The sequence below is a fragment of the Galendromus occidentalis genome, unplaced genomic scaffold (assembly GCF_000255335.2).
Source record: "Galendromus occidentalis unplaced genomic scaffold, Mocc_1.1 scf7180000077431, whole genome shotgun sequence".
Lineage (NCBI taxonomy): Eukaryota > Metazoa > Arthropoda > Arachnida > Mesostigmata > Phytoseiidae > Galendromus > Galendromus occidentalis.
Genome location: NW_003805419.1, coordinates 395,650 through 465,903, shown reverse-complemented (window position 1 = coordinate 465,903; position 70,254 = coordinate 395,650). Strand labels below are relative to the sequence as shown.

Below are 70,254 nucleotides of genomic sequence, written 5' to 3'. Positions count from 1 at the left end.
ACTCCCGTTTCCCCGCCTCCCCGTGCCCCCGCTTTATTAGATATGTCCTCCGGAAAATCGATACACTTCACGGCTACAGCGATTTTCAGCGAGATTCATTAGTAAAAAGTCAGAGGCCAGTGATGACGGCAACCCCCGATAGACTTCTCAGGAGCTCCCAAAAATCCGCCCCCTCATGGTGGTCCAGCCGATAAGAAATCCTTCGAATTCCCGTCTTTCCCTTGATGAAATCTTTGATTCTCGGTGAGAGGACCACTCAAATCATTTTTTTATGGGGGGAGGACCCATAACATGAGAACGACGACCCTCAGATGACCTTCCTGAAGCTCCCGGGAACCCACCCCTGAATTTTTGCGGCGATCAGCTCAGGCGTTTGTGAATTTTGCGAATTTCAGATTTTTCAATTTTTTTCCGAGTTTTCGTATTTTCGTGGGTGGAGCACTCAAATAATTTTTTTAAGGTAGAAGGACTCATCACATCGGAGAACTGACCCCCCTATAACCACCGCTGGATCCCACAGAACACGCTCACAAATTTTCACGACGATCGGTTCGGCCGTTTTCGAGTCTATAGGGTACCCCGGACAGACAAACAGACAGACAAACAGACAGACAAACAGACAGACAAACAGACATACGTTTTTATATATATAGATACATCATAGATAATCATCATGGATTGAAACGATGAATCTATCATCGATTTGCTCCATTGACTTCATCGCGCTCTTGCAATAAGACCCCTCGAGCACGTTTACGTAGTTTTACGCAACCCACAGGTTTGGCATCAAGCTAAACCTTCACTTAGTTTTTTCGTCAAGAATGGCTCATTCTCGTGGAATCTCTCGGCGAGGTCTTCCCATTCCTCGTTCGTTAGAGTCCTTACATCGCCGTAGTCCACCGTATTTCCGTTTCAATTAAGGTTTTCAAATCCTTCTTGGAACAGGATGAGCAACATCCATCGAGTATTCTGTTCGACTACTTAAACGGTTGAAGCTGCAAAGCGACTCAATGACAAAAAGCGCCTCACAATGGCAAGAAGTTTATGTCGTCTGTTTCGGGAAGATACATCGATAAAGTGTGGAAGTCCTCTGAGATAGACGTGGGCTTGCTAGCTGGTGATACAGTCAGTCAAGCGGGCACTCTCCCCCACGTTTACTCAGCCAGCCTGCCTGCGACCCAGCCACCCACCCACAAGAGACATCGGAACATCTGCTGCCGACAACTGACGCTTGTCTTGCAAGCATCCGTCCGGGTGTTGAAAAGCATCCAGCAAGCGACGCATCGAAGCATAGGTTTCCCATGGAATATTGTATTTTGCCTTTCACTAAGAAAGATACCCGCCGAATCGTGGGTATCCGGGGCCGGAAGTCAAGTTGAATATTGGGAACGCTGTCTCTGCTCTAAGCTTCACACCGCCACGAGCAGGGGAATTCGGTTTCTCCTTCAAGAACTCTCAGAACAGAATCAAACCGGACGCATTGGAGTCGGGGTTCCCCGAGCTCGGATTCCGTGCTCCGAGATATGGTTTCCATCAGTCCTAGATCCGCTCTCGGTCATGTTCTGACTTGATCGTAACGAATCGGTTGGGAGTAGGGATCCTTACACTGTCCCTTCCCCATGGGCTCTATTTCTCAACTCGCCCTAATTATTGCTATCGTACCCGACTCCGCGTCGTAGAGTCATTTTTCCGTGCCCAGTACCGTAGCCGCCCAGGTTGCCTCTGCGTGAGCTCTGCCGAACAGAGCCGACCTGACCTGCGATCTGGAGCAAATCAATACCGGTACTCACGCCTTTTCTATGGCTGCAGGCATTCGGAGAAGCGGCCAGAAAACTGCATTTCTGCATCGATCCTCGCCTGGATGAGCTCTGCTACTTCTCAAACGGCGGTTGAAAGTTTCTAGACGCGTGTTCTGGCGTCGACGGTCTGGAAATATCGAACCGCAACCCATAATCTGTACCGCATCCCGATTCTGACAACTCTAAACCACTGTTTTGGCGAACGAGAGGCCTGAGGTACAAGTTCGCGTCTCTATTCCCTTCCGGAGAGTCGGTGCTACGGATGCAATGACGGGATCTCTTGGATGAAGAACGCCGCACAGAATTTTCACAGTCTCCGCCTAAATCGATGGCACCTCATACGTTACGAGACTTTCGTTGCTCGATTTCCGCGTGGATAAGTGCGGATGAAGCTGGAAATCCGGTGAGAGCGTGAGGAAAGAGTTCTGCGACCCGAACGAGGACATCAGCGCAAGCCTCCTCCGCACTGGCCCTCGACTCCCCTCGAAGTAGAGAAGCTCCAGGTTTGAGTTTCCCGCTCCCTTCCAGCTGTAAGTTTCATAACGTACAACATATGCTTATCAGCTCCCCAGCCGACTATGTGGTCAACAAGGCTCTGTCACGCATAAAACTCACGGTGGGCAAGCAAGCAAGACAAGACACTACTTGTGCGCGAAGGCAGCATGCTGCTGCATTTTTCAAATTGCATTGGAATATCCTACCTGAGGTGGTCGGCATCCTCTCGCGGATCTTCCAACTCGCTCTCGGCCCGGCGTTTGCATTATCCAACCTCATGAGGACGGTCGAGTACTCTTATAGAGGCTCGTTGATAGCGCGTTGGCCCGCGGCGGGGAAGGAAGATACCACACGTGATGAGCAAGGTGCAGACGAAAAGACCTTAATGCCAAGGGGAGCCTATTCACGATCTGCATGGAAAAAAAATATTGACGCCCGGTAAGAAATATCCCATTGCGAGCCTGAACATAGTTCACTCCACAGTTGCATTCGAACGGCATGGATACAGGCCAGGGCTCACGAAGAGAATAGACATCAGGATCACCGCATGACGGCCTCAGAGTGTCAGCCGTCCTTGTGTGGGGCTGCAGAAGACTCCTTGGTAAAGGTAGGCGGCGGAAAGCGGCATCCGTCACCGATAAACTCGAGAGGACGTCGATCGCTCGAGGCGCATGTTGATCTTCATTCACTCATGGACTTCTTGGAGAAGCTGACGCGCTCAAAGCACGTATGGTGGGAGTGATGGCTCGGTGCTCGAATAGATGTCCGGCACAGCGGATGTTCTCGCCGCTTGAAATCGTTTTTGGTTGTCCGTATCGACGGACTGGCAGCCAGCCAGGCGACCGGCAGGGCAAGCCACCGCCGAGCGACCGGGCAAGCCACTAGACAAGCAAACAGGCGGACAAACGGATCCGCAGGCAGGAAGCCTGAAATAGCGACAGGACCGTCAGGCATCGTGTTCCGCAACCTCAGTCTTGTGGCATCCGTCGGTCAGGCACGCACGGCCGCGACCGGTTGATGAGCGCTCCATTCCGACCCATGGTCCCGGACCGTGTTGCCCATTTCACGCCATTGGTGCTCCAAACCCTGTGGGTTCCTATGGAGCTCCAGAGCGCCCTTGCGTTTTCTCGTCTATGCTGTGTGAAGCCATGTAGAACCATACTCGCCTCATCGCGAAGTTTCCCAGGAGACACGGGGGGTCCATCCCACGCTGGAGCCCCCACATTTCTATCACACACTCTGGTAGTTCTGTGAGCACCAAGCTGATGGCACTCGCTTTCTGCCATTATTTGTTCAATGCTTCTGGTGCAATAAATTCGATGATGACGCTCCGCTGCTCAACTCTTTTTGTCCGGCTCTCGGGTAGGAGCCGTCCGGCTATCCGCAGAAAGTCATAGAAGCAAAGGTCGCGACGTCGTGGCGCTCACCTGCTGATCTGTTCCGTCGCCCACGTCTTGGATTGACGTTGATGGGTAAGGGACATGACTCCTCTGCGTAGTACCCAGTAGCTCAAGTACAACCTCCATACCTATCTACTTTAAATTGCAGCCGCGTACCATAGTAGAGCAGAGCTGACAGCACAATTTCAACATGAGTCCAAGAGGCTGATCACGACTACTCACCACACCGCCGGGGAGAACTCCTGGGAACGGAATATATTTCTGAAACATATCCTCTCGCTCGTGAAATTTTGAGTAAGTACTTATTAGTTCACCGCTAGGTCCAACTGACCGACGATTAAGCGACCCACCGACACAGGAATCATGCGTTCTGATTCCGTCCCTCGTACACGAAAGTATTTAATTCCGGAGCGGCAATCGCGTCTCGATATTAGCATCGTGCGTCACATACACACATACTCATGACCTTCGAATTCAAACACTTATAATGCGCTCCCGCCGATCAGCCTTCGCTCGTTTCTCTCATCCAGATAAACCAGTTATGGAGAGGACTCATGCGAATTGACAGATTATAAGAGTAGTTACACTCAGCAGGATCAGGATCCCTGCTGCGATTCTACATCTGGGCAGCTAATGCACTCGAGTAAAATGTGTAGTAAAATAGTAAAAATATCTTGAATGATGTCAGATCTGCCTAAGTAGCCGGCCCGCCGAATAGGGTGGAGACGCTCGATACCGTTCGCGGCCGATTGAGCAGGGACCGCCACGGTGTCTGTAGCCAGGGAACGTGTAACTTACCCTTTTGGAAGCATCTGACGGTATTACAGGTGAAGAGGCGAGCTCACCGAATGTGAACCTTGCGAATCCAGCATCCAGGGTATGAGGAATGGCTCCTTGGCCCCTTTGACAATTTATCGCGGCAACAGCTGCGAAGTGAAAACCCGAAGAGCAGTGCTCCATGGAGCGCCGTGAATCGACTCTGCCAGCGAACCAAACTGTGCTCTTCAGTTGGTTCCTAATCCCCCACTAATCTCCCGCATGATTTGCTCACCGCTCACTTTGAGTGGCTTCCCAAACCCACCGAAGTGCGCTGTCTGAGCCGAGTCAGCGATTCGAGGCACAATTTCGGAGACGACCTCACAATGACTCCGCTCTCGACGGTTGCGACGATTGTCTCGGAAAGTTTAGCTCCTCGAGATGGAATCTATGAAATATGGTACGATGTCTCGGAAAGACTAGCGACGACTCTCCGAGTGAAACACTCGTGAGTTGCAAGAGGCAAGTGGTTCTTTTGAGCCGTGGGGTACAAGATGATGAGTTAAGTGCCTCTCATCCTTCATTCGTAAAAGCCTCGAGGCCGCTGACGTGAATGCAAAGCTGCTGGTGATGTCGCTCCCGCTCGAACTAGAACTAGTCCAACAATAATTCCTTGAACCGGTCCAACTTTTTCGCTACCCGGGACTCCTCTTTTGCTGCTCGAACTTCCGGAGCTCGCCCTACCTACTCCTTGCCGTTGTTCCCTGCCTCAAAAGGATGTTTGAAACAATTCGAACTTCCGACACGTGGCGCTAGTCCTTTCCCGGGAGGACTAGTTTGATCTTATGCGAGTTCTTCTCCCACGTCCATTCGATTCGCAATTTTCGAAGTCCGACTTGGGATACAAGAAAACCCCCGCGGTCGCTGTTGTCTCGCTGCTCAAGCGTCACGCTGGTGGGTGCTCTTAATAGGAACTTCCTCAAATGCATCGACTTCCATTAGCCGGAATGGATTGAGACGGCAGTGGAGTGAATTAAAGCGCTCATCCCGAGTGATAAAATGCCTTCGTCGGCTTCCGGAGCGTCAACAAACACTTCACTGCAGCACCTCGAGAGGCAAGCGCTCAATTATGCGGGCGACTTCCGAGAACAGTTGTGACATATGAAGTGAGCTCAGCGGGGAGCGCAAGACGGAAAAATAGGGAACCCACGACTTTCCATATGAAAGTATCCGGAGTTCTCAGCGTGAGCGTAGGAACTGCGAGGGGAACAGAGATTCCAGCTTAGGTCCCCCTGTGGACCAAGATTCGAGTAGGAGGCCCCTCTATCAGATTGATTCATCTGATTTGAGCAATACATTGCCCTCAAAGAGTCATCTCATGGAGTCGCGCGGCCTTCAAGCCGGAATTTGCATGGAACTGTTCCCTGACTAGGCGTCAAGACAAAGGAAACCGATAGTTCAAACTATACGCTCAAAAAGAAGACGGACTGTATGTGATAGCCGAAAGAAAGCGCAATCCGTCTTCGTCAGATTCACTTCTGAGTCGATCCGGGTTATTAAATTCTCACCACACCGAATAGGTCGCGCCCGTCACTATAGCGTGGACGAGTTCCCTCGGGCTGTCGACATTGAGTTCCTGGCTATTCCGAGCCCAGCCTTCGGCCGGAATTCGAAGGAAATTTCCTCCAATTTGACGTGCCCGAGGGGTTCAAGGGGAACTATGAGCAAAATCTCACAGGGAAACCAAATGAATCAAGATGATGGACCTAGGTAACTTTCTCATGACAAGCACCGCGAGACCGATACGGAGGGATGTGACGGAATGAACTCTTCTCGCCAAACAGTGTGATTCGATCCAGCTCCAATTACAGCTCTTTCACAGAATCTATCCTTATTCTCCGAGCCTGAGACGCAGACATGCTCATTGTGACGCGCACGGACCCTGGACAGCAACAACGATCGACAACGCACCCCATATTCTGCTTCGTTCCGCGGATAATCGGCAGTGTTGGATTCTCCTCCGATGATACCAGCATTGAAGCAGGCTTCTCAGCCTCGACGCAGCTTCGTGGTGAACCTGATCTGCTTGCGCCTGATTTTTAGCCTGGATTGTTGCACGGGGCTGCAGAGGCCGTCACGCTCCTTCTCTTTCTCTCAGGAATAGTGTTTTCAGGAGCACGAGCCGCATTTTCGTCGTAGGAAAACATGGGACTCAATCCCGGGGCTTTTCGGGCCCCGGAGGTTCAAAATGATAGCGTGCAGCCTTGAGACGTAAATATATTTTGGTTTCACGGATTCATTCTGCCCGTGAGAAGACATCCCTCTTCAATACGCTCCGAAGGAGGCAAAAAAAGCCTCCGGGGATTCGGGTGATTTCTCGGATTTCGAGAGACTGGGTCCTCTATCCGGGATGGACGTTTGATATTCGGAGTTTTGGAAAGCATCTCCGCCTGCCCGTATCTCACCATCGCCCCCTGATTTTCATCTCCTCCTCTGGGCGGGCTCATATGTCGATTGGGCATCAATCCCATAGACAGATTCTACAATGCGGAGGTACGGGTCGGGGTCAAGGCCCACGCAAAACGTCACGTGTCGTCCGTCAGGAGCTTAGTATTCCCGCCAGGAGCTCCGTGTTTCCACCGGAAGGTCTAAATTTTCACCGACAGCCACGGCCGAGCCCGATTCACGGAACTTGTTTGAGAAAGCGAGCCCCCGGTGGTCGTTCGAGATGATTGAGTAATCCACCGAGTACTTGGTGCGTTGAAATTCGAGCAACCTGCCCTTTCCACGACTTCCGACCGTGACGCTGAGTATCGTGTTAGAGGAGGCGCGTCTTCATTCAGAACTCGTCGCACGCTGGAATTTCGACTCGGTTCCCTTGGGAGATCTCCCGCATGATCACTTCAGCGATTTCCCACTGGGGAAATCCAAGTATGATATCTCCTTGATGCTCCGGAACCTAGCGTGATTGAATGAGTGTGGTAGTTTCTTGGCTCCAACCCTCTAGAAACAGAGCCGTGTAACAGACGCTGACTTCTCTCATAGAATGATTAATTCGTTGAGCCGAGCAGACCAAGTGTAGGCATGGGAACGAGGTTCCCAACCTTTCCTATTAGCGCGTTTGAGAACCGAGACTAGGACTCGGCATCCATTCTGATTCCGCTTACCCATCGCGGCCATTTGGGAAAGGCCGGTCTCGAAGGCTTACTTCTCCGCCTCGTCTCCGGGATCCGGTTCAATCCTACGAAGAAGTCCAATACCCGATGACCATGTCTCCGAGTACTCCGGCTCGCTCTAGCTAGTTCTCGGAGCGACGCATCCGAGACGCAAGCATCGCGGATTTTTCTTGATTTTTGACTTCGCGACCGAACGTCTTCCGCTTGATTTTTCCCGCAGAATTCCACTCCGTCAATTGAGTCCGACAAGGACTATGAAAGAGGACGCATCCCTCAACCCGGTTGGACCTTCTAACGGTCCGCATCCAAAATATTATTCGCTCAGATGTCACTGCGAAGCACGTCCACCCCTGGATCCATACTGCGGGAAAGCCGAGAGAAATTCTCAACGCTTTTATCGAGCATGATGTAGTTGATCATGATTTGTAGGGGGAATCGGAAAGCCGCGAAGGAACAAAGGGTGTCACAGTAGAGGTAGGATGGGTACGCTTAAACGCGCTGGGACACGAACGAATGGCTCGGAGGAGTAAATTACTGAAGTTTCGGAAAGTTTCGGACGAGTATCGGAGGAACTCCCTCAAATCCAGTGAGTGATAAATGCTTCGGTGGCCCATCGGGCTACGAAATTTGAAGTCGGGTCTCTCGTTGATTGGGTCATAGTTCATAGAGATAGAACTCATCGCGCCAGCTCGGCTGATTGTGAGTCATCACTCCCATTACCAGGAAATCAGGGAGGGAATGCTCTCCGGTGAGCTAGATCGTCCCTTGTGAACATGATCATTATCTTAAGGACAACATCTCCCTGAAGAGTTTTGACTCACAGCATAGTACTGAGCTGATCGTAATGAAAATCACATTCCGGACTCGTATAGGAGATTTGAGCAATCTATTTCGGCCACCAATACGGCAACAATCATAGGTCTTTGGATATGCGGCTTCTGACGTTCGACGGAAGATCGTCCCTATTTGAACCAAGGCTCAGGGAAATAATTCTCTCCGTGGTAGGTCTCGTGCGGTAATAAAGATGCTCATTGGCTCTGGGATCGTCTTGAGAAGCTTTCATCGAGTGCTCCCGGGGTGAGCTCGCATCCTCTGGCCGGAGCGCTCTTTTCAAGCTTCTCCAAATCCGACTCACAGCTCCATATATCTATTAAGATTCAGCTATTCGTGGGTCAGACTCCCAGGAATCCCACGGTGCTCTCACTTAGATGCGGGAAACCTTCGAGTGAGCGATAGAATCGTTGCCTTCCGATGAGAATCAGTCGTGGAGGCGGTTCACGGACAAAAGCTTGTGACGATGAACGATCCACGGAACTGAGTTGCCTCAGGAGCATTCAAGATGTTGAGCTCAATGATCGCAAGTCTTGACAGACGTTTCCAGCGTCGAATTTCCAATACCGTCAGAACTCAAGACATCTCTATTGCTCTATTCGTGCTTGGCGATCAATACCGAGAGCGCCACAATCTCCAGAAACGTAAGAGAGTCTGGGTCTCCAGGACTCGGAATTTCAAGTTCATCCGAGAGGGTACTCACATCTTGCATCCGCCAGCGAGAGAAACGATCATGCGCGTCGTGAGTCGTGAACTAAGATTCCCTCGAGCGATGCCAAGAAACCTCCCGATTCTGACGTTTAAGAGCGGGACGCCGAACAATGCATTTCTACCGACGAAACATCCTCTCACCAGCACGTTTCAACATCTGAGTAGGGTACTCTGACTCCGCTACCCGCCCTGGTCTCCTCCCGAACAACATTGTGCAATACTTTTGGAGCGATTGCAGGAATTCCTGGATTATTATTCACAATTCTAGTCTATAAGCAGAACAAAAGAGCAGATTCGGGTGCGGAGCAGGCTCGATGAACTCGTGCGAGAATGTGTATGTATCGTTGAGATATAGTTCGACAAACTGATGATCCGACAGACAGCGATCATCGTTCGCTAAAATCTGCAAGGAATGTAGCGGCGAACGGGACGTGCTCGTACGTACGCCTTGTCTCAAATGTGGCAGAATCAGATGTTTTGTTCTCTGGGGTCTGTATCTACGTCCGGTGAATCGGTGCTGAGGATCGAGGTGATCTAATTATTTTCGGAACACATCAGAGTTGCTCTCCGTCTCATTCCGCCATACCTGAGCAGTTTCAGGTAAAGAAACTAATATCCCTGCTATGCGTGTACAATACTCCGGATCGAGTTCATGTCACTGGGGGAACCGAGCACGCTTCTCGAGATTCTAATCGGTGACGACGTGGAATTTACGGTGAAATAGTCTAACTGTCGCAGAGTGGAATAAAACTGTCGATCTAAGAGTATTCCATGACTATGATTGCGCCATGGTTTGACTCTCACTGCACCGGGCAGGGGATCCTTGAAGCCGTATCTATCAACTCAGTATACAGTCGAATTACAGATCCCTCCAGTCTCTTTCCAATGGCCGAACGCGAAGTTATTGAAATGAGGAACTTTCCCGACGAGGTTCGTATGATCTCAATGAAATTACGGTGTAATCAATCCATTGATGCAGAATCAGCTACGAACATCTGTTGACATTCTTTGATTGAAGCTACTCTTGCGACTTCTATCCTCTCTCGATCCACTGGAAAGACTCAAATGTTCGCTCGTCTGTCGTCGCTGGCTGCAGCTTCTCCCCGCTTTCTCATGGTTAGAGGATGTCCAAGTTGTAATCCGAGGTGCAGACTTGAATCAGGCCGTGGGGGTCTTGAGACGGACGCAGCGCCAATACAAACACCTCTCGATTATAGAGGGTACGAGGTTTTAAGCGGGGCGCTATTTGGAGATATTCAGAGTATATGATGAATCACCATCGTCGATACGTGGTACTTCACGGGCGTGATTCTCTCTTTTCCAGCTAATCTTGATCGGATCGACCCCGAGTTCTGGGCGAATATCGGGAGATATCTACGAGATCTCGAGCTCATCAGGTGCACGTGGACGCCCATGGCTTTCTACACGATAATTCTTCAGTGTCCGAAGCTAGAATTTCTTATGTTCTCAAATCCAGGTCTGTGAATTCCGAGCTTCCTCGTCTAAGTAGGTTCACGCCGTCCGGAAGATTTCGATAATCATAAGGTCAAGAATGGAGCTTCCAGAATCATCATCGGAGCTTTCGCGAGACGGGTAATCTCTATAACACATGGCCTCGATTTCCACAGACTCCTCTGATGCAAAGACCATCGGCAACGCCAGCCTGTTCGAGCTCCCTGACACCGTCAGTCTCGAAGCGCTGCGCGTGGCGTTCTCCGGCATCAAACATGTATCACCGAAAGCCAAAATGTCGACGAGGACACTTGAACGCTTGCTCGACGCGATGCCTAACCTGGAGTCGATATCGGCCGGCTGCTACGATGGTAAACCCCGGAGGAATCCTCCCTTCCTGCTCGAACAAGAATGGAACTCGGATATGTCTTTCTTGGACTTACTGAGCGACGACCACGTCACGAGCATTGCAGACAAAGCCCCTGAACGACTGCGAGACTTGAGATTGGGTTGGGGCGGTCGTTTGACTCGCAAGGCCTTCGAGGCTCTAAGCACTATGTCGAACTTGCGGCTCTTGGACATCTTTAGGCCTCGGAATCTTAACAACGATTATTTTGCGCAAATACTACTCAACTGTACGAAATTGGAGCATTTGTCCTTGAGGAGCGCTGGTCTGTATTCTGGTCCGAGCTTCAAACACCTGCCCAAACTCAAGGAGCTCCGTCGTCTTAGCCTTTTCTGCTTTAAAATGGGTGAGGAGCACCTGCCCCACTTGGCGAACCTTCCCACCCTGCAACACCTCCAATTGAACTCGTGTGATTTCGGGAACGATTTCGATACTTTCCTCGGCATTTCCCGCCTCCCGAAACTCCGATCCTTCGAGCTCACTATGAGCTTGATCAACCCGGATTGGTTCGTCACGGTAGCTGACGAATTCAGAACTTTAGTGGAGCTGTGCATCAAGGATGTCGATGTTTTTACCAATGTGACCGTGAGCAAGATCATTTCACTGGAATGTCTTCGAAGCTTGATCCTCTGGGGACCGGCGGAAGACATGGACTCTTCGCAGGAGTCCGGATCCCCAGATCGCGAAACAGTGAAGCTGTCTCTTTCGCCCGAAGTCGAGCTAAACGAACCGCATGTTCAAGAAGGTCAACTTTCTTTCCTGGATCTCAATAGGTGCAGGAAAATAAGAAATTCTGGTCTGGTTGAACTTCTCCGTGGTGAACCTCAATTGCAGATCATACGAATATTGAACTGCTCCCTGATAACGAACCATTGCCTCGAGGAGCTCAAGACCCTTTGTCCGCTACTTGAGCGACTCACGGTCGAACCTTTCGCCGATGAAAAAATTGAGGAATTCGCACAACTCAGACCGCTAGTCGAAGTCCGGGGCTCTTCCTGAGGCAGAGGCGCACGTTGAAGACTCGGGAGCAATGTGGGAACACTCCTGAAGAGTGCCGAGCTTTCGCTTATACGACAGACAACATTGTTATGGTCCTCGTCAATGTGGATCATTATAATCTAACGAGACGATGGCGATCATATTATGTGACCATTTTCAATCCGGAAGAGGGGAGATTAAATTTATTGAATGAATTGGAACGCTGAATTCGGGTGATCATTCGCAACTTCGGGCACAGGGAACTCTGAGACTGAAACTCTCGATGAAGACCTCGTCTGGAACCCCGAGCGAGGAGTCCAAATGGAATCACAGTCGATGCCGATGCCTAGGGCTCGATTTTCGTCGCGGTCCGTGACCGCGATTTTTCGTTCCATTGCGGGGTGCTTGCCCATAGACAGTCTGTTGGAGCCCGAAAATGCCGCGAATTTCCGGCTAAAAAGCCGCGACGAAAGTCGAACCCTACCTATTACCATCCACTTGTGGGTCCCCGTCGCACAGACGATCTCGCAAGGTCGCCAGCACCCTTCGCCTTCCGCGTCCTGAAAAATCGGTCTTTCCTTCGCAGTCCTCGTCGAGGTTTCCGTTGAGTTCTCGACCAGGGTTTCCGCAGAGACAATTTACGAGAGAACCGTCTCTTTCCCGAGGCACCGCACTAGGACGGAGTTGCCTCGTCCAATCGACAGAAATAACCACAAATATGGGATCCAACAATCGACGACCATCGTTGATAGAGAATCTCATCTCTAACGAGATCGCTCTGGAATCCGGTCGAGTCAGCCCATACTCAAGAGAGGGGGCCTACCCCGGGTGCACTTCAAAAAGGACACGAGTCCCGAGCAAGGCAAGCCATTCCGAAGTGGTGCGTGCCAAGAAATACGGATATTCGGGCCACAGGGGTGCCCGATCCGAAACTTCTCTTTTCGGGGCGACAGTTGTGGAACTCGCTCCGGCCGCCTTCGGACTAGACTCGCCGGCGCACTTGCTCGAATCCCAAGCCGATCGTACGATGTCAACTTCCCGTTTATCTCTCGCCTGGAAGGAGCTCGACAGAAATTAATTCAGCCGATACCTACCCGGCTTCTAGCAATTTATGGAGATCGAGATCTCTGATGGATGGATGAATGGGTAGCACTCGGAAACCGGGTTCCAGCGGTAGTAGTGAAAGAAACGTTTGAGTGGGAAACGAGCGAGGATGTTCGAGGATACGAGCGATCTGCAAGAAAACCCATGCGGATGGGTCCATGGCATGCGTTCAGCGCTTCGTGTTAAGGGCGAGTGTCACGGCGAATAATGAAACTTCTCTTCTGAACACCTCGTGAGCGAATCGTGAGTGCCTTCGCGAAATACGAAGCTTGCCTCACTTAGGAGTTCTCGATAGGAAGTCTCAAGTGGCTCTAATTTTCGCTCGCTTGTCTTGTCTCATCTGAAAACTCATAGACTCCTTCTCTACCGGTAGATGATTAGCCATTTTACACGTCGTGCTTCTCACACTTCGTGACTCGACAGCCAGCTATATTTGTCTATACATTAGGTTTCATCGCTCAAAAGCTTCGCAGCAGATTTGTTAGCCCGGTCTTCGGAGCGATACATTAACGATTGTCAGGGATCGTTGCTCCTCGATTCCAAGTCGATAAGTCCAATCCGGGGAAGCACATGAGAAACTAACTATCATAGGGAGCCGGGACCTCCTCGGACGAAGATTTCAGAAGATGCATTGGGAATCGGATCCCACGGAAAAAGTATCCACAAGATCTTCGGGGTTTGCGCATGTGTCGCTCCAATGCAGGAATTCGTTCGCATCTCATGAGAATTCCTCCCGAAGCATCGAGCGGCGAGCACTCCATCATCTCTCCATCAAAGCAATGTGAATCATGTCAGATCAGAAGTTGTTCTGCTCCGCGTCGTCATCGTCATCATCTTCTTTTGCTTCTTATCCGCTGCTAGCTGCTATAATTGATAGAGGGGCATATCCCATTCCTCCGCTAAGGTTTCCTTCTGGCATCAAGGGAGTGTCCAAGATTCGCCAGCAGCAGCAACATTCTCTTCTATGGCCAGCAAGCGTCTACCCGCCTTAGAACCCGCTTCTGTGCTACCTGTGTTACGCAAGACGGCTGGCTGTTTGATCTGACATCGATTGTTCCATGAGAGAACTTTGATTATTCATCAACGCGCCGAGAGCGCCGCCCTCCGGCCAAAATTGCCTCAGCCTGACCGGAAACGAAGCATGTCGGGAGATTGCAAGGGCCTGCAGTCCAATCCATCAGCTGACATCGATTCTCTCAAGGAAGCTCGAGTCCGTGAAAATTCATGCTCGTACCGATTATTCACATCGTCCCAGAATGAAATTGGTGACTGTATTGAAGCACGATCAGGCGATGCATGATGAGCCGACAGCGCTCGTTGGAGTTGCGGCCGCGCCTCGAACCTAGATGGACTACGTATCAGTACAATAGCTTGCTTGTTGCGGAAAAGCTGACAATTGATTGCACGAGTTCGTGTTCCATCGTCCGAAGCGGTATCGGAGCTCCTTTAAACGTATTCCGAATCATGTCCACACAGAATCGCTGCGTGCACAAGCAATTTAGGAAGAAGGATTAGGTGCTCGCATCGATTTTAAAAAGCCCGTACATCGCTTGGGCTCGATTTCTCCAAGTCAAGTCCAAGGGATTTGCTCCAAGCTCGATATTTCGAGTAATGGACTCGAACGACTTGGAAAGCGCCTTTCGGAGTTTAACGAATTTGCCCAACATTTTCGTGCCAGAGAGAAAATTATCTTCCATACGGACAGCGCTCGGACGCGGCTTGGCGTTCCGACTCGTAAGGCAAGAAGTTCGTCAGATCGATCGAAGGACTGTCTCGAAAGGACTTTACATGTCTGCTACTAAACGTCAGATTCGGACTTGAGTCAGTTCTACCTCGATGCCGACAAACTTCCCAGATTTTCTTGCCGCTGTTCTATGTAATTACACTCGGCCACCTTAGCAGCGGCTTTTCTGTCCGAGTCGAGCATCTACGCCTCTTTTGAGCTAGTGGTCGCGACAATAGACACTTCGTCGATAACTTTCGACGAGCGGTTCTGAGCGCTGGCTTCGTTAGGCCGGGTTTGTAAGTGGTCTTGAGTGCAGAGGTCTACAAGTTCCAAGCCACTGCTCTTCCTACCCGTCGAGAAATGTCCGTCGACTTCATCGGGAAACCGGTATACGCCATTCCAATTCCTTTCTTTCCTTCCCGTTCAATTATGATGAGGGTCTTTCGATCAAAAATATTTAGCTGGGATGAGGATCCACCGGGGGCGCGCTCTTTGAACCTGTCACATCTGTGCGAGAAGGGTAAAATAACTGTCGCGGGGAATTGAATTGAAAATAGTTTATTACCGCATCCTTATTATAATTATTTTCCCTTGATCTCAGGGATCATACGTATGTGGATATGCGAATTATTTACACAAGTCAACCCAGCTGTTCGCGTCAAAATAAAATAAGGAATTATTCTTAGAGCTGTATCGTCGTATTATCACCTATACGTTGATCATTGTCAGTTGCTGCGCTATTCAATTATTTGATTCAAAGACTAGATTACAAACCCTACCCTATTTTTGTCATGATACTTGAACGGCACACGTTCTTTCGTACGAAGAGGTGTTCAGCTGGATGCGAATATTCTATACACTTGAAGTTATATCGCTTATTTCCTCTCTGATTCTTCTTGGACGATATGGATCTTTCCATTCGATGAGACAACATTACTCGGCGCGGAGACGCCTTAAAGGAACTTGAGCGCCAGCCGAGAAGGCAATCCGTCGAGCGCTCCCACATCGACATAACAGCCTAAGATCGTTACCTTTCGCGCTACCGCAAGCGAAGGAATGCCACGATAAGAGGCTCTCGCGAAACGACCGTATCTTCAATTTCTACCCTATTGATTTTTCTTCAGTCGGTCAACTTTCTGAATTTATCGGCTCACTACCAGTTCGACGACGTCGACGTTCAGATGACCGCGACGGCCGAGGCGTGGCACTCGTCTGCGTGGATTCATTCGGAAGATAGAGGGGAGATAGGCTATCGGGAGGCATATCATCAGAGACATTTGTGGCACGAAGATCTTCACACGCTTGCGGTAGTTTCAGAAATAAGAGAATCTAGCTGTAGAATCTTGCTGCTCCATCGACAGGTCGGGCGGCTGGCGGGCGGGCGGGCTGGCTTTGTATGGACAGCTTGTAGAAACGACCGGGGGGAGGGGGAATGGAGGAAGGAACGGAGGAAAGTGCGGGAGATCACGGAGGCGTAGGTAGAGCGAAACCGCCCTCTTGGAATATTTTGAGAGCTCGCAGAGCGCTCATCTGCTGCTGATAGTTGGCGCTCATTTGCTGCTGATAACTGGCCAGCATCATCTGGTCCAGCATGGATCCGAACAGGTTGAAATGAGGAGGCTTGTCGGAAGCCGATCCCGGGGGCTTGTTGTTGATCTCGGACCCGGAATCGGAGGCGCCGTCGCTTGAGTGCTCTTCCAGGTCCTTGTCTTTCTCGACCGCTTTGCACTCGCAGGGAAACTTGTCGCATTGAGGACATTGGGTTTTCTCGAGCTGTGTTTGTTCTGTAAACGAGAGAAAGAAATGAAGATGAGAAATCCGATTCTGTGGTCGATCAGAAGGCGTTGATCGCGAAATTCTGTTGGAGCGTCCCCACGATCATTAAATACTCTGCTTAAAAGTGGCAAACCACCACGACACGGTCGGAGGTTTTCGGTGGCTGACGCACCGCTCTTCAGCCAGTATCGGACGCGAGATCTACTGACGGTAGCGGTTACAACATCGGAAATTGTCCTCGACTCGGCCTGAGGCAGTCCGAGAGGCGTACACTCAGTAATTAAGTGCGGGAAAAAAAGCGACCGCGAGCACCAAGCCGACCGACTGACTACTAAGTCGGTGGCCGCCTGGCCGGAGCGACCAGCCGATCGGCCCCTATCGAGACATCGTTCAATAAAGGATAGCCCTTCCTTAATCGTGAAGATTGATTTCTCTTATTTCTCTACAGATTCGCTCTTCTGGTAATGTGCTCCCGAGTTACCGCCCTTTGTGGTTTAAATATTTGTAGAGGAAGGGCCGACCAGGCATCTTGACGGGCTGGCCGGTGAGCGCGCACGCGTCTGACTGAGGAACCCGAGTTAGAACGATTGAAAAATCGCAACTCCAGCGAGAACCGCTGCGATTAGACGTGCGCTACCGTTCGCGCGACGCTATCACGACAAAAGTCAGCTATATTGACCACAGCGAGTGGCTATAAACAAACGATAACAACAATAACGACCCCGAATGACCAGACTATCTCAAGAATGTTCGGGTTGCTATCACATTGACAAAGCAAGCTAGAGCAGACTAGATTTTACAACAACGCCCGTTCCTAGCGAGCTTTATTGATGAGAATTACGTTGCCCCAAGCATGGCCCATTCTTCCGATTCCCAGAAACAGTCGCTTATCAACAGATTCCGCTTGTGACTTTTCAACAGAACTCGCATTGCTTCTTTCCCGGAATTCAGACACAGCCCCATAACTTGCGGCCAAGAGACATGCTCATTGTATTCACTTTTGTCGACTGTTCCAGCTGAGCAAGGGAAAAGGAATTTTTCACGAACACACAAGATTCCCGATATCCTAAAGGGGAGCCGGAGCGTCGCATCCGAGTCCAGACATGACGGAAATCCGAACGAGTAATCGTGGAGATGGAAGGAAGAGTTCCCCGACTATTCTGAAGTGACCAGCGGTAGGCGCTGCCGATTATCACGTCGAGCTCGGTACGTACCTTCATGCGTTTTGAGATGGGCGCGCAGGTTGCAAGCGAGCGCGAACCGCTTGTTGCAAATTTCGCAGATATGGGGTTTGTCTCCTGGAATAACGTGAAAGGAAACAGGTGAGCCGCTGTGCTGTGGAGAATGTATATCTGGTCGTTGGCGTTACCATCGACGACGTCCTCGTTGTCGTCGACGTCGTCGGCTGCCAAAATCGTCGATGTCCACGACATTTGGTTCGCTTTTCTCTCTCAGGCTTAGTGCTTGTCTAAAAATGTATCATGTAAGCCGTCAGCGAACGAGCGAGCGGACGGACGGACGAATGAGCGAAGCGAGCAATCGCTCGCTCGCTCCTTCGTTCGTTCAGCTACCGTGGCAGCCGAAGCAGAAGGTTAATAGCGCCCTGTCAGAAGGATAACCTCAGACAACAAAAATGGACCTGGTCTTGGCTTCGACAGCCGCCACTCAAAACACAAGAGACTGAACGAACAGCGTCGAAGATTGCGAATTGACTGGCCCCGTCCGAAATTTGAAGAGCACTGGACTTGGAGACAAGCTTGGGTCTCCTCAGCGTTGATTTTTGCGTGCGAACAAAAAATCGACGAGCGTCACGATCACCACCATCATCACCACCACCAACAACACTTAATACTCATCGATCCGTGGAGATAGATGTCCCCAGCTCAACAAACTCCTCTCCGATCCCCGTTGAGGACACGTTCAACCCAGACAAGGTCCAAAGGTCCGGAGATCATTGAGGAATGCTGAATTGACTTCTCGGGGAGCGTTCTAACTAGGTAGGTAGGTGTTTAAATGACTTCGGATAGATACGCTTGATCCGTCCGCCTCCGGATACCCTGCATACTTGGTCGCGACGGGCTGCCGGCTATTACGAAGGTCCTGTGCGTGTTCGAGCTCGATTGTGAATTTGATCGTGTGCTTAGGAGCTGCCCGTAGATCCTCTTGTTTCTTTCGATATTTTTTCTCGTTATTTGAGGCCCAGTAAGTTACCGGCTATAGCGTGGAAATTTACCGCCGGCAATGCCACCACCTGGTCCTTGCGTCGAGATTGAGTTTTCGTAGAAGCTTCGGTCGACTTCGATTTCGTCGACGAATCCGACGTCGATCCTAACCGTGAGGCTCATTGAGGCGCGAACCCCGATTACGCACGGCCAAAATACCGGGAAGCATATTCGTTTATCTGCCATGTAACGTTCGCTTGTTCGCACACGGGTAGACTTCACACACTGGAGCTTTGTTTCAGTTTCTCCGAATCTCGACAGTCAAAGCAACAATTGATTACAAGTAAGAAGCGGCCTGCGAAACGATCGCTCCCTGAAGTATCGTCTGCGTCTGTCCGAAGATGAGCAGCAATTCGCTCGGAGCAGATCATTGTCGACAACTACTGTCGTGTGAGAAGAAATTGAGACTGGTGGATTGTGATCTGGCTGTCGATAGATTACCGAGAGGATAGTCGTCCCCGATTACGACCGGGGGAAGACGGGAGTTGGACACTCTCAGAAGGATATTTTCGAACAGGTGGAAGGGTTCTTCTTATCTGGGTTGCGAAGCACGATCACGTTAATTAGAGCAGGCACCGATTTTCAGCACTCGACATGAAGTCAGCATTGAAATCGGTATGGGGAATCGAGGAAAAATTAATCGTTCGAAGCGATGAACGCTGGACCTTCGATTGCGTCAGTGACACGAGACGAGCAGGGTTAAAAATGACCACAGAGGCCACCATCAGTATCCTCATCCTGAGCAGTAGCGGCAGCATCGCATTGCCCGCCCGCCTGCTTTTAGTGGTCGCGCTTCGTCTTCTTTCTCTCGTCGTCGTCGTCTTCTTCATCTCCATCAGCATCATCGACTTTCTACTTCGTTCCTGAGCGGCAGCAGCAGCGGCGGCGGCGCTACCGGTGCCAGAACTGGCGGCAACAGCCGAATCAAGAGCGAGAAGCAAAGCTACTGTGCGCTGTCGTCTCGCCTCTACAACAATTTATTGCTAGAATCCGATATAATTGGCTTCTGCGACTCAACGAATCAGGCAAGACGAGAAGACGACGTCCAAGAACTCCCAGCAGCAGCGGCAGTGGCGGCGGCAGCAGCAGCCGCAGCGACAGAAGGCATCTCTATGATTTTGTTATTTATGATTTTCTGCCACGTAATGCGGTCGAACGGTCCTGAACGTTTTTTTCTTCTGCTGCTCCGCTAGATAAGAGTACGGAGAGCTTTCTCGACTGACGCTCCGGTGGACGTCGACGACGAGGATGAATTGTCGACGATCGAGGAAGCCACTTGAGCAATCTCCTCCGGATGGATGAATCCGGGAAAGCAGACAAACGACGTCAGGTCGATCGACTGAAGGTCGTCCCGCGACTAACGCAACGGATAACTCGAGAACTATGTACGTGGGTACCGCCGATCATGTTCCATGTGATGATGCTCGTTTTGTCGACTCGATCGCTCACGGAGCTCAGCGTTGGGCTGTCAGCGAACAGGAACGATATGACGCATTTCGTCGACACGCTAAAGGGCACCGTCCATTGTGACGTCACGATTGACATGTTCCCGGAATTCATCCAGGCCGTAAGCCCGAGGCTTATAGTAAACAAAATCGATTTGCTCTCATATGGTCCGTGTTAGTCTCCCTGTCGGCGATCGGTCGCTCGCTCGCTCGGTCGCTCGCTCGGTCGGACGGTCGGCTACTACCAACCTGTAGTCTGTAATTTCAGGGGTCAAAACAGCGTGCATACACTTTAGCCCGACTACTTGCTTTCTGCATCCGGGACAATTCTCGGAACAACATCGGCGACAGCATCTGCCTACTCTCACCGAGGGGGCTTGCGGTCAATTGATTACATAGCACGACTGACTTTGGCCTAGTGAAGCTAGCGCTGTATACTTAGTGACATTCGATCCGTCGAGTGGGCAGAACGTCAACGATTGGAGCGTCGTTGTTGAGCCGGCTACCTTTTTGCGGAAACAGTCTTGATTCAGTTCAGACTAAGGGTTCGATAGGAGCAAGCAAGCAAGCGAGCGTGCGACCGTGACCGTGATGCGTGCACGTACTACACGGTCTCTGTGGTGTTAGCAGATGCATCTCTTCGACCTGTCGGTTCCTAATCTCCCGATAGGAGCACATGTTCTCCTGCACCGATGTACGCGTAGTACAGATAAGATGCCGGGCAGTCTGCTCACGGAAATTCAGTCTCCTCCGTCGGCCGATCGACTAGCTAGGTAGACGGCCTGCATGTTGTGTATGTGCCAACTCCGATGGCAGATCGAGCGAATTTGCCCGCATTAGTGCTGAGAATCGCTGCGCGCATGCTGTATGCGATCGATGGTTTTCCGCAATACGGGCTGATTTTCTAGGGAGATAGGCGAGCGACAGACTCAATTCCTATCATTCTTCATGAAGACGAGAGCGAGGTTCCCGCGTCTTCTAAGCTTTCCCCGACATTCCGATTCCTCCGAGCTTACGCGAGTCAGTCAGTCAGCCAGCGCCGATCTCCGCGATTCAGAGACCTATCCGATGGTGAAAGGCTCCCGTAGGTAGCGAGGACATTCCCATCGACGTTTATCTCGGACACTTCGGACATCGTATCAGGAGGTTATCCGTGCATTGTTCTCTACTCCGAAATGCGGATCATGAGAAATGCGAATTCCCACGGTATTTTGATGAAGGCCTGTGGGCTGTGTTTGTCGTCGATTCCGAATGCCGTTCGGCTCCCCTCCTCTCATGGGCTGGACGGTATTGGAGCTTTCCGAGTCGGACTCAAGCGACGCCGAGCGGCGGAATTCGACATCGGAAAATTACGCGAGCCAGCGAGCGATTCATTGAAACAAATGATTTCGGAGGCGACAGTCTTCGGTTCGATTGGCGGAGGAACGGCGATTTCTGACTGGACGAAATCTCTTCTCGGGTCGTTCTCATCTCGTTTGTTATCGCAAATATATATTCCGCGGATAATTGCTTGTAAATAGGGGCCGATAGATCACGCTGCTGCCTTTTCCTCCAGCGCTATCTTTTTAAACCAATCAATTTGATAGCGTCTTGGCTGCCGCAGAAGTAGCCAACCCGGTAGCCAACCCACCGGCTAGCCAGCCAGTCAGTCAGTCAGGTAGATAGATAATAAATTGATGGGTGGATAAATAGATAGTAGATAGATGAATAGATAGGGACAGATCGAGAGTGATCCGGCGAGGAAAGTTGGCTAACCGCTAACTGCGCGCTGGCCGGCCGAAACGGCTATCGGTCGAAATGGTGCTCGACTGGGCTGGGTCGCTCGATCCGACTCGCTATGTATGTATCTAGCGTGCTGTCTGAGTCGTCGCTGACGGGCAAGCCAACTGTCAAAACAGCAGCAAAAAGGATGAAGGGTGGTGTTTTAAAAATGCGCGAATTTTCTGATGCGCTTGGCTTTTTTTTGTCGTCGGGTTTTTTGTCTCTGAAGCGATCGGGGATGGCTGGATTGGGGATGATTTTGTTCTCAATGAATGACCGCCCTCGAAGACTCAGCGGGTCGAAGGATCTTCACACGATCGCTATCTACTCACCACCGTCATCAAGTTCGAGGGCCATACCGCCTCAGCTTCGGCAACATCGACTTTGACTAGTTCATGAAGCGACGTGCGGCCGGCCGCCGAGGGAACAGACCGACGACTCGATCGTTGCGTTGGGTGACGGGCGAATTTGAGAACGAGGAAGAAAAGAATCATCCGTATTCTGCCAGAAGCCAGATCGAATCGAAAGGTTCCTCTCTTCTTCTGCAAGCATGATCGATGAGCTCTGCCGACCGTCGCGTCGGTCGCTCTGAGTGTGTCAGTCACTGTGTAGTGACTATCTGTGATCTGCTCGCGTCGATCCTCGGGATTCATATTAACTCGTCAGCGCACGACGGTCGTGATCCGACGACACCGCTAACGATCAAGTCCGCCCCTATGGTTGAGTTGGCTTTGCTTAGCTTCTAACATCTGCGACCAGAGTTCAATCGAAGCTGACGGTGGGCGAGCGAGCGAGCGAGGTAAGCGTTCAGAGGGTAGCAAGGGCAGCACCTTGGCCACGAGACGACCTGAGGGCGCCATCACAGTCGACTGACTGACTGACTGGTTGGTTGCTTGGCTGGCTCGCTGTCAGACAGACAGTCAGTCGACATCGACAACAACGACAGGGCCTCGATAACCGCTCCTGATCCTCTCAGAGCCAACAACGCACGCCACAATGAGCCGACGAGCACCGAAGCGATTTGCGTGATGGCTCAAATCGAGTTTCGCTTCTCCAAAACCGTGTGATCATAGCTTGTCTTCGTCCGGATCTTTCCGCGACGCCTTTGACAAAACTCCGACACCGTAGGAATCGGAGAGTTTTCGAGTACGATCGACGGAATTACATTCGTTGTTTCGTTACTCTCTCACGTCTTTTTGTTATTCGTCGTTGGGTTTACGCAAAGGCAAACGGACCCGCCCGAAAGTCGGAGCCCCTGATTCCGCGAAAGACATTTACTAATTCTTGTGGTTCAATCGATTCGAGCGCTAAGCGTTCCATTACGCGGCTTCGAACCCCCCGCTAGGTGACACCAGGATCTAGCTTATTAGGATTTCTGATAACTGACTGACCGAGGTTCCGCACGAAGTCGAAACTACCTGGCTGACCGATTGACTAACCGAAAGCGACCGTCCGCTCGACCGTCCGACCAACTAAGCGGCCAGTCGAGCGACCGATCAGGCGAACGACAGTCGCTCATTGAGACGGTCAGCGTACAAATGAACTTCTCTCGCATTCTCATTCTGCCAATTCGGAGGGAATCCGCCGGCTTTGCGACAGTTATGCTTTCTCTCTGGTTAAGCATTAGCCATCTTAGCTGCTTCAGTTCATTTTTTCTCCATTCCCGTTTGGGCCTCTGGACGCTTGTCTATCTCTTATGAAATTCGCTCATGTTCACTGGCTGTTCGTCAATCAGTTCGTCGTTCCGAGATAATTCGGATGATTTGAGGTGTCACCGATAGCCAGAAAGCACAGAGTATCAAGTCAATATCCCCGCAACGGTTTCGGCTCCCGAACTTCTGTGATGCAGTCACAGCAGCAGCAGCAGCACCGAAATCATCAGCAGTAGCAACAGAAGCAGTAGAGGAGCAGGTAATGCCTTCCATTCCATCAAACGGATATAATACACTTGTAAACATTATCTAAAGGCCAGCTCACGATTGGCCCAGATCAAATGGCGTCGAGATCACGATACGCCTCGGGCTCACGATCGCGTTGGTTAACTTCATTCTGCCTTAAGAGCTTCAGAAAGAGAAAAACAAGCTCTATTGAATCAACCCGCCGCTGCTCAGCCAAACGTTCGATCGGACACCTGATGAACTTCGAAGGAAGCTCGAATTCGCGACTTGTTCTCTCCCAGCCTCGTGAAGCTGAAGTGCAGAAGTGTGTCGGAAGGATAATTTGATCTAGGTAACTAGTCTCATGCGATGAAGGCTTTCGTGATTTCAGCTTTTTGATAAAGTTCCTCTGGTGGTGTCTGCAGTCCGCTACGGCCAGACTGGCTTCTGCCGATTCGGTAATGTTACGCCGGATCTTCGTGGAAATCTGCCTCGTCCTCATCACGCGTATTGTCTGCACACGAGCTGACGGCTCCGGTCTTTGTTTCACCGCGCACAAATGTTTGTTCGAGTTTCGTAAGCTTCGAATGAATTAAAATGCATCCAGTTCCGTGCGCAGATAAACCTTCCACAGCAGAAGCTTGAGAAGATAGATGACAGAGACGAGAAGAAACAGCGCACGGAAATTCTGGAGTCGTCCGCCGCGAGTAATGCTCACTACTTAAATTCATCTGTGCTGGCCTACGGTAGTCGGACTACAGAGCTGGTTCTCCTCATTTTCCGAGATCTCACTCCACAAGTTCATCCATCGAGACACCACCCATGCGGAGTCTCCAGTTCCTCACCCACTCTACGTGGTTTCCGGAGCAGAGGGTTCGTGGAGAACACGTCAAACGGAAGTTCATCTCCGGGGAACGAGGCTCAAGATTCGGGTGGGTGATATTGATGGTTTTCAAAGACACAGTCTACGCATCGGCGTTGTTTCGCGTTTCAGCCCCAACGATAGAAATATCAGGCACTCCTTTTTTCTCTTGGTCTACAAGAGCTAAGCCATTATACTTCTACAATATTGATTCTCGGCAATTTTTCTCTCAGCAGACATCTGACTCAGTTAACGTCGAGAGCAAACGGAACGAACCCAGCAGCATTAGCTTTCTGTTGGCTGGTCAGTAGCAATAGATCGAACTCAAGAACTAAACTGAAAACTTGGAACTGCACGAAAGCTATCTACGTTCGAAACTCGATCACCTACCGGTGTGGAGGAAAATGTGATTTTTGAGGTTCGTCTGTTTGCTGAAGCCACGGTTACAGATGTGACACTTGTAGGGCCAGGATCCTGAATGAACATACATGTGGCTCTTCAAGTCACCGGGCGTGGGGAACGATTTCGAACAAAGCGTGCACTTGTGTGGTTTCTCCTGAAACGAAGACGACAATGAATAATGAATGAACTCGAATAATGGAGCCATGCTCGGCGTATGCCCCTAGAAACTTTGGCAGCCCATGTCGGAGAACGATTTGGCAGGGACGAAGCCACCGATTGCAGAAGTCTTCGAGCGAGGGACGCTGATACAACAACTGACAACGAGTGGGAGGGACGTCCCGGGATTTTCTCTACGTGAACGGGAATATTCGTCGGGAGCCACTGCCATCAACAGGTAGCGTCCGTGGTCTACCGACGAGGAACAATCAGAGACAATTTGTTTTCGCAGACAATCTATCGCCGCCGAATGAAGGCGAGGAAGGAAGGAGGAACCGAAAAAAAAGCAAGAAGACCGCGTGAAACGAAAGATACTAGATATAGACACAGTCGCTTCTATGTCGCGATAAGCTTGTCGCACAAACGCAGCGATATCCGAGCTAGCGCTTCTGGTTTAGCTGCAGAAAAAAAACTCAGATAACGAAAGGAGGCGGATGGAGGAAGGGAGGTTGTCGCGTAGTCGCTCGCTCGCTCGGCCGGTCGAGTAGACGGACGGACGGTCAAACAGCCAGCCAGCCAGCGATGAACGAAGGTGGTCGAAAAGATGCACAGGTCGAAAGACAGGTAGGAAGAGGGCGGATAGACGAAAAGCCGAGTCGGCGGGCACGTTTGCGAGCCGAACGCGTAAGGCACGGTCTTATCGGGGTGAAAGTAGACGACGACGACGACGACGACGACGGAGATAGGCACCGAAACCAATGGAATGAGGATCGACTGGACCGAGTTAGTGAAAGCTAGCGGCAGACCTCAAACTCGCTCAGAGCAAATCTTTTATTATTTTCGTTGACTCTCCTTTTACGCGGAGCCGCCAGCCTCGAAAATTTTTATAGACGAGTAAGTGCCCGCTTATCGTGACGAATAAAGAGACGACGAAATCAAAGGATAAGGATAGACGATACCGTGGAAAGAATGCAGAAACATCACGGGCACAAGCCACGCAAAGTTGCACCGAATGCAGCAGCTACCGGATCGAGAATCGGAGAAGAATTCCGGGGCGAAGCGTCGCCAACATGAATGAGCTCGTCAGGAGGCGTCAGGAGCGAGCGGAGGCGGCGGACTCGGTACCCTGAATGTTCCATGAGATTCTTTTCGAGAGCCAATAATTCGATTCGTCCGACGAGTGGCGGCGAGCTTCCCCGCAAAGAGCTAATCCGCATAGAAACGTACTCGATGGCTTACGTCTATGAGCATAAAGTCCCAAGATAGGATTCCCCGAAAAGCCGTGTTTGAAATTCGCCGACAGGTGACCGCTTCTAGGGTCTGACTCAGCATACGGTGGCGATGCGCATGCATAGATGCGACCGGCTCTGATCATATGGGTCTTTTGTTAATGACTGCGGCGACGGTCACACCGACGGTCACAACCACGACGACGACAGAATCTGTCGCCTTCATCTTACGCGCGACCGTGCCGTATTCTATCATCTGTGGTTGGCGCGACAACTCCGACAACTGGTCTCTCGCTCGGTTTGTTCGTCGTCGACGTCGGGTGTTCATAAGGCGATACAAACACGCAATAATACGACTCCTCCCACCGACAGCGGAGCACCGAAAACCGAAGACATCGTTGTCGGCCATTCGACTACTATATTCAGCTAGCCTCGAAATCAACCTGAACAGCAGCAGCAGCATCCACAACCGTCAACAGGTGAGCAAGTAGGAATCAGGAACGAACGAACAAAAAGAAAAATCGAAATGAGTACCAGAACCGAGCAGCGATTAGAGCAGGCCATTAGGAGGTGCAGTGGCCAACCAGCTACCTATCTGAAGCTGACAGTAGGAGTAGCAGAAGCTGTACACTAAATGTTCTACCGGCAGTAGCGATGACGGTAGCGGCAGAAAGAGCAGCTACCGTCTGTTTCATGAATTCGCCTAAATCAGCCAGCTAGGACCAGTATGGGCGGCGACGTTTCTTTTTCCGACCAGGAAGCAGAAAAGGGAAATGAAAGCCTCTCTCGCTACGGCAATCGACTCATCTCAGGGACCCCTCTTGGAGAAAATTGTTTCTGATTCGGTGGCTTGAGATGAAAAACTAGAAATGCGTAACGCGTTCGGTTCGTCAGTGTGAACGAGGCGCGTAGCTAGGTACTCACTTTACTGTGTGTCATTCTGTGGTAGTAGAGATTGGATGACGCCGTGAATCGCTTCCCGCACACATTACACTGATGCGGTTTCTCGCCGCTGTGGATACGGCGGTGCGTGTTCAGAGAGCTCGACGTAGAGAATCCTTTTCCGCATACATCACAAACATGGGGTTTTTCGCCGGTATGGGTTCGCATGTGTCTGCAAGGAGGTCCGAGCGTCAGACCGGAGCCCGGGGTTGCCGCTTGGGCCATACTTGAGCACACCGTGCGTCTCTAGATGAAGGAATTCACGATGAGGAAATACGAAGACTCACCGACGAAGGAGCGAGGGTCTGTCGAAGGCTTTCCCGCAAACTTCACACGGTAGAAGCGTCCGTTCTCGCGGTTTCTTCGGTCCGAGCGACCGTTGCGTCGGTGGAATAGCGAGACCACCGAGCGGAGGAAACGTGGTGAGACCTAGAGGAGATCGGGGAAGTCTCGGCAGTGGAGCGAAAGTTGGTGAAGCTGTCGTGAGACCAAGTGGAAGGTCCTCGGTTTGGTCGCTCCGGTCGGAGCATGCGGATCTTCGACCTTCGGACGGAGGAGTCATGATCTCAGGTCGTGGCGACGACGACGGCGATCGTGTCGACGATCCCGCCACGAGCGACTGAGAGAGGTCAAGAGGATTTTCTGGAAGCAGAGGCAAACTTATCTTAGGGGATTGAATCTATCACGTTCGACTCACTTCGCAGTCCTTGTCCGTCTGCGCGATTATCCGTTCCCCGAAGATCGGATATTCCATATCCCGCATCGTCCACTACGACTCTTCCTCGTTCATTCCAATGGGATCGACCGTAATCGCGCGAGAAGAAGGATAAGTGAGGAGACGCAAGCTCCGACTGGCGAAAGTTCACATGGAAATTACTAAAATCACTCATGGAGTTTTCGACGGGAAAGAGCTTTAAATTCGATAATCTGTCAACGCGCTGGCTTCATGTTTTTCGATAGTGACATGCCTCCTCTGGTGTCGATGTTTTATTCAGCGAGCTTCTGCGAAGAGGTAGCATGGCACGGCGGAAATCGACCGAGCATCCGTCATCTTGAGTAAGGATCTCTTCAATTCACTCACTCAGTATGTGTCTGCTACTTCAGCGCCCGAGTCATAAATCCCCCGAAAATCGAACTCAACAGGGAGCTCGGGCACAACAGGGAAAAGCACTGTACGCGCTGGGACGATTCGGAAAAAATGAAAATTATGGATTCGTTCGGCGCTGCTCCTCTCCGAATAATGTTCGGGTTGTCCTTGGGCCAAGAGCGGATCTAGCGGACGCTATCTATCAACAGAACTGTCGTTCCGATTCCTCTCCGCGCGGAACTCTACTGGGAGCATTCAGCAGAAATTTCCAAGCGACGCAGCTACGAGTCTCGCGAGTGATCCAAATAGCGATTCAATTGTGGCGATGATGATTAGTGGCATGCTTCGCTTTTCGTGTCACCAGAAAACAGCGAAGATATTCAGTCGGCGACTGCGACGAAGACCGAGAAGGCAACGAACGAAATTGAACCATAGAGAGACCGCAGATGACTGGCGAGTCATTTTAGGCGATCCGGTCCATCGTCGGGAGCATGCTTCCAGCCGCTAATGTCCAACACCACGCATGGCGTCGATGGATAACCAACGACTGACGTGCCATATGAATCACGACAGCGAAAGTTCGTGGAATTACGGGCATTTCGGTGGCGATCGCAGCGAACGCCCGGAGCGGGAACAACATGCATGCATCTACGAGAAGACAAGAAAGACCGAGAAAAGTTGAAAAAGGAGGGCTCGATCACGTATTGCACCGAAACACCGAGCTCGCGCTTATCGGGCATCGGGAAAGACTGTTCAATAGCTATTGTTTCCTAATTCCGAACCGAGAAACTGACCGAGCTGTTGGCGGAATGAGTTGCCAAATGAAAACTTTTGTTAACAGACATGTTCGCTTTTTTTTCTTTTCTTCTGGTCGCTCTCCTTCCCGAGCTTCCGTCCGGCAGCACGCTCCGAGCGCTGCCGCGCCAGTTCCGATGGATTGGGAATTGAAAAAGCAATACAGCGGCGGTGATGAGTTTTTCAATTTACGCCGACATCCGACCATAGGTACGAAAGCATTGTCGAGCGCGTGCTGATCGAGCGCATCGCAAACCGGAATCCTCCGGAACACATGAGTACCTATAACAGGCAGCCGGAACAATAGTCGCACGAGATTTGAGAAGCTCGCGAGAAGCGCCGCCTTACGTGTATGGCGCACATATATTTTTTTCAGCGAAAATCTTACTTGGTTCATCATCATCCGGAGGACGGCTGCGGAATTTCGATCTCGACGACGTTCATTCCACCAGAGGTTCACACGGATTGATCAGTAATCAAACAATCCGGTGAGATTCTATTCGTCCGAGCCCCGTTTGAACGCTTCGCAGCTCCGTTGTGTGTTATGCGCGACATACAACCCGAAGAATCAGTTGAGATAAATTAATGGAAAATGCATCGCATGCGCCGATAGGACGAATGCCGGTCTCGAGGAGAGCCGCGCGTCTGTAAAAGCTTTCCATTCGATGCGATAACAAATCTATGCGCCCATGTCCCATTTCAATTTTTCCGTTCCGAATGAATGGCGCAAAAGCAGAGCGGATTGAAATCATAAAAAAATGCAGAGGAACGACAACGTTCCGATAGAAGTTCAAGTCCGACCGACGGAAAACCACTCCAGCTGACAACTCTCGCTCTGTGACACTTCGCACCGAATGTTCACGTAACAACGCGTCTCACTCCATGTGAGTGAATGGTCGCGACAGGACGCGAACACAAACACATAATTAGTATTAGCATAGCAAAGCTTCTATTCAATGAGATGTCACTTGCTACTTGAAGACTTAATCATTCGACCGCGATGGCAACAGTTTCTACAGCAGCGGGCAGCCAGTCGGTCCGTTCGTTCATTCATCCGTCGGTACGACCGTCGGTTCATCCGTCACTCACTCGAACATCGGGGCGATCGGCTCGCTCAGGAGTCACAAATTTTCATTTCCAACCATTCGTTGGTTCCACGCTAAGAATAACAACTCGCCATCGGATAGCGTTTCGGTGTACCGAGGACGGATTTCTCTCCCTTTCCCTCACGCTGGAAATGCTTTCGAGGAAGTTTCGGAGATAAGGTCCTCCTGGCGCGGCTCTGATAAATTACTGCGACGTCCATCTCGCAAACGACAGAGACCTGTTTCCTGCGTCTCTGCCCGAGCAATTTTTGCGCGACTCTTCTGGGCCGATAGGCAAGTGTTCTGCTTGCTTGCTTGCCTGCCTGACCGCGCGAGCGACGAAGAGTATCGCACATGCTGTCCAAGATTCCATCGCGGTGCCAAAGGAAAAAAACGCAGAAGCCCCCAGAAACCAGTTCATATTTTCCCGACCTGATGCTGTCTATCATAATGCAGATCGCCGTCCAGACCGCCGGACAGGCTGCCAACTAGTCGGCCCAGCGAGCGAGAGTCCGTCGGGCGGTCGATCCTACTTGTTCAGAGGAGCCGCATCGCTGTGCGTGAATTAACAGATGTCTTCAACCGCAGTGAGATAGGAGGCAATTAGACTTCATGACGGACCCTCGGACGAACTGACGGACAGAGCGATCGACGGACGGACGGACGGACAAACGGACCGACGGACAAGCGAACTACATGGTGTTCGAGTGGATTCGGCAGAACACAAGAAGCCCGGAGAGAGAGAGAGAAGGCGAAAGGCAGATACGAAACGAATAGAACGAGGTGCAGAAGCGGTTCTTCATCTTCGGCGCTGGCCGTCGCCGCCGTCGCGGCGGCTACTGCTGCTGTGGCAGCCACTGTTGTTCGCCAAAGTGTATAATTTTCAGCTGCAGATGCTCTTCTTGTCCCAGGCGACCGACCGACGTCTGTGGCTTCTGGTTGTTGACTACCGGATTAGATCATGTCACACAAACTCGCTCGCTCGCTCGTTCGCAGGGATGGTCGACATCCACACTCAGTTCGACGTAGCGTTGACAGGCGGCGGGCCGGCAGACACTTACACGAAATTTCGGACGGACAAACAGATGAACAAAAAAAGAGGGCTAAAACACTCTATTGAGCGAGTGAGTGACTGACTGCCTTCTGTCCGATGATTGGCTTATTGACGAGTGGGCGATCCGACTGCGACTGTCCACGACTCGGATCGTCCGCCAATCAGTTCTTCGGTCGGCCCGGCGACTTGCACCAGCTCAAATACGATTTCGGACGCCTCAGAAAGCACACAAGCGAAGAGACGGATCAACGGAAACTTCGACAGAGAGTTGAGAAAAAAAATGTCAAAAACCAAGCCCGCACGTTTCTTGGAGGATAACAGCTAGAATTTTGTCGCTAGCTCACGGACGCATTGATGCGTGACGCGGCGTGTGCGCAGATGACCGTATATACCTACACGTAATTTCCGTGGTGTCGTTTCAATTCGACACCCGTCTCTGGATTCCAGAGCAGCTGGTTGGAAGTAGCGCAGACATACGGAATACCTCGTACACTCACCTTCAAGTATGCTGCCCATACCGTTTCGGTATTGCATGAAGTTGACGCTGCGGTGGAGGGCGAAGTTCGGTGGAAGGGACGGGGGACTCCCTTCTCGTCTGTCGAGGAACGCCACGAGCTCACCGCCGGGGGGAATTTCCACGATACTCTCGAAGATCGTCTCGCCCTGCGCGATCGTTGCAATGAGATTCACTTCTTCGGTCATCGATGTGACGACGCGAAGGAAGCGAACCCAGTTGCAGTATTTAATTTTTTTGTTGTCCACGGCTACGATTTCTTCGTAACACCCTAAACGATTCCGGATCTGGAATGAGAGGAAGAAAGAATTATATGGCACGTGTTCAGAGCATTTGAGAGAACGAAACTCCTAAGCAAGGTCACGACTCACAGCACACCCGCCTGCGACAAGCGGGTTTATCTCATGAGCCTCTCGGAAAGGCGGGAGAAAAACCTCAACTCAAAGGAATCGATCATGAAAGAGTTCGGGTGAAGGTCTTCCGTTGCCATTTAGCAGCACCACGGATCGCGCGTCACGACGCGATGCCCGCAGAAGAAACGATAGCGCACAATGTCGAATCGAAGAGTGATTTCGAGAAGAATAGTCGTGGTCAGCGTATCGATACCGACTCCTTTCTCACGGAAGGGTGGCGGTGCTGAAGCTCCTTGCCCACTCGCCCGAAGATTCCGATGGGATTTACCACGAACCGGGTTAAAACGATATCCGGAGTTCCCGGCTTTCTGGAGACTCCCAATGGCAAATAGACCCCAGAGACATCGGAGTTCCACCCGAGAGTGCCGATCGATCAGCTCCGAGGTCTTTACTCGGCCACGGTCGGTTTTCACCAAATACGTGATGCGACGACAGAAAAATCGGCACACGGTCCTTCAGTCTATGTGTGGGATTGAATCCTCGAGCCTTCGCCGATCGCAGAGAGACTCCGTCACTGATGATGATCACAATACCGAAAACCGAAGCCAAATCGAACAACAGCAACAACGAGATGCTACCGCGCTTGAAAACGGTCAAGTCGTGAAAGTCATCACGAGATCTGTCCATCGATCTGTGTGCCCGCCGGTCCGTCCGTACGTCCCTCCGTCGATCTTTCTGGTCGGCTACCGAAGCTTCATTTGAAAGTGCTTGCCATTACCTCGGCGTGCGATATCGACCGCGGCATGGAGGCGACGACTTCGGCGGCATGAAAAACACGATGTGAAATAGCGCGGGTAACGACAAAATGATGGAACACTAACGCAATAAAGATCACGACGAGAATATGGCTCACACCCCACACGTTTCTTCTCTCTCCGCGGTTTTCTTGAGTTTCAAAACCGCCGATAAGCGAGCGCCACACTGCCAGGAGCAGTAGCGTTTCGATGGGCTGAGGGTTCAGCGGCGAAACTTCTCTCGGTGATAGTTCTCGAATGCGTTTCACGGATCTGTCGCACAAATACTCGGAGCACCCACCGTTTTATTTTACGATTTTTGTCGGAATTCGATCCTTCCTAATTCTCTGTTCTACTCCGGGTGATCTCTCGCCCAGGAAATCTTAACCAGGACATCTTCTCGGCATTGGCAAGGATGGTAACGGCCTGTATATCGTAGCATGCAGTTTTCTTCTCCTTTTTCTCTCTCTCGCTCGGAATCACTGATCGGAGCAGGCAGCCATCGAAGGCGAATCGAGTCTGATTAGGGAGGGAGGCAATCGGCCTGGCACCGATAGCCCTGATGACCGGTGGAGAAGCCGCCGCTTGCCGAGGATGTGTTTGGATCAATTCTTGAATGGCCCAAATCGATTTATACGACTGGCAGGATGAGTATTGGTGTGTCTCCGTGTGTGTGTGTGTGACCACAAAAGCAAGAATGACGATTTTTTTCACTTCTCGCTTCTGTGGAGTGGCGATTCCGAGAAAAGTAGAAGATATACCACCAAACACAGGCACAGGTCCTCTACAAAAAAGCGTTCGCATCGAATATATGGAGCGATAAGAAGCAAAGCGAGCCAAGCTTATCTGCTTTCATCTGGTGTAACAGAAATATATTATAGCATGGAAAAAGAAGCGGCGGCTTATCGGTACCACTTTCCGCAGTTACTCGACGATCGAGTGGTTTTGGTAGTCCGTGTCAATTCTACGACCGGCGGCGTATGCTGGGCCCGCCAGTGGTTCCTTCACTTTCTTCCTCTTGTTTCTCCTTTCTTGTCGTCCCCCTTCGCGTATGCGGCCCGAGTTTCCAGCATGCGCCAACCGACTGGGGGAGTGGAATCCCGGAGAGCGGAGACTCGGCTCGATCGATCCGAGATACCGGATATCGCTTGCAACTACCACACCCGATGGACTTCAAGCTTTTTTTATGGCTTTGTTCATTCGCTCGTTCGTCGGCAGGCAGGCAGGCAACGGCGCGTCGCGCCGCGCCGTCAATATTCCCGGACATTGGAACGTCGGTCGTCGTGCTCGCGGTCGTGTCCGCTTCATAAAGTCTCCAAATCAGAGCATCCTATTCGTGACATATCATTAAAAGCTTCTTCTGAACGATTATTTCCTTCTGTGCGCGGGAATGACGCGATGACCGCGGTCGCACTCTTCAACGACCAGCCACAGCGGACTGGCGACATCGGACTCTCTCGCTCAGATTGGTACCTCCTCCCGGGTCTCATTCGTATCCGGAGACCGCGGAAAATCCTCGCTCGACCTCGGGCGACAACTTCCAGAGTCAGAAACATCTCGAATCAAACATCCGGTTGGGTAACTCGAATAGGCTATAAAGGTGAAGAAGAACGTGTTGCTTCTCTTCCTTCCTCTAAACTGTTTCGGAGGTCTGTCATCGACGCTTTATGGTTCTTCTGGTTTGATTGTTCAAACGTGAAGACGACCGCCGCGCTGCCGAGAAGTCAGTCATCCTTTTGTTTGCTCCCTAATGGACTCAAGTACACCGAGTGAGTGCCGTTTAATCCCCTTGTTAAAAGCTTATGGCAGACGGCCTTCGGACATAGTATGCCTAGAAGAAGGTGTTCGCAGCGACAAAACGCTGGCCAATGAGATTTCTGCCGGGGAGGGCCAACGCTTAGCCAAGGCGCCACTCAAACTGCGTTCTACCCGATTCGTGTTGAGAATGGGCAGTTCTCGCGGAAACAAAGAGAAAATCAACATCGAATTCCCGACGCTCAAGTTTAATAATATTTGAAAAGTGTTATTCGTTGCAATGGAAAGAGATCAATTGCGCGAACTGCCTCTCAGTCAGTCAGTCATTCAGTCAGTCAAAGTAGCAGCTGCATCATGCTTCGAAGGCAGGCTCCATTTACTTTGTCGTCGTTAGTGCGGTCGGTCGGTCGCTCGGTCGGTCGTTCGCTCGGTGTTCGCTGAATAAGCGTAACCGCCCATCGTCTCGCGAAGTCGCGTCGCGTGTTATTTGCTGCTGCTGCTGCTGAAACTACTGCTCTTAGCATTACCTTCGACACACCGTCGAGACGGGATTAGGAGTTGGATCGCTTCCCTCTTCATCGTTCTGACTCCGTTCCCTAGATATCTTGGCATTCTACTCTTCTCTCGCCCGCTATCCCCGACAGAGCAAACAATTCTGGCAGGCGCACCAGACAGCCGGATGGCCGAATTTGAGCATGAGAACCGAGTACGCTGTCGATTGTTTCACGCCTGGCGCAACCTTGCTCCCACCCTTCTTCACGCGTAGTCTGTACGATCAAACGACCGAGCGACCGACGGACGGACCGACGCTCAAGAGAGTTCGACACTGGTAGCTCTGTGTAATTTTGTTCGCATTGTTGAGCCACGAGAGGCGTGCCCTCGTCGGTTGCACGTCGTCTTCCTGCTTATATTCCAGCATCAGAACAGAACGACTCGATGGACGGACGAACGGACGGATGAGTCTCGACCGAAACGAAAAACCGTTCTTGGATCGGGCGACCCCACGCCCGCCCTCCCGCAAGCGGAACAGCTTCCTTGCCTCCGACACCGATGTTGAAGCAGAGCTGCAGCAGCGGCAGCAGCAGGAGTAGGTAGTAGTAGGTACTCGTCGTAGTAGCGGAGATGTTGCCGCTGACGGTGGTGGTCTTAAATTTCTAGTCAGTGCTCGAGTCGTTTTTATAGCTCTTACGGGCTCTCACTGCGTGACCGAGGCAAGCGACCAACGTGCTGGAGCGCCGTCAACGTATACGCTCGCGAGTCTCTGAGCCGACGATCGAGCAAACTTGTCGAGGGTGCCCTAATGTCGTCGACGCTGCTACTGCGGCTGGCGTTTAGACGAGCCGAAAGACCGGCGGCAATTAAAAGCATTGCGTGTCGATGCTACTTGCTCTCACCGTTGCTCGACGTTACGGTGACGGCCGAGGACGAGCTATCTAGCTAGCTAGCGAGTCTGTGGACGCTACCGTTTTGCGTGAGTAGTTTTTTATCAGGCCCACGATCCTCGGATGTGAGTTCTCGTTGCCTTCTCCTCGGCTCCCTAATTCTTCCTGAGCACCCTCGAGCTTCGCGCCAGAGTCGGACACGAAGCAGTGACACCGATTTGAATCACGGCTCGAGGAGGGAAACAGTTATCACCACGCATCATGACCGACGGGGAAGAGCCTATCGGATTAAGCTTCCGAATGGATAGGATCCGGACTCGCGGGGGGTCGGGTTTGTTTTCAGTCAATCCATGAATGTCCACAGACATGTTCCAGTCGTCATAATGTCTGAACTCAACAAGAACGGCGTCTGGGACGCCGAGGAATCCAGTAACTCCGAATAACATCTACAGCACGATACGATGATGGATGATGAGCCGCTCGCTGACTTGTTCGTCTCGACTCGCATGTGACCCATAGCAGCCCGTATGACAAGGGGGTTATCTTGATCCTGTGCACACGGCTCATGTTCTTCTCTCTTTCTTACAGGGGCAACTGTCGCTACTAATCTACATTGAGTCAACATTCTCATTGCATCTGAGACGGTAGCATCGAGCGACAGAAGAACTACCGCCGATAGCCGTCGAGAAGAGGAGCTCACACAATCACTGATGCTGTCAGAGAGTAGCTTTCACGTGCGGTCGTTTCGTTCCGAAAACGACACGAAAAGGAAACCTTACCGAGAGAAGAAACGATGCCGGGTTGTGTATCGTATTTTTCTCTCGGTGATTTGTCGTTTCAATTTGAAGCCCAAAACGGTCATATACGGTGCCGCCCGGGAGGGGATCCATTCCTTAGATGTTCGACTCGTCGCCGTAAACGTTGCGTCGGCGGCGGCGGCGGTGGTTGTAGTAGTAGTAGTGCTGGTGCCGATGGTGGTTTGTCTTTGGGTTTCGCCCAGAGGCCCATCCCTCGTCCGCCGTCGCTATTGCTCTAATCTTGCCCTAGAGACAAGTAGACAGACGAGAGACAGACAAACAGACCGACGAAAACACTGGGCTCGACACGACTGTACGCCGAGCTTGATGGAACCCACGAATCGAACACAGAAAAACGTCCTCCAGGTCTTCCACGTGCTCCTTATTTTCGAATTCCTATCCTCGCATAACCTGCGCGATTGAGCGCGCATCGACGCGCTCTCCACGGCCACTTTCTCGAGATGGGAAGCCATCAAATCCGGTCGTCTACTCCGACCGTGATATTCGACAATTGCAGCAGCGAAATAGTCCGTAGTTCGAGCTTCTCCCGGTCTTGCGGGCAACGCTGTGGCTTCCTGATTCTCGCTACTGGTTTCTTGAATCGGCACCCTTGAGCATTTAGGAGCGAATCAGCCCGAGTCACAATGCTTTTCATATGCTCAATGTGCATACGGCATATCGTATGCGGGTCCGACGGCGCGGTAGCACCTGTTCGAGGTTGTCGTTCTCTTTCTATTTCTTGTCTCGTCTGCTTCGCCCATCTCTTTCAGCAGTTGAAGGATCACCGGCCATCCGAGTAACCAAAAAACAGCTGCATTAAACGAGACTCAATACAGGCTGTCGGTCTGAACGTCCATCGGCCGGTCCCTCCGAACGTCATTCCGTACAACATTAAAGCGAGAGTCTGCGAAGAGCTTGCGTGATAGCCCGAAACGTCGGTCGAGAGGACCTGCGCTTTTTGATCCGAGCGTTGGAACGAGGCATAATCACTCAATCGAAATGACTCGGCCTAAAGTGAGAATTCCTCCCTCATGAGCGTGAACACATCTTTCAAAATAGTTGCGGGAAGCTTTTTACCTGTCTTGAATTCTAACTAATAAAAGCTGTCATCCTTTCACCGAGTGCTGCCCGTTCTTAATGGATCTCCTGTGCTTGGTCGGGAACCTAATCATCGCCAACTCAAGGAGGTTTCGGCGTCCGTCCTCATTCAGGCGATCGATTCCGATCGAATCGATTCGGATTTCGAACTCCGAGAGCCTGGGCCTGTGCACGAGGTTCGAGGCTTTGCGAGCTCACTCGAGTCGCAAGGATCTCGCATAGCACGAAGCTCTTCAATGACGATCGGTACTTAGGAGCGCGGGAGCTGGTCCGCTAGACGTGTGCGGGGTCTGTGGATCGAAAGGGGAGCTAAAGAAAGTTCGGTTCAAAGGAAATATTGAAGAATGAAGGATGAGGAGGCAGGAGAGAGTGGAAAAAGGATCTGCGCCGAGGGGGGAGGGAAGCTTCCGCTTGAAGCAGTCGCATCCGTCGCTCTGGGGTTGCTTCGACCGGCGGAGAGGATCATTTAGTCGTGGAAGAGCGGTACTGGAGCCAGCAGCCAGACGGAAAAACGACCGGCAAGAGGAACAAACGTGCGACTTAGGAAGATATGAGACAGAGAAGAAGCAAAAGGTACAAATTGCGAGACAGAAACTCTGAGGAATAATTGCCGCATTTGATCGTCCCTCTCTTTTGAAATTTCGCTCCCATGCTCCACGGCCCTCGGAACCTCTGGCTCTTTGCTTGGGAGGAGGACACGTTTCGGTAGAGCCAATTCAAAGACTCGCATGAGGGTGTCGGCCGTACTTGGTCAGCCGAAGTGCGGCTAACCAATCCACAACAAACAGCGAATCGGTGAATCGCTCCTTCACATGATGACGATGATGCTTTTAGTCATCACGAAAATAATCACCATAAGCACTGTCGAGATCCTTAGGCAAAACGGACAGACAGACAGGCAGGCGGACGAACGGACTGACGATGGTCGCGCTACTGTCGCCGGACTGAAGCTCGCAGCTTTTGTGGTCGTCATCGTCGCCGTCAAGAGAATGGCGCTCATCTCTCAAAAGAACAAGCTGACGAGAAATGAGTAAGGAGACGAAGACGAAAAGCCCAAAAGACAGCCCTCTTCCTCGCAGTCGGACCGAGTGCTCGACCGGCCAGCCGGTGAGCCACTCAGCCGCCGACGTAAGCGTGAGACGTACCGACGAACCGAGCACCAACCAGTCGGTCGGCTACTGTATTACACCGAGTGAGTTGAGGGGCTGACGACGCTCGTTGTAATTAAACACCGGATGGAATAACACGACATCAGCGTGGCCGCTGCCGACAGCAGCAGATAACCACCGAGAAAAAACACAGAAAGAAAGAACACTTCATGGGTTGAGCATCAGAACAGCATCGCAACGATATGAATGTCCTCGTCTCGCGTCAAACTTCGTTAGGATCTTGATGCCGCTCCCTCGGCTGGTGACTCCACATTTATGTAACATCTCTGGCTTTTCAGATAATGCGCGCAGAATCGAGCGGCAGAAACAATAAACGCTGAACACTACCACCCGTCCTGAACGAATGCAGAAAGCAAATCATTTATTAATGGACACGAGCGAACGAACGAACGAACAGAGGCAGGAACCCGCTCAGCCCTGCTCTGAAAGTTCCCCTGACGCCCACGCGAACGGGAGAAACATAGAGCACGCCTTTTGCCGGGGACGACGAGCCGAAACGTCGCGAGCGTCGACAACGTATTTTCACTAAAGTTTTTGAGAAAAGAGAAAAAAAAAACAGGATCAGACACAGAGGAAATCGAGATGCGCATAGCACTGAGCAGGGCCCGGACTCCCGCCGGGCCCAACCCAACGTGCCGCTACGGAAATTAATGAACACCGCTCAGGAACAAAACCACGGATGATTTCGCGTTCAAATGACGGTGCAGCTAGGGCCGAGTGAAATATAGCCGATCAACTGCTGACTGTTGAAAGAAAGCTATTTCTTTCCGAAGAGAACTTATGAGGTTTGAACATCATTTCTCATTGATTCGAGTAGATCTTCATCGTGTCTCGGAGCAAAACCTCTGTCTGGGACAGAGTCAGCCGGCCGGACCGTCGATCGTTCGTTCGTTCAGACAGTCGGTCAGTCCGCTCGTCAGCCAGGCAGGCAGGCACTCCTCGCCCTATCTACGTACCGTCCTGAAGAGGACTTTCAGGCTCAGGCTTCGCCAAGAGGAGATTTCTCTCTTTCAGATTTTTACGGTTCCCCCGACGATGTCCCCTGAGTGGTCATCCCCAAGAACACTATCGATCGCGAGATTCAGAATCGCTAAGAGGGTGAGTCGCTGAGTTCTGAACGACCTCTCCGCCGCGGTTCTGAACCCCGTTCCTCCGCGCCGGTGATAAACGGCCGCAAATTTCGCATCCTGGGGTTTGATGGGCTAAAAAGGTTTTCGTGGAATTCTCGTGAGAGTTTCTCCGCGGTGAGCAGGCTAGACCCCGTCTAGAGTCCGGTCCCACGGAGGTCCTCCACGAAGGGCTTAGAAAATCGTTCAGAGGTCGACCCTAGGTTCAAAAGCTCAAGCGGGTCAGATGTCGTGCGATCACAGGATTCGGGTGTCCGGAAACTTCGCGTGGCTCGTCTCGATTGACATTTGTGTTCCGAAAGCTCTCCGACATCGCGAATGGTTCGCCGCTTACTTCTGACGAAGAATCGCCGTTTGAAGCTGTCTTCAGAAAGAGGGGAACAATTAGTTCGGCGAGCCGAAAAAACTCAATCGTCAGAGATTGACTGTTTGTTTCAACTTTGAGGCCTTCTCATTACATTTCGAAGAGACAAACGGCCGGTGAGCGGCGGCCGTCGATAACGCGCGATCGTCATGCGACGAGCGATTCGAGGTTCGTGATTCCGCTCAAACCACAAAGGCCACCTAAGAACCGAGTACGGCCTATTAGCTATCGGTAGCTGTCAGCCACAAACAATACAAATGGCATTAGCTGGCGAACTTCGGAGGCGGCTTTCGAATTCGATATACCTACTCTCGTGATCGCAGATATCCTCCTGCTTCAATGAGAACGATCTAATTTTCGAAGCACTTCAGAGGAGGGAATAGGAACGCAGAGGGAAAAGTATATCCCTCTGGACGGGAACCTCGCCATCAGGTTGGAATTCCTTCCGCTTGCGGCGAGTCAAGTGAGATATCTCTTTGTTAGTGTCTGCAGTCAGCGACAGATAGTTCGATGATAGGCTCTGTTTCGAAAAGGAGAACCTCGGCGACGAAACCCGCCAGACTCCACCGTTGGCTAAGCGAGCGAAGTTTCAAGAACGGAGTATTGCTTTTTCTGTCGGAGGGAACCGGTTCGGAATGGTCGAAATCAATACGGCAAACCGACGATTTATTCGGCAGAAGTGGACGCTCCGACGCCCATATCGTGCTCAGAGCTATTACAAGTCGACGTGACAATGAAGTCATCATGGAAAAGGCCGAAAGAATATCTGACTGAGGAGCATCCATGACACGGCGGAGGGATCCCTCCCTACCGTGGGATGATGCCGTCAATTCGTGCACCCCATCGTTAAGTAGTTCGGCTGACGAATGGGTGCGTCTGAATTGTTTTTGACGCCACAAATGAAAAAGTCGAACAGCTATATTGCGTGGCAGGCATTTCTTCGATTCATTCGAATAATATGGCGATCAGTCGGAATACCGACATCAGAAGGTCATCCCTCTCTCTTTCACGATTGAGCCATTGCCGGATGAATACGTTGGCTGACGGTACGAAGCACAGAAGACTGCACGTACCGGTCAGCGACGAATCGATCGACGGTGAAGAAACCTTACCGCTTGAATGAAAAAAAAATCACAAAAGCCGGCTCGTCGTCTTGCCCTTCGCATCGCACATCCCCAGTTCGCGCTCCGCAGGATTTCCTTTCAGAGAGGAAATCATCATTCCGAAACGATTGCATTCAGTCATCGATAATAAGCGCTTCCACAGAGAAGATTTTCCGAATATTCGGTCCCACCAAGTCCGGAAGGTCTAGACTCGTCGGGATCTTGGGATATCGGAAGCGAGTCCTCGCTCCTACTTTCCGATCGACTCGCAGTTCAGATCAGCAGCAGGAGCGAGAATATCGCGAAAGAGTCAAGACCTGAGGCAGTCGAAGTGCTGTGATCTCTGAATCCTTGGAGCCGTAGTACTCTAGAAACTCACATCGTCGTCGTCGAGCCGGTCACAAGTCTCCACTTTGTCCGTTCGAACAGTTCCTTGGAATGGGAGAAGCCGCTTGGATCTCGCGAATCTCTGATTTGCCTTCACTGACAAAACCGATTCATCACGTGACGAGCTTCCTAGGATCAACTCCTGAGGGATGAGGACACAGATTTCCATTGTCATTTCGTAGAACAATCCACAGTACAGTCACAATTGTCTGAGATCAACAATTTTCTCGAGTACACTCGATTGTTGTTGTTGTTGACGTCGCCGCTGTCCTTATCGCTCTCGACTCGCAGCGGCGATCCCCAAGCACGGAAGAAGTGAAGCGCAACACAGCGCCGAGCACAGGAGCGTACCGAGTGTATCGGCGTTTGCGTCCCGATCGAAACCGTGGCGGTAGCTGCTGAAGACCGAGTGAAGATTCGACTAAGGCATGTGGATCTTGTCGTTCGGTCGGCGGTACGGCAGCATCACCGCGCTCTGGTACACTACTGGTTACGTAGTGGAACAACCGAACAGCACCGAAACATCGGCGAAACGACACCGAATCACGCTCCGCCTTTCTGGCTGGCTCTTCAGCTCTCCCATTGGATAAGCCGGACGCGCTAAGAGCAACGCTCGCTCGCTGGCGGGAGGAGTGAAACAGAAACTCCGCCTTCAGTAACATATGATACTTTCTGCCGGTGCCTTACCCATCGGCGGCCGGCGCTCCTTCTGCTAGATAATAATGCACGGGCTCTGCACCAGCGGAGAAAAGCACTGAAGAATTTGAAGTTAACGTCTTCTTATGCAGAGATGCGTAGGTACTTGTAGGATCATTGGGAGTCTGTGCTACAGGACACGTGAATGAAGCAGACTGATTACAGCGCTCGAGAGAGTCACAACGCGCCGTCACAGGCTTAGTGACGCGCAGCATAATTATTGCGGTGTCGCGTAGTCGGTGTCGAAGACGACGTCGGTGTTGGTGGGAATTTAATTATTGCCGTCGAAGCCGAGGTACAAACACTGAGCAGGGCATCGCGGTGTCAGCTACACGGACGTTCGCGCGCCGCCGGCAAGACGACTTCATCGAGTCGTATACACTCGTACGATGGAAGTCTACGGCGGAAATTTATACGTTCCATCATTTGATGCCATCGAACAATGTTGTCAAGCGATCCGAGCGTCGTGGGAGCTCAGCGTGAACTCGGAATTATCTCGGTCATTATCGGGACCATGATCATTATGATCATGGTCGAATAAACGATATTTATCACTGCGAACGTTTGCGGCCACTGTATGCTCGACGCCGGTCGGCGACGTTCGTTTAATTGTCATCAAATAAGGCATCGCTGTCTGAGCCGGATCCGTTCCTCACTTTGCGGTGCATAAGTGCAAAATATTTGACGACGTTCCTCGCCGCGACACGCCGCGATACATCGCGGCGCATAATGATGTTGATGTCAAATTATTTCTACGCGATGATATAATTGAGTCTCTCATGTTGCACTTCACCCCGCGGCCAGGGAGCATCTTCGACTTCGAGGTGCTCACAGAATTAGACGGCGGGCTTTGCCTAAGCCGTGTACTGCTTTGGTTCGTTCCCTCTGCTTTCACGTCCTGGGACGCACATCCCATTCGCCACCGGGACGTAACGACGCATCGCAGTGGACTGTGGCTCTGGCTGTGTGTTTTCGTGCTTTGGATTCCTTCTGAGTCGTTGGTGTCGTCTATTCGTTGCCAGCAGAACTCACTGGTATAATAGGGGCGAGAATTAATTTAAACGAGCCAAGCGTGTAATAGTGCCAGCGAGCAGAGAGCGAGTAGACGAAGCCGCCGGACGAATGAACGATGGCAGCCAGAATTACAACGATACCTACCTACTGTCGGCTCGGTATCACTCTACGAACGAACACGGCAACTCGAACTACATATTAGACATAATATAGATAGGGCAACACTGATGAGCACCCGTAGTCTTTCATCCATGGAATTTCGACCAAGTATCCAGCGATATCGTTTCGATCTCGCTTGTAGTTAGAGGACTTCCTCTCAAATCCGGCGATCCTTGCGACCGAACGACCTCCCCGTTTCTCAGCTCTCTGTGGAAGACACCTTTCTCTTGACAAAATCACTCTATCTCAGCCCTGAGAGAAATTTGTATGAGGCTCTCTCCCTCAATTTTCAGTGTGTTCCGATTGAACCTACGGGAAGGTGACTTTCAGGATCACGATCGTGGACACATGAATAGGTATCTACCTAGGTAGTTGTCAACGCATTCCCGGCTGCAGATGTCCTTCTCCTTCGATCAATCCTCCAGCGAGAGAAAGAACTCACATTCGTATCCCTCGGGCTTCGATAACGTGCACGTCGGAGTCTGATTTAGGATCACCCAATGTCAACAACAATAAGGGGTGTGGGAGCTCCCCCTGAAGGGAACCCGAACGGAGACCCCTATCGGAACCCGCAACAGACACCCTTCCTCCTCCTCGAGAGCCTTGTTTGGAACCTCTGCGAATCAGAGTCTACATGGTAAGCCATCGCTTCCGTTTTGATAAGAGGTGCAGGTCACGATCGGGGACGTTCCCGGGGAAATGATGCTCACAATATTGTCGAGTGATCTTGAACCTCCGGTCTGGGAGGGGAGTCGGGGCCCAAAAGTATAACCTCTCTTCCATATATCTTCCCATGCTGTATCCAGCCGGAGGCTGACCCTTGACGCCCATCGAGCCGGTGGACTAGATCTTTCCGGAGTAAGGCAAATGCCGAACGGAAAACGCGAGTCTGTGCAGACTCCGGAAATCGGAGCCCCCGCACCCGGAGAGAGGTCTCCCGGTTCGAATGTATGGGGATCTGGAATCTGGATCAGGTCGCAGACCATTCCAAAGGCTCTCAGTTTCGAATTCTCGTTAACTCTGCCGACCAATGAATATATCGTGATGCTTTCGCGAGAGAGAAGATTGGACTCGTAGACGTCAAAGCATTCCCGGAAGCAACACCGCGAGAGACTCAGATCCTGCAACCTGCACGAGCCACCCTCAGCTCCCCGATCCCCGAGGAGGGAGCTGATTCGGGTGCGATGTGGATCCGAAGCTGTCGGAGGGCGGGGGGGGGTACATCCGACACCAGTCGATGTGTCAGCAGAGCCGAACTATTGAAAATGATTCAGTTTATCGGACGACTTGCACGGCTGTGCCGCCAGAGATGATCTGAATGGCCAATCATCTGCCTGCTGCTTTTTCTCGCTCTGCTCGGCGGTGCGTTTTGGCTCCGACTCGTGAGCCATCCTGGAAATTGCGATGAATCGCGCTGACAAAAAAAGAGAAGCACCGAACGTCGTGGTCGCAGTCATGGTCTTCGTGTCACGATATGAAGAATGCGCTCGCGCCACAAATTTTAGAGGACGTAATTTCGGCTCCAATCAAAAGATTCCTCAGCTTGCTTTTGATCTATCCTAAGCAGCGCGTCGTCCTATTCTTTTGTGTGAGTTTCAATGGTGCTGCCGCTGAGCATTTTTTCTGCTCGATCTGAAAGCGGCGGTGACGGCCGCGAGGACTCTGGTTCTCCTCGTTAACGTTAGATTTGAGTCGGAGACCAAAGAGCAACAAGTGTGAGCTGACTGACTGACTGACTGCCTCCTCCGGTGGTTTCGGCTGATCGGCGAATACTCGTCGTCGTCGTCTTCGTTCCGTTTCGATCTGTTGTCGTTGACGCCGTGGTCGACATCGTCGTCGTGCGATCGATCTCGACCGCCGGCTCTGACTAGTCGGAATTTTTCTATCAGAATGTGTCGCGCGCACGAAAGCAATTTCTCTGTAATTTCAACTTGGGAGAGCGTCTATACTGATCTACGACGATTCTTTCGTTACCCGACCAAACCCTCGGCGGGAAGGCTCTTTTCGTCTCGGGTTCCCTCCGATTTCACTGATTCGCGGTCGACTCCGAATCCGTGGAGCTTGTGCGGCGCTCCGGCACCGATCCAAGTGCAGGAATCTCCCCTTCCGTGCTCGAACCATGCCTTGCGGTGTGAATACCGCACGGAAACTTCACGGCAGAAGTTCTCCGACGCGTAATTCAGTTGGAAACGATTCCCGTGCCCGAAGACCGGACCGACCGAAGCGCCGCGGCTCTCAGTCAGGTCGAGATGACGTTCTTAAACCGTTCATCAGAAGACGATGGTGGACGATTTTAAATTGCTCACGACTTTTTCTTATCGATAGGATGATCGATATATCTATACATATATAGAGAGAGAGTCCGAGCTGCCAGTCGAGGTAGAGCAGTCGTGACTGGTGTATATTGTACCGCTTCCGGAGTTCAACGAGATTCGCCGCAGATCGGAGCCAGCCATGAAACCCCTTTAATGACCGCTTGGAAATGGCTTCGAACATAATGAAGATCTAGGCTCGTAAACGCGAGAATTCGACATCGTTGAAACGGGACTCGTGGGTAAGATCCGGAATCGACTCCCTGATTAAACATTTGTATCTATGCACTCGATTATGAGATACGTGACCAGAGGAACCTCCGAAAATGGCCTAGAGAACAATCCATTTGCTCTGGTACCAATGAAGTCAGAGGACTCAATCAGATCGGAGTTGATGTTGTGTTGTTTTCGGTGTGGGCAATGCTGAGGATGCGAACCCTCGGAGTGAGTTTTCATGCAGATACATATATCCTCAAGTTGAAGTGCGATCCGTCTATAAGTCGCCATTGTAGTTTGCTAGTCCCGACCGAGTTCGGAGGTTCCACCGGAGACCATTCGGTGTGCGACTATTTCTGAAATGAGATTTTTCTGCGTTTCGGGATAGAGTCTTCTTCACGCCTCTACGGAGAGCCGTTCGTATACCTATGTACTACGATTCAAACGGCGGATTGTCACTGGAACGGATGAGAAGAAGACAAGGCTTTCAGTCAGTGAGCGACTTGTGCGACTCAGACATTCGAATCATTACGGCCATCCGCTGATTGGACCACCGTGACTGTCCGGTCGCTCGGCCGGTCAACAACGAGTTCTGCATGTTTCGAGCACCGATTAAACATTGTCTCTGTTTCTCGGCCCGTCCGTCCGCCCCGGAGGTTCCGAATCGAGCCGTCAATGAAATTTTGATCGGAAAAGTTTGGTAGAGAAATCACGCAGCCCCACATACGAACACCGTCTTCTCATTCGTTCGCGACCGTGGTCAGGCCGATCTCAAATTATGCGCCGTCGATTCTCTCCGCGACCAAAACAAAGCCGTCGATTAATGAAACAGAAGCGATTACTCGAGAGAAATGTTTTTCCTTCTGGAATGATCTGGATCGCTCGCTCACTCATCAGACAGAGGAATCGATTCGCCGAGTAGTCGATCCCACTCCGTAGTCGATGTGAGCGAGTTTGTGCAATCAGCGAGCCCGGATCGGAAGGCACGTCCACAGAGAGGAGACACGCGGGGGGAATTTTCAGAGAACAGCTGATTGTGGGACGTCGAGACTTTCCATCTCGGCGAGAGGTCAGCTGGATGGAAAACCGTCAGGTGGGGATACTCACTGTACTTGCTGTTGCTACTGTGGATGCCGCCGTTGATGCTACTTTTGTTGGTTAACTGCATTTGAAGTGGCGGGTCGGTGCCGTTTCTGCCGCCGCTGTTCCAGTCACGAAGTCGAGTTGTTCTCCCACCAATCGTTCGTTTTTCGCTTCTTTCGCTGGCAAGTCGATCGAACGGAAAAAAATTTGTTTCGGATTGGCTGCCGTTTGCCGGTCACTCGATTGCTCATCGTTTTCGGATTCATTTTCAGTCTTTTCGTCGGTTCGGCTCTACCTGTAAGCCAGTTAGCTCTGAATCGAGTCGAAGAGAAGCCGGTGCACCGGCCGGGTCTCTTCGATCGCTAAGTGCCAGCTGATGGGTTTTCAATGGTTTTCCCTAAAGAGCGTTTTGTATTTTTCACTGTTGTCCGTTCAGACTTCCTTGTGACAAAGTCCGGAGGCACACGTAATGGTGTTCTGATAAAAATTATCATCATAATAATTCTATGACGATTGAAATGATCAGTCAGTCAGTCGAAGGAAGGAAGGAGTTATCCGAGCGCAGTAATCTCAAGAAAGCATTGTTCCTCGAGCGGTCCCGCGCACTAGTCCGAACTGAATCACTGAAGAGAGGGGTGCGTCGAATACTTATGCATGAGACGAAATCATTTTTTCGATCAAGATATGTGTGCAAGCAATAATAAAATGGAACATTTAGTCGTTCGGTGACAGAACTCTCCAGAAATCATTCGACTTCGAATCCTTCGTACCAGCGGTGTGTTCCTTTGTCTCCTTCAGACAATGAATAACCTACAATCGCCACGCAATGAGCACAAAATCGGCAAGCACTAAATGGATCACAGCAGGCGCAATGGGGACTGTGATTCCATCGACCGCCGTCGTCCCTGCAGTCGATTCAAGGTGTGAGTGCGGAGGAAGAAAATTTCAGAGAGCGAACAGTTTCCACAACGCTCGAGGCGAGGCGGTTTTCGAAGACATCAAGAAGTGTTCTGTTCGTCGTTCGTATTTCTGTCAGGCAATCGTTCGCCAGACTGTTTGTTGGATGGCTCGCTCGCGCTGTAAGTGTTCTTTGCTTTCATTTTAGAAGTAATTGTAATGTTTCCTTCAAGTGTTGAATATATTTTTCGCCGAAACAGAAAAAAATGAAACACTATTAGGGGTTTGTGCGACAGCCGTCGCTCGTCCGAAGAAAAGGAGCAAGCTCGATGCGGCTGCCGTGGGCTAGAAGGGAACGACCGACCGACATACCGACTGACTGACTGACTGACTAACTGACACACAGACGGACAGACTGGCTCAACAACTATATCTCGTCGCAGGTTTTCAAAAATTACCGCCTTCTCCGAAGGTTTATTGAGCGACTAAACGTTACATACATACATTGGCCATTGTGCCACTGCTGCGATAGCCGAAGAATAAGCCAAAGATCCAGGAGCTGCAAGACGGAAGCTTGAATCGGTGCTTGCTTCGATAGTCCATGGAGTAATGGAGCAGATGAGAATATCAATTTATTCGAGTGGAGCAGCAGCGGCGGCGGCATTAAATTGATCGATGTCTCTTTTGTTTCTTCTGGCCGACCACTCGTCCACCCGGAGCGTCGATCGGGCGGTTGGGCGGGCGAGCGGGCGGATGGTCGGTCGCTCGGTCGATCAGCTACCTGTTGCTGGCCCGAGCGACCAACCCGCCGCCGGAGCATCCATCCCGGCCATCTTCCTCCTCCTTGTGTAATATCCATCATCCTCCAGTATCACTCGGGAATGGCGAACCCTGCATCGGGGAATCGACAAGGAAAAAGAATCGCTCTCGGGCAGAAGTTTCAGCGAACCTCTGGTCGCTCTGGTTGAGTCTTCGAAGAAATTGTGTCTCCGATGGCTGAAGTCGGAGCTAAGAGAGACGAAAATATAGGAGCAGCGTCTTTTGAACGCTTAAATGGATTCACTTAGTCGAAAGATCGCTCGGATGAGAGTTTCTCTTTTCTCAGCTCGGCTTTTCCGAGAGATTCTCTTATGGATTCAGGAAGAGAAAAGAATCGAAGAGGAAACTCGAGAAGCCGATTTGCTCCGCCGTCAATTGATGGAGTTTTCTGCCTGGGACTTGGGTTACGTAAAGCCAAAAATGCGTCTTAAGACGGATCATCCCGACTCATCGACTTGATGGATACAACACACCTGAATGTCTCTGCCCATCAACTCAATTTGGATTTGGGGCTGCGAAATGTTCCAGCGTCAAGCTCATCGGTATCCCTCGCGACCGTTCGTGGCGGGATTATTCGACCGCAACATTTCTGTTTGAGTAAGTTTCAACGATCCAGCCGTAGTCATTTGACTGCTCGGGAGGTGCTCGCATCGCTTAGGCGTTGGCTCGAATAGTCCTGATACCCCTGATGATGAGACTCCTCATGAAGATCCTCCGTCGCGCGTTTTCTCTCTGAAAGATTTCGTTTCCGTCGGGTGCTCCCTCCGATCTGTTATCTACGTTTTCAGGCATCACCTTGGGGGAATCCGGGTAGCCCGGCACCAATATTGAATCATCAAGTCCTTCGCGAGGAGATACTTCGAGCGTCGATTCTTCTGGCTCGATTACGACAACTTCATAATTTACTTGATCCCTGTCATCGCTTGTGAAGTTTGACAAGACTCGAAATCCGTAAAGCATGGGCGTACGCCACCATACGGATTCGAATGACGGCCTTCACGTCGCTGCCGCGCAAGAGGGACGGGATCTCTCTGATCTTTACCCCATGCCTATGCAAAACCCCAGCGGATCAGAAGTCCGAAAGCGGGACTCCTCTGTGACCTCCTGTCCCGGGTTCCGTACTCTGATCGAGGTTGGGCTCTCGATGTCTCGGTTTCCTCTGCATCCGCGGGTTCACCATGAATTATTGCCGCGGAATCTCGACGATGACGACGACCTCGCGGCACAGGAAACTCCTGGATTATGACATGCGAAGGATGGCGTGGACGAGGAGAGCTACCACAGTGGCCGAGGAACGACGACGTCATCTCTTCCCGCCGATTGGTAAGCAAAGACTGATGACATTCGAGACGAAAGAATGAAATCGAACTTTCCTCACCAATAGGAGAGCTTGCCAGAGCAGCAGTAAGAATGAACGGTCGCATAAATAAGAAGTGCGCTGAGTAGACAAAGTGTCTCCATAAAGGGAGAAAAATAAAGAGAAGAAACAAACAAACAAAGTACACGGCGAGGAATATTTTTGGTTTCATGTTGCATTGTGTGCCGAACGACTGTTTGGTTGGCTATGTTGTGGCTGAATCGCATTCTTGGTCGTTTGGCCATTGCCTAGCAGCGCTACCGCGCGATATCGGAGGAGCATAAATAGTTGCCGGGACTCTATTCATGTGCGCTCGCCCGGCTATGGGCGGTGGGCTCTTTATTCCTGTGAGAGTGTCTTGTTCGCCGTCCTGCTCCTCATCACCCATGACCAAGCTATCTGTCCATCTTTTTATGCAAGTTTTGTCCATCTATCCAAGATGCGACCGGACAAACAACTATCCATCTGTTCGTTTGTCTGCGTGATTTCAGCACGCTAGCTACCTGGCCATTTAGCATCGTCCCCCGTTGCTGCTCTTGATTCTCTCCGTTTCTCGTTCTTTATTGAAGACAAATAGGCATCATAATCTTTGGAGAAGACGATGTCGCCGGTGCTGCCGAAGACGTCGACGAGGACAACGTGACGGTGGTCAGAGAAGAAGCTTTGTTTGATTTGGTCCGCACGGTGATTTGCTCCCTTAATAATGCATTGTTAAACGAAACCGGAGTAGCCGACAGCCCCGTCAGCCGCAGTCGATCCGCGGAATCTTCGGTCACCGCCGCTGCCGCGACCGACGACATAATGTTATCGTACAGCGGCAAACAAATTATAGGACTCATCCAACAGATGGGCTTTGACTTTGGCTCTGCCGGCGTTTAGACAAAGGTATTGCTGCTGCTGCTGCCTGTTGCTGAGGTCGTTCATATCATCGTCGTAGATGTCGTGGACAGAGTTGTTGTCGCCGCGAGTTTTCTTGTCATCTTGATCGTCTCTGCGGCGATCGCCATCATTTTCACCATCCCCCAAAGCATCAGGCCACAACCACCACCACCACCACCACCACCTCACAAACGCATTTATCGCAACAGCTTTCCTCGCAAAGGAGAGCAGTTGAGGAAAGACTCGATGGAACCCATCCAATGCGTCAACCAGTGGACTTCCAGACGAACGGGACAGACGGGGACAGGTACAGGGAACGAACGATTCTTCTTCCTGCTTGGAAGCCTGATAGGGTCCGAGAGTCAAGGATTGGCAAAAATCGGCGAAGGAATTGAAATTTCTGAGCTCAACAAGTGGAGCTCCCCTACATACGTGGAAATTGTGAGCTCGGACGGAGAAAAATTGGGCATATTCTCTATCAGGATGGGCAAACATATTTCCTCACTGGATTGGGAGAAACCTGTGCGAAGACCACGGATTTTGACGATTCCGAGGTCGAAGAATTTACCATATTTGGGTGACATGCGCGAGGGCTCTTCCCGAGATGAGAATCGAATCCCCGGCACTCCCCATCTACGTATAAAGGAACTCAATTCTCCTGATCGACGAAAAGGCCGCAGCGAATGCTGGGAGGGCACATGACGTTTAATCCCGGGCTCCTATAGACGTGTCATACGGCCTGGCTAGAAGTGCTGCAAAAAGCGATTGGTGTAATGCTGGCAGAAAAAGCGCTCTGCATGCTGAACGTACCCCCGCTCTCGTGGGAGGTCGCCAGCTGACCTCTTCGAGGAGTCATTTCCCGCTTACCGCGAGGCTTACCGGTCGACTTTGAATCCTGACCGCTGGTGAGAGTGCGCGGATACTCCAGATCGGGAATGAGCTGAGCGTAATAGCGTAATACAGAGCAGGGGCTCGACTCCCCAATCGATTCAAGACCGTTGAATCTCGCAGGAGACTTAAGAAATCGAAGCTTCGTCTGAAGACGGCGAGCTCAAAGAAATTCTGTTTCTACGATCCCGAGCGCGAGAGCATTGGTGGGACATCGTGGGAAATCCCGTTCAAGGGTGATGCTCCGCGTGGTACAGCGCGTGGACGACAGCAAATGAACTCTTGGACATGGTAACAATTGTCTGAGCGGGCCGAGCGACCACCCAGCGGTGAACAAACAGTGGCTTACCACTAGCGGCACCAACACTCGACAAACACGATTGAAGCAGATAGGGAAGCAGGCAACTGGCGGGCAGGCGGGCAGACGGGTGACCGGCTAGACGAACGGCGAAAATGGACCACCCGGCCGACAAGCGTCCCTTGTCGGTCTTCACTTCACAGTTTGTTGCTTGCGTTTCTTTGTTGAGCTTTCGGTTCGGAACTGGCCGCCTGGACGACCAGGCAACCGGTTGGTCGGCCGGCCGGTCAATCAGACACTTCAACCAGCAAACCACTCGACGATGGTAGATGGTCATCCACCATGCGACTGAACGAAAGAACGAAGGGATTCCGCGGTTCTTATTCCCCCAGTGGTGGCAAAAGAAACAACAGACCGACGGACCGACATACAGTAACGGAGAGATAGAACGACCGGTCGAGCGAGCGGATAGTGTGTATGTTCGTCGCACGCTTTAATTTTGTTGTCGACACGCTGAACGGTGAATGTTGAAATTGGATCGGAGCCGTAGAAATTTCAAGCGAACAATGAATTCCTGACGCACAATGAACGGTTTGACACGCACACACACGCGCGCGCACAAATACATACACACGGACGAACAAACAGAAAGGCGCGCACACACACACCGCACAAGAAGCGAAAAAAAAGTGGCGAACTTTCTGAAATTCCACTCGAGCAAGAGATAAAGTTTCGTAGAATGAAAAGCTGGGGAGACTTTTCTCCGCGGATCAAAATGGGTCGTTGCTCTTTTGTTAATTCGTTCAATTGAATTTGAGATCATTCTTCAGAACTGGGCTGAATCGATACGCCAACGACGGCGGGACGACACTGCGGAAAAAGAGCGTCGGATGCACTCTTGACGCTGGAAGTTCCCTCTTTCGATCTGTCTCTGTTCTTCTCGGGGGATCCGACACCACTGTGGAGGGAATCAAAATAAACTTCCGAAAGCGGACGAAACCGCATTTTGGAGAAGAGCCCGTTTCGAGTTCCACATCCTGAACTGAAAGATATATAGTCTGTGTCGTCAGGGGAAATTCTGAGAATAATTCAGTGTAGCTGTGTGCGAGGTGCGAAGAAATCTCACCAATGCGCTCCCATGACTGAAATTGAACATTGCACCGTCAAATTGCACCTTTCAAACCACCTATAATCAGCGTTAGCAGAGATCCGCGAAGAAGCGTTGTGACGTGAAGACTGCTCCGAAACGCTACAGTCATCCCTGTGCCACGTTATTACGGGATTGAGACGGTTCCTTCACTGTGAATACTAAAGCAGGGCTTTGTTCAAACAACCGACACTTCGACCGAAGAAGACGGAGTAGCGTCGCATACGTCTGATTGCACACGCTAACTTCGGAACTTGCATCCAGCAAAATCAGAACATCCAGATTTCCCCAACGAGCGCGGTCGCCTCGTGGCAGAAGTCGCGGCTGCCAAATATTCATTTGGAATGAACGAAAGATTCGAGCCTTCTTCGAAAGACGGATTCCAGACTTTGATTCCGGGCAGCGCAGGGTTTTCCCAGACGAACTCCTTTTCGTGCCAAACACGAGCATGCCCTTGTGAGCTTTTGCCTCACTTGTAGGGAAATGTTTCCCCGACCCAGAATATCGCAAAGTTCGACTGAGGGGATATCGGGCGATCGACGGGTTTGTTCTACCGACCTGAGATGCTGCCTCCATGAGGGAGAATGAGGTACAGAAGATTAGAGGAAAAGTTCTCTCCGTGAGGGGTGAGCAGATGTCCAGATCGTACTCCTTTTCTTAAGTCTCTCGTCTCTCTAGCTTTTCCTGAATCCCAACCCACGTTTGGGGGCTCGGGGACTTTTCTCCCTGCCCGTTTCCCCGCCGTCATGCACGATCACTGTCGAAATCATTTTCCTGAACGACCCCGATGACGCTGCGACTTCTCCATTCTTTCGGATTCGGTTCTCGGTAGTCGTCGCCGACGTCGATGAAGAGAAATCCGAGCCGAGCGGCAACCTCCCCCGCGTTTTCAGTTTACTCGTCGCTAACAATTCCTCAAATAACAGTCCTGCTGCCGCCGCGGCTACCGCAGCAGCTACTACTGGTGTTTGAATGTGGCTGTATAGCTTCTTCTTGTCGTCTTCCACAGCTTCCGTGGGATATACGCCCGACTCTGCTATGGCGTCGATCTGGTGTGTGTGCGTGAACGTTCGCGACTGTGTGAGCCCGCGAGTGAGTCTACATGCGAACGCCATTGAGCCACGACTTCTGTTTCGAATACAACCGGTCCACCGACGATTTTGCGTTGTATTCTGTTAGCTACCGCTTGGGTTGTTGACATCGCCTGCTGCACAAAGCGAAGCAGCTTCGGAAAAAATGGAGAAGCTCTGCCCTAAGTTTTGGGCTGAACCAAACCCAAAATGACGACAGCGGCGACCGAACGAACGAGCGAGCGAGCGAGCATGTTGGGTTTCGCTGATCTGACAAATGGGGAAACGGTCCAACAACCAAACCAGAACAGCGAGAACTGTTGCAGTGGCAACAACAACAGCAGCAGTAGCGGTGGAACCACAAGACATCATTCGAGCAACTGGAGCTACAGCCCGACGTCTTCACGAATGATCATTGATTTGGAGAACTGTCAGTCCCTTCAGACACAGCAGCTCCAGTGCAGGGAACCCTGTGCAATTGGGTTACAGGAGAGCGCCGCAGGTGACTCTCGAAAACATCAAGCGATTGAGAATCCATGGTTTCGAAAATTCGAACAAAGAATGTCATACCTTCAATCTGAACAAAATCCGGCATTTCCAGTCCTTTCCCGTGACGTTCCTAGACACGCGATCTTAGCTCCGGAGTCGCTTCTGGGAGCGAGGGAATGATCGCCACGGGCTCGCGGAGCCGCAGTGCGATATGCTCACGATGAAAATCCTCAAAATGACGCTCAACGGCTATGTAATTTTTTCAGCACCCCAACGTACAATTTTTCCCACGAGCTCGTTGGAGGGATCACCTGCCCTTCTGTTTGACCCACCCACTCACGCGTTATTCGTGACACACGGCATGTGCTCGACTCGGGTGCCTTTCACTGCGCTTTGGAACTCTGTATACGTCATCTCTGCAATGGTGATGTATGTACTAGCAGCTCGTCACGCATGGAGTAGGATTCCGGGGACATCGTTGATTCCAGTTTGCTCGGTGGGTTCCACCACCTTACGTGGGCTCTCGGAGGTTCTAGAAAGACTATTGTGGTGCTGTTCTCCGGAATCTGGAGGATCGGCATCTGATAGGAAATTCGGAGCTTCGTGTGACCACTGGCCAGACCTGTCGGCCAATAAGTAACGGTCGACTACCCTCAAGGCAAGAAATTCGGTGGCGTCGCCCGGTCAGATAAAAGTCGCCATCTGATGCCCATCTACTGAGTGACTGTACGCTGCCGTCTGAATATTAGCGGCCACGGCTCCTCAATAGGCAGGTGTAACGCAGTTGTTGACGTCGCTGATGTTGTCAAGGCAAGCAGACAGGCAGGTCGCTTTGCCGGGCGGCCGACCGGCAAGCAGATCGACGACGACGGCGGCAACAACAGCGGCTCCAGCACTACTCTCACGCGATACTCGCATTTGGCTCCGAGGTGGCCGCCGACAGTGGTGCTTCGCGAAGCAACAACCGCAACCTCCCCACAGTAGTCGCCGTTGCCGCTGCTACTGAACCAAAAACAAGAGAAGTAAACCCTTAATGATGGCCAAACCGAGATCACGGAGCGCCGGGACCGCCCAGGCTGGGAGACGTCGTTTCGGCCGATATCGTCATTTTGTCACTCACTGACAGCTCGCTGCTGAATTCCCAGCCACCGAGTCAGATGCTTCGACTTAAGCCTTCTGATCGGCTTTTTGACGTTGCGATTTTCCCGCCAAGTTTTTCCCCGCTCGGCCTCCAATCCAGCACGCATCCCGATCCTTGAGAAAACCATCACGGGGAAAGAAGTTTCCGACCCCGACCAGGTCCCCGCTCGTGCAGATTTGTGCCCTAATCAAAATCACCGCAATCGAGGAAAAAAAGACCCTCGGAACCAATTCCGAAATCTAGGCCTTCCGACTCCTGATTTCTAGGATGGGTGAACTTGAAGCCGAGCTATCGAGAGTCATGGATCGGATGTGCTCCTGATCGGACGGGTCCGGCTGTCGGTCGGTATACTTCACTGCACTTTAAACCCCGCGGAGTGTCTCCATGTCGCGGTCACGAAGTTTCCGCCGACACTTGAGTTTCGGGTCCCGCCACCGTTGCCGTTATCAGCAAGAAAGACCATCTTGGAGTCGTGACTCTTCCTTTGAAGAGTTTACGATACGCGTATATGACTTTCCGTTAGCGCTGACTGCAAGCGCAATAAAGTCATCCACCCCACTCGACAGAGGGCTCAGTCAATTAAAGCCCCGTTCATCTGCGCCTCGCGTGAGCCCAGTTGGCCGTTTGGAGGCTGCCCGCCACTATAGTCCACGACTGTCTCTGATATGATGGACGCGTTGACACTTGACATCTATTACGGAAAATTCCGACGAGGAACGTTAGTTTTCTTCGAGAGCCCACTCTCTCGAAAACGCCATGACCTTGACGGTGATCGAGCTACATTGCATCGTATTGAGGATCTTCTCGTAAATTATTTGTGAGACGGTTCGAAACGTGTCATATACCCCCCACCACTCTCCCCATCTTACTGGTACCCATAGGACAAGGAGTGATCCAACAAATTTGGCGGAAATACTTTCCAAAGGAAAGGGACGATTCCGAAGGAGACGAGGAGCAGGACTCCATGCAACGACGCTCCTCCGCCTATGGCACAAGTGTAGCGTCCTGAACGAATCTTCAGAAGCCGAAAACCGCATGAGATTCTCAGCTTGATCAGACGCCGAGCGTATACGCGGAGCCCTCGAGACAGTGGACATCCTGCGTACGGATGGGAAGACGGAGAGAAAGGTCGAGCAGCGGCCGTAAAGCGACAGAGAAAAAGAGGAAGAAGAGCACGACACGTTTCGTTTGTAGACTGTCCGCCAGTCGTTCCGGCGTGAGTACTCAGCCAGCCTGCCATATAGTCAGCCATTCAGCCTGGCTGGCCGCAAACTAAGTCGACAGACGACATCAAAGTCTACGCAAATAGTGCCCGGCCGACGCCGGGAGAGAGCGTCGTGGAGGCTTCGAGAGACTGTCGGGCGAATCATCGAACAAACAACTCGCGTTACGACAGACAAAACTACTCGACAGTGATGATGCGGAGGCTGGCCGTTTACAACAGCCAACGATTAATCCCCCATTCATGTTCTCACTGAGGGAGCAGACGAACCGCTGCTTCCGTAAACTCCCCTCTCTAAACAATCAGGTCGTCGGTGTTGGAAACATCCTCCGACAACAATCTACGAACTTCGTCAGCTGACGGACCGAGCTAGCAGCGGTTTGACGACAGCGATCGATACACTGAGGGGGAAAAGCCTGAGATTCGCGTCGTTTCTCAAAATCAAATCAGAATCAGCTTGGGAACCTGTTATCGGTTTAATTTGGTCCAAGACGACCGGGTGCCCAGAGGAGCAGCAGCAGAGAGAACATCAGACGCGGCGACTGCGACGACGACACACGGTAGCCACTCAAAGAGCATATGGTGTCAAAGTAAATCGTTGTTTTCTTTCTCACGCGAGTTCTCGCATTGACCAGTTGCGACTGTGAATCGAATGAGTCGTTGAGATGATCAGTGGACCTTTTTCTCTGAACGGACCCAATGAACGAGCCGGCGAGCGAAGGAGCGACGAATGAATCAGCCTCCGCCAAGAGCATCGACTCACACACACTCACGCTCACTTCAGAGGTCAAACAGATGTCTTTGAACAAGATTGATACGAATGACGATAATGACTATCCGATGCAAATCCCGATTCGAAAACCACACTAGGTGTTTGCACGCTCATGAACTCCACGAAGATGAATCGCGGACGACACATGTTCATTCAGCAGCATTCACGGATGTAGGCGATATCATTTGGAGCATTTAGCTGTCGCTCGCTCTCTACCCGGTGCAAACAGGAGCCGACTGGATCATTTCAGCGTTTCCGCCCGGAGACCCGTCTTTCAGGAGCGCCTCGCCTCGACCTACACTTCCTGGATTTTCTTTCTCCAATGCAAGGGCTTCCGATTCGAGCGAACTGTTCCCGGATCTCATCACAATTTTTCCTCACTCCGGAAGGTACCCGGAATCGGGGGATCCGCAGACGAGTTTCTTTGAGAAGTACTTCGAGTTGAGCCGCGACTAGGTGATTTCTCTTCACGGAATACCCCTCTGGTCCCAGGGCGCGATAAGAAGATCCGATCGAATGCGGACCGGCGGCGAAGAGGGAACTCGTTCCGACGCGATTCCTCCATCTTGCAAGTTTGATTCGATCGGTCGTCGCGGTGGACCGTCGGTCGTGGAACGAGATCGACTCTCGCCGAGCGGCGATTAGAAGTTAAAGAGGAGCTCCTGGAATTCACCGGCTAGCGCTATTTAAATTACCCTTGGTCACGACTTGCCCTCAGCTGAACGCGATGATGCGCGGTACGTTTAGCTCGCCCGTTCGCTGTCAGGTTGGATGGCCGGTCGGCCGGCCGCAAGGAGCAAACAGACCAAGAAAGCCGAACCGAGCTGGCCAATCGTTCTCTCATAGTCGATAAAACGCCATCTCTTTAAAATGATGGCGGGCGATGTCCGCTCCTCCCATTCCGCTTGGAAAACGTGCGTTCCATGAGAAAATTGAGTGCCCCGGCTTCTGTTTGCTCGATCGAAGAAAACAACAAACACACTCGACGAGCGCATATTATCATCCTTCATTCAGTCGTCGCCGTGTTCGATGGTCGTATCTCGTTCCAACGAATTAACCCCCACGGATAGTTTGCGCCCGATCCCGCCCCCATCATACTTCCTCGTAAAAGTCTAGCCGTGAACGGAGAGATCTACGAGCATTTCACTAGAGATTACGTAGACTACTGATCCCCTCGGAGACGCTCGCTCATGCACGATATGGTAGCATATCCGGCCGCTAATTGGGTACAATGAGCTCAGCGAGGACAGCGGAATGGCGCTGAGGGAGCGTAGTAAAGGGGAAAGTCACCCGAGGTTTCGGCTTTCTGCTTGCCGTCGGTTCCACGTACCATACGAATATCGATATCTCGTTCAGACTTCCGCCGTTATTCATTTGCGTTACCGAGAGAGCCGTACCGTGCTATAACGGGACAAGGTCGTTCCTGTTTTCGCTGTCTGCTCGGACGTGAACTACCGGAACGATGATCAAAGAATATTCGAGCAGATACCCGGGGGAGAATATTGGTCTGGACCCTGAGCATCGATCATGAAGTTACTTGTCTGCCGACCGGACGACCGATCGGACGAGTCCTCACACCGCTTTACTTTGAATGTGTGACTCGACGGTATGTCCAATTGTATTCAGTCCTTTTCCAATCAATACACGCGGCTTCATACACGCCATGGTCCGCGACCGATATCACGCTATACGTCAATCGCCCTTGACTGCATCACGAGTAAACAGCGTAGGTCCCGCCACCACCGTTCGAAACTCGAGTGTTTTCAGTGGCGGCTCTAATTGATCCTCTCAGCTTGCTCCGTAGTTCATGCGGTGACAGGTCGCCAGGTTCGGTCAAGCCCCGTGCAGGTGCTGCGGAACGCTGCAGATACGGCGATGGCACCGACGAAAGGGAGTTTCGTGACCGCAGAAATAAATTCGTGCTTCACTCCACTTAAGGAATTCTATCGCGCCATCACCGGAACCCTGCCTCATGAGAGAATCGCAGCCTGGAAATACGTCAATTTGACGCTTCAGTTGACGTACGTGATCGCATTCGTGGCGTCGGTTTCGCTGCTCACGGTCGGCACCTTCTTCAACAAGCTGAACGCTCCCACAGCCGTGGTCTACCTCTTGGACTTCTCGATACCGTTTCTTCAGCTTCTGTTCTTCTGGTTCCGCCCGTCAGAGTTTTCGGAGCTTGTGGGCAATTTCACGTGCTGCACGACATGTTCGAACCGACGAGTGTGGTTCTCGAGGATTCTGTCGACCGTAGTCCCGGTGGGCGCCTTCGCGTGGTTCTATTTCCTGCGAGAATACTCGTACGATCCACGTAATACAGCATCCGCTGCTGGAGCCGCATTGCGGTTCGTCTTCATATTTCTAGACTTCGTCAACCATTCGTTCTTTCTTCTGATGCTCGTCCATCTTCGGAAGCCCTACCAGGAGCTGAGGCAGCACATCGAAGCGTCCGAAGCGATAAATTACGGCACAGTCTACAACTTACGCAAGGAGTGCAGGGTTCAGTTCGAGTGCTTGAACACTCTCTACTCGTTCACGCTGATGCTGCATCTGATAGCGGGCGCGTGCCGTCCCGAGATCTTCGTCTATATCTACGAGAGCCATACGAGATCATGTGCCTACATCATGATGACTTTCTATGGTTTGACGCTGATAGTCGTCGGGGAACTCAACCAACTCTGCTGTCACGACCTCAAAGTGTGCCGAGAGCTCGTCTGCTTCCGCAGAGTCAACAACCCAAACTTCAGCCTTCACGATATTCAGTGTGTGCTGAAGGGTTTCGACAAGGAGAATATCCTCACGGTCTGTGGAATCTTCAACGTGAACAGACGTTTCGTCGTCCTCTACCTCTTAGCTGTGGCGTCCGCCAGCGTGATTTATTACGGGAACGAAAGATCGAATTTCATGATCAGCTGGTAGATCTGATCGTCGAGCTGACGTTTATTATCATCATCATCTCGTGTAGAATATTTTTCTGACCGGCTTCTCGACGATGAACTCTTCTTCCTTGCTGGTGAGCTCTCCCTTCGAGTTCCTAATTTTCCGCCGGACGAGGTACAGAGCAGTTAATCCGTGTCTATAGCTTTCCTTCGGGATTCGGACTCTGGGCCGGTTACCACCGAGACCGAAAGCACCACCTGGAACAGGACGACGCGTTGTTTACCCTTGATTTCGTCCCAACTGCGAAAAATCGAGAGATTTCCACTGTATAAACACTCAGTCGGGTTCCCCGTCGTCGAATGCCGCGACCTTCCCGAGGGAATACGCATCGAATTAGTATCACCTCTTCCGCCCCGGCGACCTCCGCGTCCACCGCGCGACTCAATGAATTGAACGCAACACAGAGTCACAATCACAAACAGAATCAAGAACTTCATGGCTGCTGGTGTATCTCGTGGACATTCGCGGCATCTCCGTCAGCATCTCCGTCGACTCTCGCGGGAAGTTGCTGCGATTCTCAATCGAACGGAGAGAGGACACCGGTCGATTGAGGTCAATAGAGACTCTCGAGAGAATTACCGAATTCCTTGGAACGAGTCGAGTACGCGGAGCGACTGGTCGGTCGCACTCAGGAGGAGACAGCGATCATAACAAACAAGAACCCGTTGCGTCATTCTAACGATATCACCAGGGAAACGACCGACGCGACGGCGGGGAGCCGTACGGACTGGAAAGCCATTCGAACCCATAAGCGTCGCATCGAGATGGGGCTCCGCGTGGATAGACTCTGCTCCCCCGATGACGAACCGTCGGCGAGGATTCTTTCGGTGCATTCGATTGCGCCGGGCGGAGCCGATTCGTCGCAGTACCTCGAATCAGCTGTGAGTGAGCGAGTCAGTACGGTTGTTGAACGGCTGGCTAGAGCCTCTGGCTTGCCTTATAAGTGACACTTCATTAGTGAACAACTTAAAAGCTCGCCATCTTAAATCGAGAGGCGCCCATGCTGTCGAAGGGGACCGTTTCGTGCAGGTTATTACCAAATCATCAAAGAGGCGTCCGAAAATTGGCGACAATCACAAGAAATCTTCGATCAACGATATGGTCCGACTCGAGGATCATTCGTGTGCGCGACCCGGACGAACAATTACGAGGACTTCGGATTCAGGTTCGAGACCCGCAACCCTATTCGCGGGGAAGCGGGTCCAGAAATCTAGGTTCCATGAAGGAAGACGGTGGTTTACAGAGGGAAAAGAATTGCAGAAAGCTCCAAACTCACGAAGTTGCCCCGAGCAAACACGCAAGCCATTGTCGTCAGAAATCGACCATCGATTCGGGTGGGCTCATCGAATATTCGGGGAGTTTTTATTCCTTAACAAGTGCTTCATCACAAAGGCAAGTGACCTCAGGATGCGGAACCGCCACCGAACGCAGCGGAGAGCGGCAATCGACGAGCGGCCGACCGGTCGACCGGCCAGTTAGCCTGCCAAGCAGACGGACAGTCAATCAGGCGCTCGAATTGGAAAAGCGTACGAATGAGAAGAAAAAACTCAAAGAAAAACCTCCCGAGGAACACTCATCATCGACTGCGTTAGCATGAAGTCTCCTTTCTTTGAAAGAACGAAATAAAGTAGAAACTCAAGAAGCACCGATTGGCCAAGCTTACGGCCACCCGGACAACTCGCCGTGTGTGCTTCTTCACGGTGATATATTGGTTGGTTGTCGCTTCGACAAGAAGCTCGCTGCTTCAATGAGTGAACAGAATAAGATTAACACAGCAGAAGTCGCCGCCGAAGAAGTCGACGAAGCCGCGAACGAGATATCCAATGAGTAGCTTCGGAGGCGAGTAAAGATCGCATCACCGCGGGACTCTGGCGGACTTCACATCTTCATCGGAACGCAGCTACTCTCGCGTTTGGAACATGCGTGCCAATCGAAGGATCGCCACCAGTCACAGCCGAAATATTTCGAGAACGTCAATATCTCGATTCCATGAGCATGAGCTTACCGTTTTCAGGCTGGCGAAGAGCTTCTCAGTCCATCTTGAAGACGGCTCCCTGGCTCGAAATCGGCACAACTTTGTCCTTTCCAAGCTTTACCTCCTCCCTGTCAGAATGAGTTATTGTGATTAACACTTTTGTCACCCCAAAAGTTTCCTTGAGACGAACGTCCGGACTCGATCAGATTTCCCTGCTGATGATCCGAATATTCCAGAGGCCGAGTTTGAGCTATGCGTAAAAATCCATGTAAACCTTTTAATAATGATTATTAGGAATCCAGAAAAAAATACAGAAAAAATATCATCGGGAACGATCAGGATGTTGAACGTGTATCCATTCTCACGTGTGCATCGAGAGCTCTGAAAAGGAACGGGCAAGAAGCTGGCGAATATCTATGGACGTCGATGGACGCTTCGCCGGGGGTGTCCATTTTAGAAGAAGGAGCCAATCGAATTGTGATCCATCAGCGCGCCGGTGTGCACCTTACCCAGTCGCCGATCATTTCATTCGGCGTGGCCAGAGCGTGGTGGCGGTGGTGCAGACGATACATCTGACTTTGTGTGCGTCTGTAAGTGTGCGTTGCCTTTAATTATTTGGATCTGATCGATAACCATCGCCGTGATGGTCCTTTGAACAATCAGACTGCAGAAGGCCCTCTCTCGTCGTCCCGTCCTCTCATCCTTCTTCAACATCGATCACAGGCGAAGAACGAATGTGAGAAAATCGCCTCGCTCCCGCCGCCTTGACGCGGAACAGAGGGCTCGAAATCTTTCTCCGAGAGATGTCTCTTCGTTGCTTTTCCGCGCCGCCGTTGCTACTGGTGATTGTGACGGCGGTGGCGGCGGCCGCCACCGTTAATGAAATTTTCCTCTCCGCCTCCCCGAAATCAGCTCCCTTCTGCCTGTTCAGTCGCTTCTCCTGAGTGAGTTGATCGCAGTTGGATGCTCGATTCTCTGTCCGGGCGAGGGAATTCCGACTAAGCTCCGTTTCCAGCTCTCGCATGGGCAGCGATCGGACCTTCGCAGATTATTTCAGAACTAGTGTTCGCTCCGACTTAGATGTACAAGCATCCCAGGTCTTCGAAAGATAACATCGCGGAGCCGGCTTCCACGTTCACCCGATCATCCCCACTCGTGAATTGCTCCCGTTATTGAGTGGCCTTCAACAACGTTTAGCAAGCTGTTCCATAACGCCATTCTCACCGTTGATGCTTATCTTGATTCGGCTCGATCCCGAGGTTCGAGGGAACGGTCGGAGCTGTCAACAGCAACGGCTGCCGACTCTGAGGCTTAGTTCTTTTGGTTTTTCTTTTTCGCCGGAATTCATGAAACTCACACGGAAGGCATGGGTGGGGTATTGTATGTATGAAGCTTCCGCGAACCTAGGTCATTCGATGGGTTACGAAGACGAGCTGAGAGCATCAATCATCAGCTGTGGACGTTCGGCGACCACGGTAGTCCGACCTGGAGAACGTTTCTTTATGAACTGCGAGACGATGCTAAAAGAATTGCACACATACCGAGCTATCGTCTGCATATTGCTTGACGTTTTTACGGAGTTTATTCGCTGGCGAGACTCTGACGGTGGCCTTCCCAGGCCAACCTGGCGCCTGCTCCGATGTCCAGAAGACTTGGGAACAAGTGAGACCTCCACAAAAGACATTTTCGATTCCAGACAGGAGTCGCGCCGTACCGTCTCCATTGCCAGCGAGGCCGTTTAATGCCTTTGTTGAACGCTTTATGAATTTCAGGAAGAGCAAGTTTTGAAGTTCTCTGTTCAAGTCGCTCCGTCTGTCGTCCGTCCATCAGGCCCTCGGTCGAACAACGTGGAGCATTGTGAATGCGTCGGAACCTCTCTGGCGGGCTACTTGTCCGCCAGTCTTTATGTTCAAGAGTCCATCTGACCACCGGGTTCCTCAGGGCAACGGACAACGGGCTTACCGAGAAATTCAAATTCGAAACCCCGATCACTGTCGAATTATTATCGTAGATGTAGATGATCCAATTCCTATGTACCTATCGGGTATGTTCGAAGTGATCGAAACGCGTCTCCTTAGCACATAAGCCGCACGAGTTCCGAGGCGAGCACACGATTTTCAGTGTGCAGCCTGGTCCAGAGAACGGTGCGAACAAACGTGGACACACTTTGTCATGATTGGGCGGATCGTATCCGCGCTCTCAGGGATTGGGTGTGTGCGCGGAGAGATTTCGCGAAAGTTTCCGCAACCAAATCTGTAGCACGGACGTTAGATCTTACTGGTGATCTCAATCTTCTTGGTCGTTGCTTGTTTGGTGCGACTGTCGCTCGCTCGCTTTCTTGGTCCGAAAATAATTCAATAATCCTCCCGTACAGATAAGATTGGTGAGTTTTTTTTCTGGCCGATTGGTGTTCTTTCGTCCAGGTAAATCATTGCGATCGTCCGGACACCTCGATCCGGCGACGCTTCGACCAGCGTCGCGCGGATTCAACGGCAAGCAGACAGACGGGCGGACGCATTGAACGACCGTCGAAAACACCGGGTAGGCAATGAGCAGTCAGAAAAGGCGTCCGATTAAAGGAGCGGATCGCCCGTCCGTATGCCGATCCGAGATATTGGCTTCAATTTGCAAAGTTTGGGACGCTACGTGTTAACAGATAAGCCCGGAGATGTCCATCCGAAAACATCTGCCAAAGGAGCAGAGGAAAAAAACAGGAACACGACAGATATACTTTCTGCATAAATGAGTTACAGGGTCGAGCTCACGCCCATGGCTGTGGTGCTGTGGTCAGTCGGTCTGCAAAGCTTTCGATACTCGCCTTGCGCTCACGGAATGAGAGAGAACCGCGAGATTAAATTCTGATCCTAGAACGAGCTTTCACCATAAGATGTGCCGGAACGCATGGGTTGGGTCAAAATCAATCGAAACAGCAAGTGCTTACGGAAAGACGGAGTTCGAATTTTCTTTTCCGGAAATTATCATAGTTCAGAAGTCATTCACTTCTCTGCAAATAACGCTATGGAGACGGAACACGTGTTCCCCGTTGCCCGCATCTTTTCGAGACAGAATCGTCGGCCAGGGCAGGCCAACGATCACCTCAGCTGTCTCCCTTTTTTTGTAGGAAACTGAGGTCTTGCCCGCCAAGTTCTCGAAGTAGTACTCCACCATTCATCATCTGGGGACTCGGCGGAATTCCCCAAATCTGCGTCTCATCCTTTCTTTATCTGTTGATTCGGTCCATCATAATATTGACATTCTATGCACCACATGAAGAGGCAGGAGATCGTGTTATCGGGATGCGTATCAAGGCGCGCCGCGAAATAAATTGAATGAGATCATTTCCAAATAGCGGTGAGTCACGAGTCGTCACGAGTGCTCGAGAGGATCGTCGGAACATCAAATTTGTTTAGGATTGCTCCTCACAATATCCTTACCTGTAATAAGTGATTACTCCACGCGCGGCGAAGTAATTCCGCCCGCCGCGCTCGAGCATCTCCCAGAGACACAGACTTTTTTTTGCTGATTTCGTCGGCGACCGCGGTCGTTGCTTCTGCGGCACAAGGTGGAAAACACGTTCCGAGCTGCCATCAAGAAGCCATCAGTTTTTTTGTCAGCTTTCTTCAGGAACGCTTGCCTCCTCCCTCATCTTTCTACGAGGCGATTGTTGCAAGTCCACGGAGTCGATGGTCAGATTTGCTCTCCAACGGGAAGAGTCCAGCCTCGACCGAAGAAACGAAATTCGATTCCGGGAATCGACTGTAGAGTATTTCTCCCCCTCGATGAGGGATCACTCGTGATCGACGACCCGCTCCCGCATGCTCCTCTGTGACTCTTGGGGAATACCGTGCGGGAGCTGGTGGACCGAAGAAGAAGAGAAGTCGATTTTTGATTATCTGTAGTTTCCAATATAGTTCCATTTCTCGTCATTTCTCGTCATTTTTCGTCACTGCTTGCTTTAGATCGCGTTCAACGGTGTCGGATTGGGAGTTGGCGTCGACTCTGCACCGACAACAGTGGTAGATAGCATTGACTGCGCTAACGGCGACGTACATCGGGCGTCTCGAGTTTCTATGTCGACAAGTCGGCCAGGTAACAAAAAATAATAAATGGAAGCAAAGCAGTCACAAATATCTTTTCAGAGAATTCAGCGGAGGAGCCGACGGTGGCTGCGTTGACATCAACAGAAAGCGCCCAAATGCGCTCAAAACCGCGCTGCCTTGTCTCGGATAGGACGATGAGAGCGGCGGCTACCATCGTGGCAGCCGCAGTACCGCTGCCGCCGCCACCACAACCATCACCGGCAGGTAGCTCCAATGGCACTATGATAGTAATCGCGAGTGAAAACAATCACACCATCTTTTTCGGCTTTTACGACATCTCAGACTTGATGACAACTTGTCGTACTCTTCGATTGAGCTTCTTCCACTGTGTCGTCACAATAATTCAGTCCAGTGGGGGGGGGGTGTAAAAATACGACTCTCAACTCAAAACCATCTGAATAACGTATCTCTATCCGATATCTGCTCTTCGAGCTTCGAGGCTCCAGCTCTCACCGGGACCGGCGGAGCGGGGGGACTCCAAGCTACAACGCCAACAGCTTTTCGCTGACTCGCATGGTATCTCTCCCAGAAATTCACGACATGTTAATAGTTCGATTGATTTGACGCTTAGTTAGGAATGGTTCGATCAATGGGCGGCCTTCCCTAGTTTGAGTGTGTCTATCAGGACCGGGCTACAAATCCCGGCGTGGAAAAGGTGAACAGATTAAGACACGAGTCATTAAGAGTGATGCACTCGGATGAATAGAAGCATCGAGCGCGGTCAGCATATTCCCTACTTCTCCGTCTTGGGACTAGGAAGAAGAAACTGCAGAGTTGTCATGGTGGAGACTCGACACTACCTGTCAGGGAGAAGCACAGTGTGGGCGATCCGACATCTCTTCGAGGGAGGGAAGTAGGAAGGTCGAAGGAAACACAGTTTTCCCCTCACTGCAGGAAAAGAAGGAGGGGGGAAGTCACGGACTTCCTTATATGGGGAGCTCGGTGTCAAACTTCCCGAGAACCTCTGGGAAAAGAAGGGAAAGGAGAGAAAGAAAGAAAAAGGGGTGCAGGTTCCCTATTTCCATTCGATTTTTCGTGCAGCGGAGTGAGGAGCACGAAGCGGGTGCTCGTCTGACACATCAAGTGCTGGCAGCTCTTGACTCACGATCGAGTCTGAGGTGTGCTCTGCGCCGGCACGGATTAGCTGCAGCTCAGGAACGTCGATAGAATCGCAGATGATCACAGGAGAGCTGGGAAGCGCGGGGGAGACGGGGATATGACGCTCAAAGAGATCCTGTCTCCACCGAACGTTTCCAGGTTTGCTTCCTATTGTCCGACTGACCGCTGAAGGTGTGTCATCAGATGTCCCCCGAGTCCGAATATCGTCGGTCTTCGCGCAGCGCGCCAGCAGATAGATTCAGCGGTTCCGTTCGAGACGCTGACGCATGAGACGTATGACGTCTCGGACGATTGCAGATCTGTATCGAGAATGCAAAACCCACGCCGTCGACCACGTCGGCGTCGTCGGCATGTCAATCTATCCCCCGGTACGTCTTTCCGTCCGTCTATCCAGCCAGCCCGACAGCCAGAAACCGTCGAGATTTCCGTCCGGCTAGCGGCTCGGGCAGTCATGCAGGCAACCGGCGATCAAAACGGAGTATCGAACGAAAGGTGCTCATTTCAAGTGAGCGAGCGGCTCGCTCTGTTTCTGTAGATTCGGTGTTGGAGATTTTTGTTTTAAATTAAGCGAAAACTTCTGATCTTCTTTCTTCTGCCTGTTCGCTCAGAACGCCGACGGTCCGACGGCCGACCTGTTGGTCGATTTGCCGGCCGTGCGGCCTGCTTGCCTGCTTACTTGATCGGCCAAATCGGCTGGTTTTTTCGGTTGGCACTGGAGCAAAGAGGCACAAATCATCGACAAACGGTAGTCAACAAGGAGTGGCTCATCGTTCGCTTGTCATGCCGCCGCCGCCACCGCCACCGTTACCGCCGAAATGCTGCTTCTGTACTCAGCAGCATTCGAATCTTAGTCGATGACGACGACAACGACGACTTACTTCAAAAATCTGTACGTCTCCGGCACTGCGCCTCGGTCAGTCGGTTGTTTTCATCTAACGACCGCTGAGAACAAACTTCATCAATTTTTAGAGCATTTCTCATTCTCGAAATGGCGTAAATACGCACCGCCGCTCACCTCGGCCACGGAGCTCTTCCCAGGGAAAGTTCCCGGACCGAAATATCGCGCCGCCATATCTACCCTTAGACCCCAGATCCGAACTGGAAAAGACGAGGATCGAGAGCTTTCATACGAAGCGGTGATGATCGATTCGTACCACTCGCGAGAGTATCGTCTTCGATGCAGGGTGTTTCTCTGCTGCCGCGACTCCGTTCAGCAATCGACGGCGGCAAATGAATGCGCATTTATGTTGATGTTAATGTCGATGCCGCTGATGACGGCGATATTCGGCGG

At 51.5% G+C, this 70,254-nt stretch overlaps 2 protein-coding genes and 1 long non-coding RNA gene across 3 annotated transcripts; 1 reads left to right on the top strand and 2 right to left on the bottom strand.

Annotated features, from left to right (window-relative positions):
• Window positions 1–9,677: 9,677 nt before the first annotated feature.
• LOC100900926 (uncharacterized) lies at window positions 9,678–12,219 on the top strand. Its single transcript, XM_003742796.2, has 5 exons — window positions 9,678–9,768; window positions 10,034–10,098; window positions 10,187–10,388; window positions 10,493–10,645; window positions 10,797–12,219. Exons 2-5 carry the CDS (start codon window positions 10,054–10,056, stop codon window positions 12,023–12,025), a joined length of 1,629 nt encoding a protein of 542 aa, XP_003742844.2. The 5' UTR covers window positions 9,678–9,768; window positions 10,034–10,053; the 3' UTR covers window positions 12,026–12,219.
• A 4,079-nt stretch (window positions 12,220–16,298) lies between these two features.
• On the bottom strand, window positions 16,299–42,539 carry LOC100900778 (zinc finger protein 121-like). The gene is made up of 7 exons (XM_029111326.1): window positions 42,363–42,539; window positions 32,025–32,328; window positions 27,794–28,148; window positions 27,489–27,678; window positions 25,168–25,333; window positions 17,825–17,908; window positions 16,299–16,618 (listed from the first exon to the last, which is right to left on the bottom strand). Exons 1-7 carry the CDS (start codon window positions 42,537–42,539, stop codon window positions 16,299–16,301), a joined length of 1,596 nt encoding a protein of 531 aa, XP_028967159.1.
• Window positions 42,540–61,729: 19,190 nt separating this feature from the next.
• Window positions 61,730–62,383, bottom strand: LOC100906554 (uncharacterized). The gene is made up of 2 exons (XR_145451.1): window positions 62,113–62,383; window positions 61,730–61,966 (listed from the first exon to the last, which is right to left on the bottom strand). It is a non-coding gene; the product is annotated as an uncharacterized LOC100906554 (long non-coding RNA).
• Between the last annotated feature and the right edge of the window lie 7,871 nt (window positions 62,384–70,254).

Excerpts from the sequence above, each read along its gene's own strand:
- LOC100900926 (XM_003742796.2), top strand. The coding sequence starts at position 10,054 with ATGGCCGAACGCGAAGTTATTGAAATGAGGAACTTTCCCGACGAG. Across the intron at positions 10,389-10,492 it reads ACACCTCTCGATTATAGAGG|CTAATCTTGATCGGATCGAC; the intron begins GTACGAGGTTTT and ends TCTCTTTTCCAG. Across the intron at positions 10,646-10,796 it reads TCTTATGTTCTCAAATCCAG|ACTCCTCTGATGCAAAGACC; the intron begins GTCTGTGAATTC and ends CGATTTCCACAG.
- LOC100900778 (XM_029111326.1), bottom strand. The coding sequence starts at position 42,539 with ATGGAAATCTGTGTCCTCATCCCTCAGGAGTTGATCCTAGGAAGCTCG. Across the intron at positions 17,909-25,167 it reads TCACATTTTCCTCCACACCG|GAGACAAACCCCATATCTGC; the intron begins GTAGGTGATCGA and ends ACGTTATTCCAG. Across the intron at positions 16,619-17,824 it reads CCATCTCAAAACGCATGAAG|AACAAACACAGCTCGAGAAA; the intron begins GTACGTACCGAG and ends TCTCGTTTACAG.